Genomic DNA, 72089 nt, shown 5'->3' with positions numbered 1-72089 from the left:
CAAAGTAAGGCTTGAGGCTATTTTTACCATATTTATTCACAACCTTTATTTTCTTATTTTTTTACTTTAATTGCTTTTATTTATTTAACCGTTTTTATTACTACTTAAATCTCATTCTACCAAAACCCCCCAATTTTAGTATCTTTCACGCCTGACATAAACCAATCAAACATAAATTAAGAATTTTCCAAGTCCATGTGGATTCGACCCTACTTCTCTACGCTATGAATTTTCCTTTATTTATTATCCGAGAAGAAGGAAATTATTTTGACATCGAAACGAAAGTTTTCAAATTGGCGCCGTTGCCGGGGACTTCGCCAAAGTTACTAATTTTTGTTTGTATCTGATTTATGACCAGGACTAATCCGAGCACATTAGTGGAGTACAACCCGGAGATTGAAGCTAAAGCTAGGAGACTCCACGCACAGACACTTCGGGAAAGAAGGAGACAACAAACAAATCCAGAATAAGAATCAAATTCAGGTAATACAATTCTGATGGCCGAACCTACTATTCGGGAGTTAGCCGCGACACCCACTGAACAAGGACCTATCTGCATTGATTTTTCCCAAGGAGAAACTCCATACCAGTTGAAAACCGGCCTTATTCACACTGAACTGTGGATTGCCAAACGAGGATCCGTACAAACATCTCAAGGAATTTCACATGGTCTGCTCTAGCATGACACCACATGGAGTAACCGAGGACCAAATCAAACTTAGAACTTTTTCTTTTTCCTTAGCCGATTCGGCTAAGGAATGGTTATTTTATATTTCTCCTAATTCTTTTACTACATGGGCTCAAATGACTCGTCTTTTTCTTGACAGGTTTTTCCCTACGGAAAAAGTAAGTGAAATACGAAGGAGAATACTCGGAATCAAATAGCTTGAGCGGTTTAAGAAGTTATGTTCTAGTTGCCCGTAATATGGGTTAACCAAACAAACACTCCTTCAATACTTTTATGAAGGACTATCTCCCCTGGAAATGAAGATGAACGATGTAGCCAGCGATGGAGCCTTGGTGAATATGACTCCTACAAAAGCTAGGGACTTAATATCCACGATGGCCGCAAATTCCCAACAATTTTGCACAAACAATGAACCTTCTCGAAGGGTTCATGAGATAAGTTCATCTTCCTTAGAAAATAAAATTGACAAGTTAACTGAAGTTGTAAACTCTCTTGTTGCAGGAAAGACAAGACAAAACCGATTATGTGGAATATGTGCATTACCTGATCATCCAACAGACGGTTGTCCACTGATTCAAGACGATGTAACAGCTCAAGCCAACGCAGTCGGGAATTTCCCGGGACCTCCCCAAAGAACTTATAATCCTTATGAAAATACATACAACCCATGATGGAGGGATCATCCGAACTTCAGTTATGCCCAGAACCCGAGACCAAATCAAGGCTATCAAGTGAGACCTCCACCACCGTAACAACCGTAGAAGTCATCGTTAGAATCGATTGTCAAGAGGTTAGCATTATCCCAGGAAAAATTCCAGACTCGAACTGAAGCCCACTTCCAAGAGATGGACAAACAGATAAGCCAATTGACTCAAGCAGTGGGGAGATTAGAGTCACAAAGGAGGCTACCATCACAAACTGAACAGAATCCAATAGAGAATGTTAGCGCCATCACCCTCTGAAGCGATACAATTGTTGAACAACCAGACCCAAAGGAGCTAAGTTCAATATCCCAGAAGAAAGATGAAGATTTGAACTCTCTGAGGGAAGAAGAAGCTGATGATGCAGGATCCCAGAAAGAGAATGTTAAAGAGCAAATGACGACCCGACACCATCCCCCTATGACATGCCACCGCATTTTCCATCGAGGTTAGTTAAAAAGGATAAAAAGACTGAGGAAAAGGAAATATTAGACATACATCAGAAGGTGGAAGTTAACATACCTCTCCTCGAGGTTATTCGGAAACTTCCAAGGTGTTTTCGATTTTTGAAGGATCTCTGTACGACTAAAATGAAGCTTACCGGGGTCGAGAAAGTGGATTTAGGCGTAAACGTCTCAGCAGTTTTCCAACGACCGCTTCCACCGAAGTATAAAGACCAAGGTATGTTTTCAATACCTTGTAAAATTGGTGAGGTATAAAGACTCATAGAGAATGTTCTAGTAGAGGTAGAAAATTTAATTTTCCCTGCTGATTTTTATGTGATTGATATGGAAAATGATCGTAGTAATATTGGTTCTGAAATCCTCCTCGGTCGTCCCTTTCTGAGCACGATAAATGCAAAAATTGATGTTCGAAGCGGTATTCTTAGTATAGAGTTCGACGGTGAGATCTTAAAATTTGATGTTTATAAAGCAATGAGATATCCAAATAACGTTCATAGTATTAATTTTTTTGGCATTTTTGAACTTGTTGATGGTAAATCTAACTTGGTTGATGATTTATGCAAGGAGTCGGATGATAACAAAGACGACATAAGGGAGTTGAAAAATATTTCAGTTCTTGATTCAAATTTGATCTTAACTCCTTTAAAAACTAAAGATTTACCTTCCTCTTTGCAGGCACCAAAAATTAAGTCGAAATCATCAAGGAGTCATTTGAAGAAATCATTTTTTGGTAAAAAAGATGTTTTGACTGCCATTCTTCTGGACAAGATTTTAAAATTGAGGAATATCCGAAGAAATCTTTGTGAGAATTTTTAAATTTCTCATAAAGAACTTCTTAGTTAGAAAAAGCGAATGAAGTGGAAGTGTCTGTCATAGAACCTGTAGTCTGAATCAGGTCATCGAGCTAACGACGTTAAACAAAAGAGCTTCATGGGTGACATCCCATTGTTTTCAATTTCGTTACATTTTTTATTTGTATCTTTACTTTTTGTTTCATTTTTATTCAATCAAACATGTTTAATTTAATTTCTATTTTTATTTTGCAGGAACCAAATATTTTTTTCAAACTTAAACGATGAAGAATTGCAGAAATTTCATTCGAACTATGCCAATTTCGGAACCCACAGAGCAGTGAACAGTTGCACAAAGCAGAAAAAAAAACCCCAGCCCGTGCATACCGTTTCATTAAACGAGCAAGTTAGCGAAGCCTTGGAGAAGGGTGGCGCACGTTAGCAAAACCCAAATGGATGAAGTCCACGACCGCCTCCACTCCATCGAGACGAACATCACAGAGATCCCTCCTACCTACGCCTAGCACCTCTCATCGCGGCCGAGGACGTAGCCGTGGTCTACATTAAATCTGGGGAGTACTTTGTTCCTTCTCTTGCACTTTAATTTTTTTGTTTTAAAGCAAAACGCTTTAAGTGAGGGGAGTAGAGTAGAGTGTAGGATTGAATTTCCCTTTGCTTATCTTTATGTTTCGATTCAAGTATGTTTGGTTGAATTTGCGGAAACTTCACTGAATTTATTTGTCTTGTTGAATTTTTTTTGGAATACTATGCTTGTTTGGGAACACATAATTGTTTAGGTTAGGATGTTCTTGATATCGAATAGCATGGATTGTGATAAGTTGGTGTTTTTGTGATATTCCATGCCTTTGTTGGTTAAAATGTGATTTGCTCAATGCATGAAACAATTTGGTGAGATTTGAGCCTTTACGAGCATATCATTTTTGCTCTCATTTTGTTTGATTGAGTGTGTCGAATTTGGCATTGGTATTCTAGAATCTGCATGTTAAATAATGTCGAGATTACACATGAACATGATGCTTAAATATGATTTAGGCACCTTAGGATTAACCATTTTGTTTCCCGACTAAATAGCCTACCCATGCATTTTCCCATTAGTTAAACACTTTTGAGCCTTTTCTCGTTTCTTTGTTTTCACCATATTTATAAACCCGAGCCTTTTTATTTTATCCCTCTATTCTACCTTCTTCAGGGCAAGTGAATAATTTTACCATTGTATGCTCCATAAAAAAAAAGGTTTGAATGCGAAAAAAAACAGCAGTTCGAACAAAAAAAAGGTTGTTTGAAAGAAAAAGAAAAAGAAAAGATGTGAAATGGAAAACAAAACAAAAACAAAGAGAGAAAAAATGCATTTTTTTGTTTGATATATGTAGTCTTTTTATCTTGTTGTGCTTAATATTTGTTTTGATGGAGTTGAAATTATTATTTGTTAGTTCCTTACCTTGAATTTTTTGCCTTACTTTTAGCCTTTTCCCTACCTTTACCTAAGCCTCGTTACAACCAATAAAGGACCCTTTGATTTATGCATCTTGCTCTTATTAGTAGTGGAGATTTGATTTACTTGCAGGCTTATGGTAATACTGTGTAAATTCTGACATTGAGCGTTTCTTTACCCCAAACACATTGAGTGATTTGAGTGAATCCCGGTAAGGTGTTGAGTTATGAGCATTTAGATTAATGAATTAATGGATATTACAATTGAACTTGACTTGTTCCAATTGGTGATGTTCAATTGATTGATTTCTTGACTTGAATAGTTATTGTGGTCTCTACCTTGCTTCCTTGAATGTGAAACTTGACAAAGACGTTTAATGAAGTGTTTGACTGATTTGGTTAATCATACTTGAGGACAAGCATGAGATAAGTGAGGGGGAATTTGATGAGTGTTCATAATCGTTAATCGTTGTTTGTTATTTCTTCGATTTTGTGGAGTTATTGCTGCTGATTTGGTTTTGTTATGCCTATTTTCCTGCAGGTCTTTACTTTCCAGAATTAGTGATAAAACGGGTTATTTCTGTATTTTTTTTTATTATTTGGTCATGTATGGAGACATGGGCACGACGTAGTCTGACGTGGTAGTTTCTAAAAGGTCCAGTCAGTGGCGGTTTCTAGAAGACTTCATCCGCACGCCTTCTGGAAGATTGACGAGTAGAATTGCATTAGGAGACTAGTTTAAGTTTGAATTTAAATTTAAAAACAATTATCTTTTGTATTATTTAATTATTTTCTTTGCTTATCCTTTAGGCTTTGAGAGGCTATAAATACGCACTTGGGGTAAGCCTAAACTCATCATTCGGAATACATTCTTCTTTTCTCTCTAGTTTATATAAAAGTTTTCTCTTTTTCCTTTTCAAGTTCTTTTTATTTTTCTTTATTTTCAAACTTGTTTTAATATGCTAAGTATGACTTTTGTCATGCTTATCTAAACTTTTCATAAGCCGAGAGCTGTTGCGATGACTCAATTCCAACGGGAGAATTGAAACAGGTCCCTAATATCTTCAGAATATCTCTCTCAATCTCTGCGCTTACTTTTCAAAATCAAAACAGTTTTCAAAATTAAAGATTGACTTTGGTCAAGAGGTTGTTGCGATTAAACGTGTGGGAGGAAAATTCACCTTATAGAAAGCAATTCGACTTCCTGGGAACAAACTTGGCGAGATAGCTTCGCTAAGAGGGATTTGAGATCGGAATTTACGGTTATAGAAGCTACAATCCGAGTCGGTCGCCACGAACTTAAACGGTAATTGGTCTACGACAATAGATGTTGATAGAATCAATTCCCGAAGCCGGAATCAAAGATTGTCTTGGGTATTCGGTATACAAGATAGAGTCACAGGGATAGCCCTCGTAGTCAAAGTGACCGACGTGAATCCCGAAGAGAAAATCTTATTCGATGATCTAAAGGAAATTGAGTCAAAGCAAGGCTTGAGGCTATTTTTACCGTATTTATTCACAACCTTTATTCTCTTAGTTTTTTTACTTTAATTTCTTTTATTTATTTAATCATTTTTATTACTACTTAAATCTCATTCTACCAAAACCCCCCCATTTTACTATCTTTCACGCCTGACATAGACCAATCAAATATAAATTAAGAATTTTCCAAGTCTTTGTGGATTCGACCCTACTTCTCTACGCTACGAATTTTCCTTTATTTATTATCCGAGAAGAAATAAATTATTTTGACATCGAAACGACAGTTGTCAAATAGTGTCCGCTCGAGACCCAAGATTTACTTCAAGATTTTGGAAGTCCTTGCATGAGGCATTAGGTACTCGATTGAACTTTAGTATAACTTTTTATCCCCAGACAGATGGGCAGTCAAAGCGAGTTATTCTAATACTGGAGGATATACTTTGGGCATGTGTGATTGAATTTATGGGATTGTGGGAAATGTATTTGCCATTAGTAGAATTTGCATATAACAATAGTTATCAATCAAGTATTAAGATGGCCCCGTATGAAACCATTAAATTGGTTTGAATTGAAAGATCGAGATTTGGTTGGCCCAGATTTAATGAAAGATATGGAGGATAAAGTGAAGATTATCCAGAATAATCTAAAGATAGGCTCATACCAACAGAAGTCTTATGCAGATTTGAAAAGAAAAGAAATAGAGTACCAGGAGGGAGACAAGGTATTTTTGAGAGTATCACCTTGGAAAAAAGTTTTACGTTTTGAGCAAAAAGGAAAGTTGAGTTCGAGGTTCATTAGACCATATGTGATATTAAAAAGGGTTGGACTCATAGCTTATGAGTTACCTTTGCCTCCAAAAATGGATAAGATCCATAATGTATTTCATGTATCGATGCTATGGAGCTACAAATCAGATCCCTCACATGTTATCTCTCCTGAAGAAATAGATATCCGACCAGATTTAACTTATGAGGAAGAGCCAGTACGGATATTGGCTAAGGAAACCAAGGAATTACGTAATAAACAGATTATGTTGATTAAAGTGCTTTGGCAGAATCATAAGGTGGAAGAGGCTACCTAGGAAAGAGAAGAGGATATGAAAAACTAGTTTCCACATCTCTTTGCTTCAGATACTTCTTTATTATTTGGAGGGAGAATTCAAATGCCCAAATACTGATTTAGGGACTATATTTAAATGATTTAAAATATGAGGATTTATTCTATTAAAAAATAAAAGATGAGAATGATTAAGATTAATGGTTATGGTTAAATTGTGATTATGGATTAGTAAGAGTGCATTTTGGTCCTTTACAAGAAAGAGAATTTGAAGTATATTTAAAAGGGTATTAAAGATAAGGCAAAAGGGATTAGGTTGGATAAAAGTTTCTTTCTCTTTTTCCCGTAACCAAGTTTCTCCCAAGCCCAAATGTAAGTTTTCAATTTAGTGGTTTATTCCTTCAAATTTTGTTGTTATTGAAGCTTTATATATGATGGAAGATTAAGGAAGGTTTAGATGAGATTAAAACTAAGTTATGAATAAGATATTAGAGATTTAAGAAAATTGATTTTTGAGTGATATGTTGAAATAGGAGAGTTTATGGATGGTTATTGGTAAAATTGATTTGTCAAATAAGTAAAGGAAATATTAGAAGCCTAAAATGAGTTTAAAAACAAGTTGGAAATTTTGGTATGATTCTAAGAATCAAATGCAGTTGAGAGATTCTAGATGTTATAAGTATCAAAATGAAGGAAAGTTAGTAGGGTTAAGTAGAGAAGTGATACATAGAATTGTTAGGGGTAAATGAAATGAAAATTGGCCAAAGTTGAGTAAATTGCGGGTTAAAAACTGGAAAAATAGGGTAGGGGTATCGGTACTGCTAAGAACAGTAGTGATACTATAGGAAAATATTGGGCTGAATTACACAAGGAGTATCGATACTGATTCAATCAGTATCGGTACTGATGAGGTAGTATTGATACCATGGTGAGGTATCGATACCATGGTGAGTTATCGTTACCAGGTAACATCGAACCTAAATTTGGTATCGATATCGAAAGGGGATATCGGTACCCATGGATAGTAGTATCGATACCATGGTGAGGGTATCGATACCAAGGCACGTCAAAACAAGTTTTGGTATCGATACCGGAAGTGGGTATCGATACTATAGTAGGATATTATCGACACCATGGTATAGGTGTTGATAATGAAGGGCCAGAAATCTTAAGTTGGGCTGATATAATTGTAAAAAGGTTAATAATAAGAATTTTGATTGATGTTTAAGTTATAATTGTTAGGAAATACACTAAAAATTGATATTATGTGTGTATTTAATGAACGTGGGATAGATCAAAATCAAGCTCCCAAGTCGAGTGAAGCGAAAGGCAAGGGTCAAGTTTTGGAGTAATTATCTCCCATTTTGGATATCTAAGCAAGGCAAGACCGGTGAGTGTATTTAAATCTTGTTACTATATGTTGTTCCAGTTATATATGTACGATTGTTTAAGATGTATGTGGTGAATACCCAATAGGCACTAAGTGTGCATTTCATGGAATTCATTCTATGTGGATGAATAACCGTGTCAGTACTAAGTGTGCATTTCACAGAATTCATTCTATGTGGATGAATAACCTTTTCAGCACTAAGTGTACATTCCACGTAATTCATCCTATATGGATGAATAACCGTTTCGGCACTAAGTGTGCAAAGCACGAAATTCATAATTTGTTTATAAATCACGTATGGGCACTACGGGTGCAATATAAAGAAATTGTAATGAATGGAAATAATAAATTGATAATCGATCAATAAAGGATAATGATATATTTATGCATTTCGTTATACGATTTTTTTTGCCTCACTAAGTAATAGTTAACGTGTGTTTATTTCACGCGTAGGTTGAACACAACTGAGTAAGGAGATCATTGGACATCCAGATAGAGTCACCTCATCTGTAATCGTATGACATACCTGTCTACTTTTGTTATATTTTAGTTGGCATGTAATAGGGTTTAGTAAACATTCTAAATAGTAATTAGATTAAACCGTTATAAAATTATGATATATTTGAACATCTCTTTTTGTTCGTTGATTTAAGTTAATGTATGTTTTCTTTTTAATGAATTAAATGTTTTTATGAAACCAAAATTTTAAGGGATTTTGAATTAGGAACAGTAACATTAGTGATGTGAAATCTATACCTCGTATACGTATAGGTATATGGGAGATTGGTGTTATAGATTCAAAAGACGTTAGAAAGCTAAGAGATAGTGAAATAATGTACAATTGGTTTTTGGACCCAAAAATATATGTATCGCATCCAGAATTAGAATACATTCTGACTGATATTCTTACATCTGTTGAGACTATTCAGCTTCTCTCTTGCACCTAAACACAAAGATAAACTTTATTCAATCATAACATGTAAATATGCAAGGGATAACTAAGAGTTAGTTTGATTAATGAACTAACATTATTCAATGAACTAACTTTATTCAATGAACTAGATGCATGATTGAAATAGCTTACTAAATGATCTAATTATGCATAATTGAACTACTTCCCCAAATGAACTAGATCATTTAAATGCAATGCATGCTTAAATGAACAACACACTTATTAAATGCACTGAATGTTATGCAAACTTTCAAATTCTCATTCAAATTCATGCACAAGTAAAAGGATGAAATCCTCCCTTAGGCATGGTTGTTCCTTCTTTACGTTCCAACCTTGAGTATGATGGTAGAGGTTCTTTTTTTGTATTGAAAAAGTCTTCAAAAAAATCTAAACTTGGTTTGAAATTACCAGATTAAGCTCGAATAAGCTTATTGAATGTAAACAACTTGCCTCGATCAAACGGTCTCAAGGAGTTTACGGAAAATGATATAAGGCGCATAGTTGGGATCACATCAATACTTTTCATACAAGGTATTCATGTTGACTACTGAAGATATGATGATGATTCCTAACTTTTTACATTTTGTTCTAACACTTTAGCTACACAACTTTAATTCAGTATTTCTTTATGCTACCCAGTTTTTCTTACTTTCCTTACAATTAACACATGCAATACTCACCAACTGATATGAACCCAATTGTGTGACTCGAGTCCTATATGTTGTTGTATGATCTTGATTCTAGTAAGAAACTGATTTTGCAAGTTTTGAACTCTATAATTGTATAAACAAAGAACGTAAGTATGAAAATTAATGATAATAATGATAATAGAGGGTTGAAAGAATGGTAGTTGTTGTTTGAAGGTTATAAAGAGTGACAGATATTGAGGTTAAATGAAATAAAGGGAAGGTGGGGATAGTATATTGGTGGTGTCGTGAACTTTGTAGATATGTAAGGAGTAATAGATTGAAGCGAAAGAAGGTGGAATATGACCCATTAACTATAGATGAGCTAGGAGCCAACAATATATATGAGCTTAGACCAAACAATATAAACAATTGAATGAAGTGGAAGAGGGTGGAACGTGACACACTAGCTATAGATGAGGTAGGAACAAACACAATAAGTAAATAAGATAGATGAAGACTACAAGAATATCTTTAAGATGATAAAGTTCTTCAAAACAACTAGAATGAAAGAAAACTCTCAAAAGGTATTCTATAAATCAAAGATGTGTTTTTACAATGATCCTAGGGTATCTATTTATTATATTTCTAGGCTTAAATGTAAATAGGTTACAGAACAGAATGAATGCACATAATAATGGTGTTAAATGCCCTTGAATGGCTTGTTTTTCTCTTGTGTCTTGGTGAACAAAAATGATAGAGTTCTTGGATGAATGTAAACAATTTTGGGGTTTAATTTGTCCTTAAATTCGTCTAAGGGGTGGAGGTTATGGGCTGTCTTGTTTTACTTGAATATGAAATAAAGTGGAACGAATATAGTCCTTGAATGCTCGTAAACCTCCTCGACATTCCATGCTTAATTATAACACTTAATTGTCATAATAAGTGAAATAATTGAGCCTTCATTGCATGCTCCTTGAAGGTTACAAACAACTCCTTTAATTGGATGACAATGGCTTTGAATCCCTTAAATATGTGAGTAAATATGACCTTCATTGCCTTGTCTCTTGGCTGAAGATGAAAAGACTCCTCCTTGGTTCAAGCTTCATTCACACGCCATGCACCTAGACACAAATACAGGCTTATTCAAACTCTAAATAAAAAAACATGCGTAAAACAATTAGAGTTAGTTTGATTGATGCAGTAGTTTGATTAATGAACTAATTATATTCAATGAACTTACTGACTTGAATAAAGTAGCTTATTGAATGAACTAAATGCATGAATGAAATACTTCATTGAATAAAATAAATGCATGAATGAACTACTTCCTTAAATGAAGTAAAAGCTTAAATGCAATGCATGCTTTAATCAATAACATGCTTATTAAATGCTATGAAGGTTATGCATTTTTAATTACTGAGGCAAATTCATGCACAAGTAAAATAAAATGATCGTCCCTCATTATTAGTCTTTCATCCTCATGCCCCAAGCTTGATGAAAACATGTTTTCCATGGTTTTTTGAAATTTCATGCCACTTGCACCTGTAATGGGGCCAATAGGAAACTCCTTAGGGTCCTTGCTATCGGTGGTTATATCACCAGCTCATGCATCTAAGTTAACCACCATTGAGAATCGATCATTTACTTAACGAACTAGCTACATCTAGCCCTCCTAGAGAGAACAAAAAACATGGAAGAGACCTATCTTAATTTGCATTATGACTTAAGGATTCTGAGACTCTACGTCATGCACTCACTATCACTTACCACCACCGAGTTATTCGATGACGGTTAGCACTAGCCAATCGACCCTTAAAGTACTTGATATCTCTTAGTCTCAATCACTAAAATTTTCAGTATTACACAATACCACATACTATTAAGTGTTGTATATAGCTAGTGCTTATATACCCACACGAAGAAATCAAGGATGGGGCTTCACTCACCTAGCTCATTACAATAAATTTATCAATTTATGACAAATTTTCTAAATGGTGTTGCGTATAACGTCACAAAATATACTATAAACATGATGTTTTTTATTTTCGTCACATTTAATAATTGAAGGTATATCTTTTATAACAATTGCATAGAAGGTCATTGGTTTTCGTCACTATATGTTTAGAGCCAAAATTTGCCAAAACAATTGGTGGAACACTTTTCAATGACGTTTAGATAGAATGGTGACATCATTAAAACGACTTTGATAAAATGAAAGTATCAGTGACAATTTATTACTATGATGACCTGACTTGAATTAGTGATGTTGTAAACATATCATTAATAAGTTCTATTCGTGGCAATTTGATTCTTCAAATTTTATATGATATCAAAGGTGAAGTTTTATTTATGCCAAAAAATAGATTTAACATGAAGAAAAAATTATTTGTCACTCATTATAAAATATATTGTCTTTTATATAACGATTTTAATAGACATCATGAGATTGTGTTACTAAATGTTTATCACAGAGAATTATACAAAAAATTATATTGGTGACATGTTTAATTGGTCACTAATTTAAGATCTTATTAATGACATTCTTCAAATAATTTTTTATTTTAATGTTACAATTTCAATTGCTCCTACTAATTTATCAAAGTTTTGTTATATATATAACCCTTTTTTATTATTATATGTTTAAATTTATACGCACTTTTAAGATCCTTTTTCTCATTTAAAAAATATTTTACATATTCAATGCTAAATTCGAGTGCTAATAAGAAATTATAAAACCTTAATGAACAATATAATTTAAGGACATTTGTTAGTGTCTTCAATTTTACATATATTATTATGCTTATAAAAGATTCACACACAATAATCATTTTTGTCTTAAATAAAATATAAAGTAAATTTTCAATGACCGTATTATTTTTTATTAATATATTTTATATTTTTCTGAAAAAATAAATAAAACCAAGATATCATCTAAGATAAATTTTCACCTAATTACTGTGGACAATAATTTTAAAATTATGTTCTTATAAATGATTTGACATTCATTTTAATTAAATATTTTTAGAATAATATAAAAACTATTGTATTTTTAAAATATTCTTAAATGAAAAATCAATATAATTACATTAAAATACTTTTTTAAATTGCCATTTTTATTTTAATTTTTCAGAAAGATTTACTTTTTATTTGTTGTTTATGAACAATAATTATAATAAAGCTTATAATCAAGAATCAAAATAAAATATTTTTTCCTTTTTTATGTTTAATAATTTATGTTTTAATTGTTGAAAAAAAACAAATATTGGTGACTTGGGTTACTTCATCCGCAGGTCCAAATATGAACCATATCTGGGTGTAGTGTCACTCACCATCTTGTTATAAAAACTTTAAAAATTAATTAACATTTTAATCTCATTCATAAAAATCTCTCTTTTATTTCACCTCCTCAATTTTAAAACTTATTATTTAACTACACATATGCTAAATATCAACCTACACATTAAATTTTTCTTTATTGAAATAACAATTTTTTTATTAAAGTGAATATTTGTTAACATGAAATTTTTAATGAAAATATTATGTTAATTCTTTATTAATAAATTTATCATAAAATTTATAAACTATTATCAGTAATAAATTACTATTATAAATTCTAATGAAAGATTGAAAATAATCTCCAAAATAAAAAATATATTAAAAATAATTCATTATTTAAAATATAATTCAAATGGTTCATTTAATCATATATATATATATTAAAGTAAACTATACAATAAATATATGATTATAATAATACTAATCATATTTATTTTAGATTAGATTTATGTCTCTCACGGACTCAGTTTCACCATTATGGGTCATCCTCGAATCCAACTGTGCGAAATGAGTAGTATCAACACCCTGCATGAGCACCGATACTCTTTGGTCATGTATCAATACCCTTTTGAGTATCAGTACAAAAAACAACCTCTATTTTGCAAAAATTCCTAACTTATCGATATTGTTGCCCACAATATCGATACCAGAATTGCAGTATGGATACTACTCCTTAGAGTATCAATACACGCTTATAAAATTCCCAAAAATCATCCTAATTTATCCAGTATCGATATTGTTCATCTAATATTGATACTCGAGCCAGAACTACCTTGTTTAAGCTCGGAAACACCCAAAATTCATCCCAAAAACCTTACCTCAGTTCCTAATCATATACTAAAGATTAGGGAAGCTACTTAGGGTCATAAAGTACTATAAAAATGCATGTTTTACATCAAAAATGTTTTCAATGACATGAATAAATCATAAACCCTAAAATACTCAAATCTTAACAAATCTTCATGAATAGGAAAGCCTTAACACCACAAAGGATTAGAAATATACTACCTTTCTACTAGACTCTCGAAATGAAGCTCCTTTAGCTAGCTACCACTCCTTCAAGACTTGGATGATAAACTCCCACTTTTTGTAGCAAAATAAGGAACCTAAAGCTTGAATCTTTAAAAAAAGGTTGATGGATGAATTAAGGATGAATTTGAAGTTTAAATTGACCATAAAAGAGCTCAACGAATTAACCCTTGTCTGTAGCACTTGGAGAGGAACAGAATAAAGAAGAAAAGAGAAAAGGAAGATAAATGAAGGGTAGGAGATGAAATAAGATATAAAAGCTATCATCTTTTTAAATGTGAGAATTACACAATTGGTCCCTCCTCATCTTTCTACTATGTAAAAATCGTCTTTTCATGGATTATTGGGCCCAATTACAATCCAATAAAATCGAACTTGGCCCAATGAATTTAATTACAAACCCCGACGAGGTTTGTAAACCTCTCGGGTAAACACAAAATTACTAGCCTAGAATTCGATATGTTACATCTCTTTATTCCTTGAATGAAATCCATCCTCAAATTTTATTTGGATCAAATAATAAATTACCCTTGAGTCAAAAAGTTGGAAGCCTCGAAGCACATAAACTTTTATAAAGTCTAATCCTTAGCGAAGAAATTCCCACAACATGACATGCAACATAGAATCTTTTCAAATCGATCTATGATTCTCCAAAGGCGTTACCCACGTCAAACCCTAATCAAAACCCTTTGAGCGGCACAAGCCAAAGAATCTCATTCTTGCTTTCTAGCATTGAATGTTCTGAAAGTTTCACAAGGATAATGCCACTCCATGACTTATCAGTACCCGATAAACCCTTCAATGGCTAACTCTATTCAATCGAATTAACATACTATACAACTCTATAACCTTTTTCACTTATTAAACTTAGGTAACTCAACATACTACACGTCGAGATCCCATGGACACTTTTCATACAAGGTTTTAATGTTGACTACTGAAGATATTATGATGATTCCTAACTTTTTACATATTGTTCTAACACTTTAGCTACACAACTTCAATTCATTATTCCTTTATGCTACCCAATTTTTTCTTACTTTTCTTACAATTGACACATGCAATACTCACCAACTGATATGTACCCGGTTGTGTGGCTCAAGTCCTATATGTTGTTGCATGATCGTGATTCTAGTAAGAAACTAATTTTGCAAGGTTTGAACACTATAATTGCATAAACAAAGAACGTAAGTATGAAAATTATATGATAATAATGATAATAGAGGGTTGAAAGGATGGTATTTGTTGTTTGAAGGTTATGTAAGAGTGGTGGATATTGTGGTTAAATGAAATAAAGGGAAGGCGGTGATAGTATAGTGGTGGTGGCGTGAACTTTGTAGATTTGCAAGGAATGATATATTGAAGTGGAATAAGGTGGAACATGACCCATTAGCTATAGATGATCTAGTTGCCAACAATATATATGAGTTTAAAACCAACAATATAAACAATGGAATAAAGTTGAAGAGGGTGGAACGTGACACACTAGCTATAGATGAGCTAGAAACCAACAGAATAAGCTAATGGGATGGATGAAGACTACAACACTATCTTGAAGATGATAAAGTTCTTCAAAACAACTAGAATAAAAGAAAATTCTCAGAAGGTATTCTATAAATCAAAGTTGTGTTTTTTCAATGATCCTAAGGTGCCTATTTATAGTATTTCTAGGCTTAAATGTAAGTAGGTTACAAAAGGGAATGAATGCCCGTAATAATGGTGTTAAATGCTCTTAAATGGCTTGTTTCTTCTCTTGTTTCTTGGTGAACGAAAATGATAGAGTTCTTGGATGAGTGTAAACAATTTTGAGGATGAATTTGTCTTTAAATTCGTCTAAGGGATGGAGGTTATGGGCTGCCTTGTTTTATTTGAATATGAAATAAAGTGTAACGAATGTAGTCCTTGAACGCTCATAAACCTCCTTCCCATTCCATGCTTAATTATAACACTTAATTGTCATAATAAGTAAAATAATTGAGCCTTCATTGCAAACCCCTTGAAGGTTATGAAAAACCCCTTCAATTGGATGATAATGACTTTGAATCCCTTAAATAGGTTAGTAAATATGACATTCATTTCCTTATCTCTTCGTTGAATATGAAAAGACTCCTCCTTTGTTCAAGCTTCATCCACACGCTATGCACCTAAACACAAATACGGGCTTATTAAAACTCTAAATAAAAAATGCATGAAACAATTAAGAGTTACTTTGATTAATATAGTAGTTTGATTAATGAACTAACTCTATTCAATGAACTTACTGACTTGAATGAAGTAGCTTATTGAATGAACTAAATGCATGAATGAAATACTTCATTGAATGGAATAAATGAATGAATAAAATAGTTCCTTAAATGAAGTAAAAGCTTAAATACAATGCATGCTTTAATGAATAACATGCTTATTAAATGCTATGAAGGTTATGCATTATTAATTACTGAGGCAAATTCATACACAAGTAAAATAAAATGATCCTCCCTCATTATTAGTCTTTCATCCTCATGCCCCAAGCTTGATGAAAACATGTTTTCCATGGTTGTTTGAAATTTCATGGCACTTGCACGTGTAATGGGGCCAATAGGAAACTCCTTCGGGTCCTTGCTATCGTTGGTTATATCACCAGCTCATGCATCTAAGTTAACCATAATTGAGAATCGGTCATTTACTTAGCGAAGTAGCTACATCTAGCCCTCCTAGAGAGAACACAACACATGGAAGAGACCTATCTTAATCTGAATTATGACTTTCGAATTCTGAGACTCTACGTCTTGCTCACACTATCACTTATCATCACCGAGCTATTTGATGATGGTTAACACTAGCCAATCAACCCTTAGGGGGCGTTTGGATGGGGGAATGTGGGATTCCCCGGGAATGGAATCCACATTCCCCCGTTTGGTTTGGCCGGTAATGTCATTCCCGGTAATGTTTTATTACCAATAGTGGATTTTTTGGGGTATATTACCGGGAATGTCATTACCTCCCTTCCCTTAGGTATTGTAACATTACCGGCGTTTTGGACTAAAATGCCCTTAAATTTTATTTTTTTCAAAATATCATTATTCTGTCATTGAATAATAAAAATTCTACGAAGGTTAAATTACAAATTTATCCTTAAATTATTTTAGATTTACAAAAAAAAGTCTATAATTAAATTTTTTTATGAAGTTCAGGGGTTAAAATAAAATTTTACCCTTTCATTAAACCTTTTTTTATATTTTTAATTTTGTAAAAAAATTATATAAATATTATGAATTTAATTTTTTGAAGAAAATATATAAATATTTTACAACTTGTAATATTATACAAATATATAATAAGGACAATTTGGTCAAATATACATTCCAATAATCTTTTATTCCTTTAACCAAACACAGTAATCTTACATTCCTGCTAAACCAACCAAACACAAAATACAACATTCCCAGTAATCCTATTCCCTGGTAATCTTTTATTCCCACTGGTAATCTTACATTCCGTGAACCAAACGCACCCTTAAAGTACTTGTTCTCCCTTAGTCTCAAGCACTAAAATTTGCAGTATTACACAACACCGCAAACTATTAAGTGTTGTATATAGCTAGTGCTTATATACCCACAAGAAGACATCAAGGATGGGGCTTGGCTTACCTTGCACATTACAATAAATTTATCAATTTATGACAAATTTTCTAAATGATGTTGCGTATAAAGTCTCAAAATATACTTATGATCTTTTTTATTTTCGTCATGATTGAAGATATATCTTTTATGACAATTGCATAGTAGGTCATTGATTTTCGTCACTATATTTTTGGAGCCAAAATTTGCCAACAAATTGGTGGAACACTTTTCAATGACGTTTAGATAGGATGGTGACATCGTAAAATCGTCTTTAATAAAATGAAAGTATCAGTGACGATTTATTACTATGATGACCTGACTTGAATTAGTGATGTTGTGAATATATCATTAATAAGTTCTATTTGTGGCAATTTGATTCTTCAAATTTTATATGATATCAAAGGTGAAGTTTTATTTATGCCAAAAAATAGATTTAACATGAAAAAAAATTATTTGTCACTCATTATAAAATATATTGTCTTTTATATAATGATTTTAATAGACATCATGAGATTTTGTTACTAAATGTTTATCACATAGAATTAATATAAAAAATTATATTGGTGACATCTTGAATTTGTCACTAATTTAAGATTTTTTCTCATTGAAAAAATATTTTACATATTCAATGTTAAATTCGAGTACGAATAAGAAATTATATAACCTTAATGAACAATATTATTTAAGGACATTTGTTAGTGTTTTCAATCACGCACAATAATCAATTTTGTCTTAAATAAAATATAAAAGTAAATTTTCAATGACCATGTTATTTTTTATTAATATATTTTATATTTTTCTTGAAAAATAAATAAAATCAAGATATCATCTAAAATACATTTTCACTTAATTATTGTGGACAATAATTTTAAATTTATATTTTTATAAATGATATGATATGAAAAATCAATCATTTTAATTAAATATTTTTAAAATAATATAAAAACTATTGTTTTTTTTAAATATTCTAAAATGAAAAATCAATATAATTACATTAAAATAATTTTTTCAATTGCCTTTTTCTAATTTTAATTTTTCAGAAAGATATACTTTTTATTTGTTGTTTATGAACAATAATTATAATAAAACTTATAATCAAAAATCAAAATAAAATATTTTTTACTTTTTCATTTTTAATAATTTGTGTTTAAACAGAATACTCAAATTATGAACCGAAGTTTTTCCAGTTCTTTCAAATGGAGGCACTAAAATAAGGGATAAATGGGAGGAAATTAGGGTGAAGGGTGACAAGGCCCCTTGGCACAAATTGGTATCATTTCCACTACATATCCCTAAACAAAGTATGATTGTATGGATGGCTTTATTGGACAGACTTCTCACTCGTGCTCGGCTTCAACGAATGGGGATTGATATGGATAGAAACTATGTTCTCTGTAATGAAGATATAGAAACAATGGATCACTTGTTCTTCGATTGTCCCTTGGCTACTTACTTATGGGATAACATAATGCTTCCAACAGGATTGAAGAAAACCACTTTGTCATGAGAGGATATGCTTGCTCGGGCTTACGAAGAGTGGAAAGGCAAGTCTCTTCTCACTACTCCTTAAAAGATTGCTTGGTGCGAATGTATTTATACCTTGTGGGAGGAAAAAAATAGAAGAATTTTTCAAGGTTGCTCCAGAACTGCCGAAGATATCTCAAAGTTATAAAAGAGATTGTTGGAATTCAACTTAGAGAAAAAACATTAACAGATTAGATAGTGTCAATATTAATCTTTGTAATGCATGGGGTACAATTTAACCAATCATTCTTTTTGTAACAACAATAATAACAACAACAACAAAAAAAACCCTATTCCCATATGCAATGGGGTTAGGGGGAGGTAGGGCAGTAGGCTGACCCCAACGCCAGGTTGAGAGCAGCTTCCGTGGAAGACCTCAGGCAGTCAGAAAATTAAAAATAAAAATAAAAATAATAAAAAATAAAAAATACAATGTATGTATAATTAAATAAATAAATACATAGTTGATCAATAATCATATGCTGTCCCCATATGCGCGTCTGTAAGGAGAAGTAATCCATACGAATAAATCCCTGCATAAAAAATCTCTGCATATAGACAGAAACGTAAGTCCCAGTTAAAATTAAAAGAGGTAACATGAGGAGAAGGATACACATAAGTCAGCGGTAGCATGCTACGGGAAAGAAATAAAGCCAAAAGGTTAAAACCTAAACTAAGGCAACACTACTCCGCTACCCTAGTTCCAATCCTTCATAAATTCCAATAACAGAAACGTATAAAAAGTAGAAGTCATGGAAATTACTAAAAAGGTATTAAAATGACCCACACTACTCAACTACTCTGATCTTAAGTCTCCATACTTTCCTATCGGAGGTCATGTCCTCGGTAAGGGCTAAATCCTTCAAATCAGATCTCAAGCAGTCTACCTACTTCCTCCTTGGTCGTCCTCTCCATATGGCAACGTTGACTGTAATCGACTCTACCCTCCTGATCGCATCTGACGGTTATCGCCTAAGGACATGCCCAAACCACCGGAGTCTTCCCTCCCTCAATTTTTCGGATACATGCATCACCCCTAAGGACCTCCTAATTGCAGGGTTTGGTATCATGTCCCACAGAGTCCTACCACATGCCCATTGAAGCATTCTCATTTCAGCGGCCTCCATCCTCCTTACGTGATCCTTCTTTATTGCCCAACTTTCTGATCCATACAGCAGCGTTGGTCTTATTGTCATTCTATAAATTTTCCCCTTAACTTTTAGAGGCACCTTCTTGTCAAACAAAACTCCAGTAGCTGCCCTCCACTTTAGCCATCCTGCCTTTATATGGTGTGTAACGTCATCATCTACACCCCCATCTTTATGTATTATTTAATTGTTGAAAAAAAAACAAATACTGGTGGCTTGGATTACTTCATCCGCATGTCCAAATATGAACCATATCTGAGACTAGTGTCACTCACCATCTTATTATAAAAATTTTAAAAAATTAATTCATATTTTAATCTCATTCATAAAAATCTCTCTTTTATTTTACCTCCTCAATTATTAAAACTTATCATTTAGCTACACATATGCTAAATATCAATCCACACATTAAATTTTTCTTCATTGAAATAACAATTTTTTTATTAAAGTGAATTTTTGTTAACACAAAATTTTCAATGAAAATATTATGTTAATTCTTGAGTAATAAATTTGTCATAAAATTTATAAACTATTCTCTATAATAAATTACTATTAGAAATTCTAATGAATGATTGAAAATAATCTCCAAAATTAAAAATATATTAAAAAATAATTCTTTACTTAAAATATAAATCAAATGGTTTATTTAATATTAAAATAAAGTATACAATAAATATATGATTATAATAATACTAATAATATTTATTTTTAAAAAATAATTAGATTAGATTTATGTCCCTCACGGACTAAGTTCCACCATTATGGGTCATCTTTAACTCTTGAGTCAAACACTTGGAAGCCTTGAAGCACATAAACTCTTATAAAGTCTGATCCATAGGGAAGAAGTCCCACAACATGACATGCAATTTAGAATCTTTTCAAATCGATCTATGATTCTCCAAAGGGCGTTACCCATTTCAAATCCTAAGCAAAAGCCTTTCAGCGGCACAAGCCCAAGAATCTCATTTTTCTATCTAACATTGAATGTTCTGAAAGTTTCACAAGGATAATCCTACTCCATGACTTATATGCATTTGATAAACCCTTAACTGGCAAACTCTATTCAATCAAATTAACATATTGTACAACTCTATAACCTTTTTCACTTACTAAACTTAGGTAACTCAACATACTACTCGCCGAGATCCCATGGACACTTTTCATATAAGGTTTTGATGTTAACTACTGAAGATACGATGATTATTCCTAACTTTTTACATATCGTTCTAACACTTTAGCTACACAACTTTAATTCAATATTCCTTTATGCTACCCAATTTTTTCTTACTTTCCTTACAATTGACTCAGGCAATATTCACAAACTGTTATAAACCCGACTGTGTGGCTTGAGTCCTATATGTTGTTACCTGATTGTGATTCTAGTAAGAAACTAATTTTGTAAGGTTTGAACTCTATAATTTCATTAACAACTAACACATGTATGAAAATTATGTGATACTAATGATAATAGATGGTTGAAAGGATGGTAATTGTTGTTTGAAGGTTATGAAAGAGTGATGGATATTGCGGTTAAAAGAAATAAAGGGAAGGTGGGGATAATATAGTGGTGGTGGCGTGAACTTTGTATTTGTAAGGAATGATAGATTGAAGTGGAAGAAGGTGGAATGTGACCTATTAGCTATAGACGAGCTAGGATCCAACAATATTTATGAGCTTAGAACCTACAATATAAACAATGGAATGAAATGGACGAGGGTGGAACGTGACACACTAACTATAGATGAGCTAAGAGCCAACACAATAAGCAAATGCGATGGATGAAGACTACAAGACTATCTTGAAGATGATAAAGTTCTTCAAAACAACTAAAATGAAAGAAAACTCTCAAAATGTATTCTATAAATCAAAGATGTGTTTTTACAATGATCCTAGGGTGCTTATTTATAGTATTTCTAGTCTTAAATGTAAATAGGTTACAAAAGGGAATGAATGCTCATAATAATGGTGTTAAATGCTTTTGAATGGCTTGTTTCTTCTCTTGTTTCTTGGTGGACGAAAATGAAAGAGTTCTTAGATGAATGTAAACAATTTTGGGACTCAATTTGTCCTTAAATTCGTATAAGGGGCAGAGGTTATGAGCTGTCTTGTTTTACTTGAATTTGAAATAAAGTAGAACAAATGTAGTCCTTGAATGCTCATAAACCTCATTGCCATTCCATGCTTAATTATCATACTTAATTGTCATAATAAGTGAAATAATTGAGCCTTCGTTGTATGCTCCTTGAAGGTTACAAACAACCCCTTTAATTGGATGATAATGACTTTGAATCAGTGAAATATGACCTTCATTGCATTGTCTCTTGGTTGAAGATGAAAAGACTCCTCCTTGGTTCAAGCTTCATGCACACACCATGCACCTAGACACAAATACGGCTTATTCAAACTCTAAATAAATAAATAAAACATGCATGAAACTATTAAGAGTTAGTCTGATTAATGCATTAGTTTGATTGATGAAATAACTCTATTCAATGAACTTGTTGACTTGAACGAAGTAGCTTATTGAATGAACTAAGTGCATGAATGAAATACTTCATTGAATGAAATAAATGCATGAATAAACTACTTCCTTAAATGAAGTAAAAGCTTAAATGCAATGCATGCTTTAATGAATAACATGCTTATTAAATGTTATAAAGGTTATGCATTATTAATTACTGAGGCAAATTCATGTACAAGTAAACTAAAATGACCCTCCCTCATTATTAGTCTTTTATCCTCATTCCCCAAGCTTGATGAAAACATGTTTTCCATGGTTGTTTGAAATTTCATGGCATTTGCACATGTAATGGAGCCAATAGGAAACTCCTTCGGGTCCTTGCTATCGGTAGTTATATCACCAACTCATGCATCTAAGTTAACCATAATTAAGAATCATTCATTTACTTAGGGAAGTAGCTACATATAGCCCTCCTAGAGAGAACACAACACATGGTAGAGACCTATCTTAATCTGCATTATGACTTACGGATCCTGAGATTCTACGTCTTGCACTCACTATCACTTGCACCACCGAGCTATTCGATGACGGTTAACACTAGTCAATCGACCCTTAAAGTACTTGATCTCTCCCTTAGTCTCAAGCACTAAAATTTGCAATATTACACAACACCGCATACTATTAAGTGTTGTATATAGCTAGCGCTTATATACCAACACGAAGACATCAAGGATGGAGCTTGGCTCACCCAGCTCATTAGAATAAATTTATCAATTTATGACAAATTTTCTAAATGGTGTTGCGTATAACGTCACAAAATATACTATAAACATGATGTTTTTTTTATTTTCGTCACAATTAGTGATTGAAGATATATCTTTTATGACAATTGCATATAAGGTTTTTTATTTTCGTCACTATATGCGTGGAGCCAAAATTTGCCAAAAAATTGGTGGAACACTTTTCAATGCGTTTAGATAGAATGGTGACATCGTAAAATCATCTTTAATAAAATGAAAGAATCAGTGTCGATTTATTACTATTATGACCTGACTTGAATTAGTGATGTTGTGAATATATCATTAATAAGTTATTTTCGTGGCAATTTGATTCTTCAAATTTTATATGATATCAAAGGTGAAGTTTATTTATGCCAAAAAAATAGATTTAACATGAAGAAAAAATTATTTGTCACTCATTATAAAATATATTGTCTTTTATATAACGATTTTAGTAGACATCATGAGATTGTGTTACTAAATGTTTATCATAGAGAATTAATATAAAAAATTATATCGGTGACATCTTGAATTTGTCACTAATTTAAGATCTTATTAATGACATTCTTCAAATAATTTTTTTATTTTAATATTATAATTTCAATCGCTCCTACTAATTTCTCAAAGTTTTGTAATATATATAACCCTTTTTTATTATTATATGTTTAAATTTATACGTACGTTTAAGATCCGTTTTTCTCATTTAAAAATTATTTTACATATTCAATGTTAAATTCGAGTGCAAATAACAAATAGGACATTTGTTAGTGTTTTTAATTTTACTTATATTATTATGTTTATAAAAGATTCACGCACAATAATCAATTTTGTCTTAAATAAAATATAAAAGTAAATTTTCAATGACCTAGTTATTTTTTATTAATATATTTTATATTTTCTTGAAAATAAATAAAATCAAGATATCATCTAAAATAAATTTTCACTTAATTATTGTGGACAATAATTTTAAAATTATGTTTTTATAAATGATATGGTATGAAAAATCAGTCATTTTAATTAAATATTTTTAAAATAATATAAAAACTATTGTATTTTTAAAATATTCTTAAATGAAAGATCAATATAATTACATTAAAATACTTTTTTCAATTGCCTTTTTTTAATTTTAATTTTTCAGAAAGATATATTTTTATTTGTTGTTTATGAACAATAATTATAATAAAGCTTATAATCAAAAATCAAAATAAAATATTTTTTTACTTTTTTATGTTTAATAATTTACGGTTTATTTAAAGATAATATAATTTAATTGTTGAAAAAAAACAAATATTGGTGACTTGGATTACTTCAACCGCAGGTCCAAATATGAACCATATCTGGTCTAGAGTCACTCACCATCTTATTATAAAAATTTTAAAAATTAATTTATATTTTAGTCTCATTCATAAAAATCTCTCTTTTATTTTACCTCCCCAATTATTTAAACTTATTATTTAGCTACACATATGCTAAATATCAATCCACACATTGAATTTTTCTTTATTGAAATAACAAATTTTTTATTAAAGTGAATGTTTGTTAACATTATATTTTCAATGAAAATATTATGTTAATTCTTGAGTAATAAATTTGTCATAAAATTTATAAACTATTCTCTGTAATAAATTACTATTAGAAATTCTAATGAAAGATTGAAAATAATCTCCAAAATTAAAAATATATTAAAAATAATTCTTTATTTAAAATATAATTCAAATGGTTTATTTAATCATATATATATATATATATATATATAAATATACAATAAGCATACGATTATAATAGTACTAATAATATTTATTTTTAAAAAATAATTTAGATTAGATTTCAAAGGTTAAATTTAAGGGTTAATTACCTCATCCATACATGAACTATACCCAATTCTTTGTTTCATACATAATGTTTAAAAATTCTCGATTTCATACATAATGTTTTCAACCGTTAACGGGTTCACCCATTTCCCTCATGGAAGGTGATATGGCACTTTAAATGGGTGCCACGTGGCACATGGCATTCCCGTCACCCATTTATGAAGTTCCACATGGTATTTTGTTAAGGATTCCACATCACTTTCCGTGACGGAAATGGGTGAACCTACTAATGGTATAAAACATCATGTATGAAATCGAGAATTTTTAAAACATTATGTATGAAACTGAGAATTGGGTATACTTCATGTATGAATGGGGTAATTAACCCTAAATTTAACGAAAACTTGAACTTATTTGCGAAAAATACCATTTCAATATATATATATATATATATATATTATTTAGGTTTTATTTTCTAATGTTTTTCATTTGTGTAGCCGCACTCTTTTCTCTCTTTTCTTCTATTTTTTTTCCTTTTTTCTTCTAATTTTTTCCCTTTTTTCTTCATCGTTTGTTTAATTTCTTTTTCCAAATTTCTTATTTCTTTTTTTTCTCTTCATTATCATGCCACTTTTGAACTCATAGTAATTTAATTTTATGATTTTTTTTGTGTTTTTAAATTTTACACGTTTTTTTCACACTACTATTTTTTTTGGATTTAAGCTCACTTGTATCAAGATTTTGGCCGAACTCATCAATTAAATTTTTTTTGTTTTCATATAGGTTTTCATCATTGAAAAGGCTTTGATTACATAAGACTTTTTTTCTGTTTTTTTTGGCCTTCTCTTAATTATGATTTATTGTTGTTATTGTTCTTTTGCAGGTTCAAAAGTTCGAATATTACAATTGCTTTCGGGAAGGAAAGTGATTGATGCAAGTGGGGATGTGGCTAGTTGTGGCGATTTCAATCGTTGGTCGGTGTAGGTGTTGGGATAAGATGGCGGTGCCGGCATCGTCAAGTGGTTGGTTTGATGATACTTCAGTTATGGCTGCTAAGGTTTCAAAATTATACCATTTGTTGTGTCTGGGCTTATACCAAGATGCCTAGTTGCGGTTTTTTTTTTGTATTTTTCATTTTAGAGATAATGAATTAAATTGTAATGGTTGTATAAATTTTAGACTTTATTGTATATTTTTTATAGAAAGGTTTGTATTGTAAATTGTAAAAAAATTGAGTTATTGTAATTTGATAAAACTATGTAATTGTAATTTATAAAAAAAATTGGATTGTTATTGTAATCTATAAAAAGTTCGGGTTGTTATTGTAGATTATAAAAAGTTTGGCCTTTACTGTAAATTATTGATAGATTACATATTTATTCTGATTTATAAAAAAATTTAGGTGTTTATTGTGATTAATAAAAAAATTTGTTTTATTATAATTTATAAAAATTGAGACACTATTATCATCATTTATACTATTATTATTTGATAATATAATATAACATTAATATTGTGACAATGACAATATTTTGTTTGTCACTTATAAAATAAAATTATTTTATTATTGTTGACGATAAAAGTAATTAATGATAAATCTGTTTATGATTTGGTGATGTAAGTAATTGTTATTAAATAAAAATTATAAAGTGATATTTTATATTACCGTCACCTTATCCTTGATAATACGTGACGAATAAAAGATACATCATCATGTTAGACATTTAGTGACACACCTAGCGAGACTTTTTTCTTGACGTTCAATTTTATGTCATAAAAAATAAATGGTGACATAAATGTATGTTTTAGTGACAATATTTTCAATGTAAAAAATAAGCAAATTTGTTGTAACTAAGTCACTTATTGTTCACACAAGGAGACATTATGTTGTAGTCGGAGGGTTTGTTGCACCTCAAGACTCATACCTCTTTATCTTATCTATAGTACCCTTAGTACGTACTTAGGGTGAGATCTGAGACTACTGCATCTAAAACTTACACTCATCTAACTTACTCCTCGTGAATACATGGGGTATCTATGCCCATTTATCAATTGAAGTGCCTTGGCACCAACTGAGATATATGTTGATATTTCTAGCAAAGAAGATGATCGTCCCACAGACTAGAGTAAATTGGGTATTCTTAACAGTCTCTTATGGAGATCTCTACCTCTAAGGGTGAACATGGGATTACTTAATCTCTATGGGATCGATCACATGAACCATCAACTAATGATGCAAAAATATATTTATAGTCTCCCATCTAACTTGACAATCCACAAGTATGCTCCCCTAGAGAATACACAAGAGAGGAAAATTATGCGGCTAAACATTTATAAGAGTTAGCCTTCAATTCAAAGTGGAACAATCACCTATTTATATACCTCTGGACTCGCAACCATCAGGTTAACACCACTCTGGTGGAAAAAAACTTATCTTAAGTCGACTATTGACCCTAACCTAAGCCCTCGAAGAGTATCTAAGGTAATCTTGACTATCCAATTATGACCCACTAACTAGGCACTTGGATCCTTACACCAGTATCCTCTGCACGAATACTTTTCCCAACATAGCTCGCTTGACGCTACAAAGAAATACATAGAGTAATGACTACTAGCACAACATAAGTAACAGAAATTGCTAAAACATAAATGACATCTCATTTGCATCATCCACATCCTCTTTAGCCTTCACGGAGATCTAACAAGTTGGATCGTTTGTAGTCAAACTAGAAATAAGTCGACCCACTCCTCTACTATCCTACTTGAGCATAACGCTGACATGCTCAGTTATTGGGATCGCTTCGCCAGGTTGAGATAAAGTAACACTATTTAAACTAGGACAATCCTTCACCACATACTTCAAGGATCCGAATCTGTAGCACTTTCTAGAGAATCTAAAGAACCTCTCTAAATGCTTCTTTTCACAATGCTCAAACTTTGAATATCCCCATACTCTATCAGAGCTTCTAAAGCTCCTTACAAATATTGGACCTGACGAACTCCTATAAGACCCTATATCCGACCCCTAACTCGACTGGAGTAATAATGCGAGCATCACTCTCCTCTACTAACGTGAATCTCTGGTCCTCTTGGCCACCAACTAATAAAGATCTACTGATAAACTAGCTCTTATACTCAGGGTGCCTGACTCACCCAATAAACTCTTTCTCATACTCTACACTATCTCCACGGCCTTAGCCTATCATGTCAATTATGAAAACACTCTAAGTAGGTCTATCGCTAACAACATATCAATATGAAGCCCCTCAAGGAACCTCTTTCACTTCAAGGACTTGGTCGTAACTAGCTTTGGAGCATAATGACTCAATATAAGGAAATCCCTCTCATATTCAAACACTGAGAGAATTGCATTCTCAATCCATCAATATGTTCCCTACTGATATATTTGCCTCTAAACTCACTCATAAACTTATCCCATGTAGGCACCTCTGGCTACAAATCCTTCTCTACAGTCTCCCGCCAATCGATAGCATCACCCTTGAGAAAAGTAGTGACACACTCTAACTTACCCTCTAGAGTAAGGTGAATCTTCCTCAAAATCCTTATGGTCTCTCTCAACCAATTATTGGTGAAAATCGGATCATCATCACCTGAATTGAAGAATCAACTATTTTATACCTTCGTAGTCTCTCTATTGGGGACTCTATCGGCACTGACACACTCTAGGTGACTGGCTAAATAGTTTGTACTCTAGGAATAACCTCTACTATGTACTTGAGAGTTGAAGTTAAACTTATAAAGAAGGTCACCTCTGCGAGTCCTACACCTAATAGAACCCCATGATTCTCTGTCCTAGGTAAGAACTCATCGCTTTTGCTATCGGTCATCACAAATTTCTACAACATAGACAAAAACAGAAGCACCTTCAGGATTCCAAACTTATACGACTACTTTTAGTAACTAAGGGAAAGTATTTGCTGACACCTTATTATAATTGACTACTGGATCCTAGGACCGAATCAACATGATGCTTTGATACCACTAACACCCTAATCTCGATTGGGCCTAAAGTGCCACATTAGACTCCCGAGACAACCCTTGATTTAAAAAAATAATTTCATTGCATTTCAAAACATACTGAATGGAACAAAAATAGTCATATATAACAATTATAAAAATACTTTTATAAATCAATGCTCCGTTACCCATAGTTTAAAACCAAAAGAATATTAATTCAAAGTTATAAATCTGAATACAATAATAAAGGTCCTATGAATACACATGCCCAGTAAATATACGCTATAGTACTCTGGAAGATATGCTGGGAGTCTTGTTGCGATGGTGCTCCTCAAACAACTAAAGCTAATAACTGTCGAACAAAAAACATCCAAACGCTAAGCTTAAAGCCTAGGAGTATAATCATTAATATAGAGTAACATTATGAATCTCATAAACATAAGCATGCTAAAGACATGGTACTAAGAAGTAGGTACATGCATGATCTTAATCAAGTTCTACCTACTTAAGGTTCAACTGTTCTAACATTAAAGTTGAAGTTGGGCCTCGCTATGAGTACACCTCTAATGGGTCTCTAACCACAATGACTATAACTGTTGTGCATTCTCCAAATATGACACATGGTACACTATTGTGTATTATCTGAATATGACACTAACACTTTTGTTCTTTATCTGATTGTGACATTGACAGTGTTGTGCATTATCTGAATGCGACACCGACATTATTGTGCATTATCTGAATGTAACACTCTACTAATATTTGGTCTCACATAGCATCAGATATTAGACTACTAGGAGGGGGTACCAGTATCATATAGCATCAGTAAAATACCTTTTAAAATGATGAATGTTCTCATGGTATCACACAACATCAAGTAGACTATGGAGGGGAAAATATCGATATCATATAACATCAGTAATTCCTGCTCAACTGAAGCGTGGCTTGGTATAACATACTATCAAGCCAAGCTTTAAGTACAAATGATGTACTGGACTGATGCAACTACAGATGCATATCTAAGGGCCCAAAGGCCTCACAACACTAATAATGCCCCTCTAAGGCAGCTAAGGTAGCCTAACAACATACTAGTGTAACTCGACAGACTGAAGTGAATTCATCCTCTTATTAACTTCTATGTCACCCTTCCACTCACCTAGAACGATATGCAAAGGTTTATTAGTATGATACTTCTATTAGTTTATTAAGCTTCTTTATTCTGGTTATTATCACTTAAGGGTGCTTTAGTCATTTTCACCTCCAAGGTGGCCTCTATGTGTTTCATGATTCTATGTTAGTTATTGATTCTTCTATTAAGTAGATGTATAACTTCATAGTCCAATACTTGACTCGGGTTCACTACTTAGTAGCGACACTCTGATCATTGTTCTCATCAATTCCCCTTGAATTAGAGGGATAACATATACGCTCTCGGTTCACTGAAATTCTTGTATATACGATTCTACTATTATGTAATCTGAAGTACTTATCATACCATTTTTCGGCACATCCTCTACAACGATCCTCATTCTTAATTATTCAATACATGACCGACTAAAGATACTTGGATATATTATGCTTAGTATGTTTAGTTTGATTGTAACCACCCTTACGATTGTTTTTAGGCACTATTGGTCATTAATGTCCCTCACGGACTAAGTTCGGCCATTAGGGATCGTCCTTAACTCTTACGACCTTTAACAAAGTCAAATCCAACCATCCAAAATGAGTTGTCTTTATACCTTACATGTAGTATCGATACTATTAGGTCAAGTATTGATACCCTTTTGAGTATCGGTACCAAAAAAATATCTCTATTTTTCTAAAATTCCTCACAATATCAATAATGTTACCCACAGTCTTGATACCAGGGTTAGAGTATCAATACTACTCATTAGACTATCGATACTCCCTATATAAAATGCCAAAAAAACATTAAGTTTATTTAGTATCAATATTGCTCATCTAGTATCGATACTCAATGCCAAAACTTCCTTGTTTAAGCTCAGGAAATAACCAAAATTCATCCCAAATACGTTAGTTTGGTTCCTAATCACATGCTAAAGCTTAGGAATTCTACTTAGGGTCATAAAGTACCATAAAAACACATGTTTTACTTAAAAAATGTTATCTATGACATGAATAAAAGATAAACCCTAAAATTCTCAAATAATAAAATCTTAACAAATCTCCACACTTATTGATGTTACAAAATTGATATAGCAATATATGAAAGTCCATGTATCGTAAATCAAGTAATAAAGTGAAAGCTAGACAGCTTCGAGTGTCGAAAGAGCATTATGCTAAAAGAGTTTTATGCTAAAAGAGTTATGACCAAATATGTAAGTCAAGAGGATGACCAGCTATTGGTTAATGGTAAAATTTAAATCCAGAAATACCTGGCAGTGTTGTATCATGAGAGTAAAAGATTATTTAATGGATCGAGAAGATAATGGGTACCTTCAATTATGAACATGCTATAAACCACATGACTATGCATCTTGCAATGATTAATAGTACTTAATGGATATAAGGAAACTCTCATTGACTTAATCAATTCAAATATTAACAATGCTAAATATTGGACAACATATATCTCACATGCTAACATGCTTTTCAGCAAACCAATGTTTAATAAAAAAGTATATCTATTAATGACTTTACCACTAAACAACATCAACAAATATACATGATAGTATATTTATCTCTATAACTACTTTGAAAGCATATCAACACATAACTTAAACTCAAAAAACATAAAACATAATCAAGCATTCAGGAACGACTAAGGTCAACCCAATGTATCATCAACAACAATTAAATACAACCAAGTCTACTTGCTACTTCCTTATCTCTAATGAAGAGCACAAATAGAGAATTCTTGATCATCGATGCTAGTTGGTAAGCTTTCAAGCTACTACAACACTCCTCGGTGAGGGACTTACGCTATCATAACATATAGAAAGTGGTGAAGAATATGATTGAAGGTAGGAAATCGGAAGATGAAATGGTACAAGGTGCTCTCTAATTTATAGGCTAACTAATTAAAAATACCTTGTAACAAATAAATACGAATATAAGATTATATAATATATATAAATATATGTGCATGAAATCACTCCTAACATAAGGAATGAAACATATATATAATGGATATAGATCGTATGATATAATATGTGGACACCGAATATGCAATAAGATCATGTATTATGCAACATATAATATGAAATGAATATGTGAATCGTATAATATATATATATATAAAATAATGATGTGATTATATAATATGCACGAATGAACATCTCAATCATGTAATATGCAAAATAATGAAATAAAATGTAAATGAGGCAAATGTTATGCTTATCTAAACTTAGATTAAGATGTCAATTCATGTTCATGAATAAATATAATGCATATATGATATAATAACATAAAATATAGTTAAGGGGAACTTCCTCCAAATTGATCATTAACATTTTTAAGGGTGAAAGCAAAGTATTAATAAGTTTGGTGCTATACAATATCACATCGATACCTCTTTTATTATATTTTATTTCAAATAGATCCTTATTTAATTAATAAAAATGAATTATAAATATGTATATATATAAATTTAGCTATGGTCGGATCAGATGTGAGTTTAGATCAAAATCGGGTTAGGTTTAGGATTAGATGGGACGCTTCTAAACTCGTTTCGGGTCAAGTGTTGGCGGAAGAATTTAATTTTTGGTAGGATCCATGGTCATCCCTACTTAGAACAATAGACAAAAAATGACAACTCACAAATAACCCACTAGATTGTCTTAGGATTTCAAGATTAGTGTATAAATTCTCAAACCTCACACCTTTGACCTAAACTTTATTACTTTCACAATTTGTCCTTAAGTCTCAATTTCTTTCAATTAAACCATAAAATTACATTTTATGTCCAACTAAGACTCGATTAAATTTAAAAAAAAATCCCAATCCTATTACGTTGTGTAATATACCTTGTTGAAAATTGATATTTTGTTTCATTAATGGAGTGACATAAGAAGACAATTTATGATAAATGATCTCTAATTTTCATTTCTTCATTTAGGCTAATAAGTTTACTGGTCCCCTTTCAACTAAAAACATGAAATCAAAAGAAGTATTTTTTTAAAGGAAAATTGTACGATTTTATTGTGGTAACTATTTGTATGGAAATGAAATACAATCAATGACATTGGTAAAAAACCACCCTATACCTAAGTAGAGGAAAAAAGTGCAGCATGACTATGTTGCAAATCTGTGGTCTTATGAAACAAATAACATGGAACTATTGTAAACACATACTACATTACATTACATTACATCCTTATCACACATAATGAACTCTATAAAGATGTAACACCCATCTCTCGTATACCTATATGTATACAGGCTACAAATGTCATATCACTTTTAAAACAATTTACCAATCGAAAATTCGTACAATTGTGTTTAAATTTTACAAACCATTATAATTTACTTATAATTAAAACATGCATTAAACTTAAATAAACAATTAAAAGAGATGTTTCACATTTCACCATTTTACAGTAGTTTAATTCAAAAGCTTTTTAGAGCGGTTCTACTAAACCTATTACATGCCGACTAAAATATATCAAAAGTAAACAGGTATGTCATACTGTTATTGATGAGGTGACTTTGACTTGATGTCCGATGATCTCCTTACTCAGGTTGTATTCAAGCTACGCATGAAATAAACACATGTTAAGTATTACTTAGTGAGGCATACTTAATCATAAGCAACATATAAACATAAGCATAAGGTAACAGTTCTATTATTGAGCAACTCTTTACACTTCATTATAAACCTTATAACTTTGCACCATTAGTGTTAATATGGTCATTTACCCACTTTCTATTCCTGTTCATTTATTAGCATGCACAAGTAGTGCCTATACGGTAATTCATCAACTCATGATGAATTTCGTAGTTATGCAAACATAGTTCTTGCACGGCTATTCATCAACTCGTGATGAATTTCGTGTAATTGCACACATAGTGCCTGTATGGCTATTCATCAACACATGATGAATTCCGTGGATTTGCACACATAGTGCCTGTAAGGCTATTCATCAACTCATGATGAATTTCATGGATTTGCACACATAGTGCCTGTACGACTATTCATCAACTCCTGATGAATTACGTAGAATTTCACACATAGTGCATGTATGCCTATTCATCAACTCATGATGAATTATGTGGAATTGCACACATAGTGCATGTACGGCTATTCATCAACTCACGATGAATTCCGTGGAATTGCACATATAGTTTTTGTAGTACACTTGGTACTAATATACAATTGCCACATATGTTTTAACAAAATTTATATATAATTCCTAATGAACATGATAAATGCACTCACCTGGCTTCCCTGCTATATATCTAAAACGTAAGGCTGATTACTCTGGTACTTTGCCTTTCCCCTTAGTTTTGCTTCTATCGGGAGCTTGGTTTTGATCTACTCAATCGTTCATTAAAACATGTACCATACCCAATGTTAGTATAATTTCTAACCATTTTACTTGAACAATACTCAAAAGGACATATCATTTACTTTCTATAACAATATCAGCCTATTTTTAACATTTCTGGCTCCATAGTATCGATACCCCTACCATGGTATCGATACTAAAATACTATGGTACTGATACTCTGCTATGGTATTGATACCATTTTTGCATTCTGTTTCGAAATGGTATCGATACCTTCTCTTCGGTATCGATACTCCCCTTCATTATTGATACTGATTGAATCAGTATCGATACTACTTAGCAATTTCATCCTATTTTTAGCCTGTAGTATCAGTACTATTCTATCAGTACCGATACTCGTAGCCAAAATTTCCAGTTTTTAACCTGATTATCACCCAAATATGGTTAAATTTAGTTATATAAACACCATGCAATGCTATTAAACTCTTCTTTAACTATCCATACTAACATTCCTTCATTTACCCTCTTAAAACATCTAAAATCTTCCAAGAACAATCAATTCTAAGAATCAAACCACTTTTCCTAATGTGTTCTTAACCTATCCAATGCTTTTAATCTCTCATTTACCTCTTTTACAAGTCAAATCTACCAATAAACATCCATAAACACTCATATTTTAACATATCACTCAAAATTCCATTTTCTTAAATATCTATTATCTCATCCATAACTTAGCTTTGATCCCCTTTAATCATTCCTTAAACTTCTAGTATACTCAATGCTTCAAAACCCAACCAAAAACGAAGGAATAAACTAGTAAATTGAAAATTATCCTTTGAGCTATGGAGGAGAGTATGCACTAGAAAGAAGAAGAATGAAAGGAGTTCACTAAAAATTTTCCCTTTTTCCCTTACTCTATACTTTAATACCTTTAAAATAAATAAATTTTAAATTCATCTAACTCCAATTGACCAAAATGTCCTTTTTAATTCTCCATTACTACAATTTAGATTAAACTATTCTTCCCAATTCATTCTCATCTTTTATCCATTAAACAAATAGATTTTCAAATCTTAAATCCTTTCAATAAAGTCCCTAATTCAACATTTGGGGCATTACAATTCTCCCCCCTTAAGAAAATTCATCCTCGAATTTAAAGAAGTACCTGAATCGAACATAATTCTTTTATTACAGAATTTCTTGGTTTCCCTTGCCAATATCCATTCTGGTTCTTCCTCATAAGTTAAATCTGATCGGATCTCTATTTATTCAGGAGTGATAACATGCGAGGGATTTGATATGTACCTCCTAAGCATTGATACATGAAAAACATTGTGGATCTAAAGAACCGCTCAAAAATGAGCATCATGTTCCTCCCTTGATTTGGAATATACCAAGATATCATCTATAAATACTACCACGAACTGATCCATGTACGGTTAGAATATTATATTCATTAAGTCCATAGATGCTGCAGGAGCATTTGTTAATCCAAACGGCATTAACACAAATTCATAGTGTCCGTACCGAGTCTGAAAAGCCATCTTGAAAATATCCTATTTTTTATCCTTAACTAATGGTACCCCAACCTCAGATCAATCTTAGAGAACACTGTTTCACCTTTCAATTGATTAAACAAGTCATCAATCGTTGGAAGAGGATACTTGTTCTTTATCGTTACCTTGTTTAATTGATTATAGTCAATGCATAACCGCATAGAACTATCCTTCTTTTTCACTAATAACACAGGTGCTCCCCAAGGAGAAACACTGGGTCGGATGAATCCTTTATGCAGCAGCTCCTATAACTGTGCTTTTAGTTCCCTTAACTCTGTTGGTGCCATTCTATTCGGAGCCATAGAAATAGGTTCGGTGCTCGGGTTAACCTCAATTCTAAATTCTACTTCTCAATCTAGAGGCAAACCCGATAACTCTTCTGGAAAAAACTCTGAAAACTCCCTAACTGTGGCGATATCCTGCCATCTCACTTTCGGAACTCTAGTGTATATTACATTAGCTAGAAAAGCTACGCATCCTTTTCACATCATTCTCTTTGCGGTCATGGCTGAAATCACATTAGAGGGGGACTTCGCTTTATCACCAATCACTATAATCTTGGAGCCTTCTGCATCCTTTAAGAATAGTTGTTTTTGGTGATAATCTACCCATCCATGATGTGGAGACAACCAATCCATGCCCAAAATGATTTCAAACTCATCAAAGGGTAACTCCATTAAATTTGCCAAGAAGATAACCCCTTGAATCTTAATTGGACACTTTCTACACACCCTTATTACCCTTGCATTATGACCTATAGGGTTTACTGCTACCATTTCACTAAAAATCGGTTCTAAAGGAATTCCTGTAGTTCTAACCAACTTTGTACTAATATAAGAGTGTGTAAAACCAGGGTCAACTAGAATAAAAATAGGCACATCAAAAAGGTGAAATGTAACTGTTATGACTTTTGGATCATCCCTATCTTCATTGGTCTTTATATTATAAACTTCGGCTACTCTCCGATTCTCTTGTCTCTGGCTAGACCCATATTGACCCCCTGATCTTCCTCTTTCTATGCTTCTACTTGGTGCAGCTACCGATCTCTTGGTTTGTGCTGATCTATCCCCAGACTATTACGGACAATTATGAGTATAGTGACTCGTTTCTCCATAAACAAAACAAGCGCCAGAAAGTACTCTACATGTTCCCTGGTGAAATCTGCCACATTGATTATTTCTTTCTCCAAAAGCTTTACCCTAGTTAGCAGCAACAAATTGGGATTGCTTAGACTTCTGTGTAGCAGCAGCAACATCCGCTTTATCAGTATATCGATAATGTGAGCCCTTGCCTCTCTTAGCATGAGATCTAAATGAAGATATCCCAATACTTTTTCCTGTCTGTACACTCTGCTCTGCAGTCAAAGTATCCTCTTGAGCTCTTTCAATCACCTTAGCTCTATTTATCACTTATTGTAAACTAGGCAAATTTAAGGCCAACATCATCTCTTTCAGCTTTGGCCTCAAACCTTCGATGAACCAATCTCACGAGCTTTGTCATTAGGGACCATCTTAGTAGCATAACAACTAAGCTTGTTGTATTCAGCCTCATATTCATACACCGCTCGGTCGCCTTGGTTTAAGTTGAGAAACTTCAACAACATTGATCTTAAAAACTTCTCCCCTATGTACTTGTTCTTGAAATCCTCTTGGAAAAATTGCTAGTTCACTTCCTCAGGCGACGTATACATCATCGTGTTAGCCCACTACACCCGAACTGAACCTCGGATTAACGATACAGCTCCGCACAACTTCTCATGATCAGAGTACTGAAGGCTTTCCAACATCATCATAACATCATTCAGTAATAAGTCTGCGTCCATAGGACCTTGACTCTCTTCTCCCCTAAACTCAGGAGCTCTCAAACTTCTCAACTCCTTCGGAATTAGCATTCGCAAAACTGGAGCAGCAGGGGGAGGCGGAGAAGGTTGGAACCTTGTCAAAATAGCATCGAGAGCTTGCATAGAAGCTCCAAACTCCGGAACAGACATACTCTGAGGTGCCGGTGCACTGGTGTTCTTAAACAGAATCGGATGTTTGCTATTCTCTTCATAGCTTTCACTACCTGATTCATCTCTACTCTCTCGACCAATCGCTCTTCTCAAATTCGTAGAATTCGACATCTATCATAACATTCATAAAAATAATACTTAAGTTAGAAAGGAGAGACATCTTATCATATTCATTCTATAACCTATTTGTAACCTTGACATCTTAGTGGCATGTAAACTCTTTTTACCTTAAAATTTACACTTGATTCGGCCAAGAATCGCCTAAACATGTAGCTCTAATACCAATAAATGTTACACCCATATCCCGTAAACCTTTATGTATACAGACTACAGATGTCACATCGCTTTTAAAACGGTTTTCTATTCGAAAATCCGTACAATTTTGTTTAAAATTTACAAACCATTATAATTTGCTTATAATTAAAACATGCATTAAACTTAAATAAACAATTAGAAGAGATGTTTCATATTTCACCGTTTTACATTAGTTTAATTCAAAAGCTTTTCAGAGCGGTTCTACTAAACCTATTACATGCCGACTAAAATATATAAAAAGTATATAGGTATGTCATACTGTTACTGATGAGGCGACTCTGACTTGATGTGCGATGATCTCCTTACTCAGCTTGTATTCAACCTACGCATGAAATAAACACACGTTAAGTATTACTTAGTGAGGCATACTTAATCTTAAGCAACTTATAAACATAAGCATAAGGTAACAGTTCTATTATCAAGCAACTCTTTACACTTCATTATAAAACTTATAACTTTGCAGCATTAGTGCTAATATGGTCATTTACCCACTTTCTATGCATGTTCATTTATTAGCATGCACAAGTAGTGCCTATATGGAAATTCATCAACTCATGATGAATTTTGTGATTATGGACATATAGTGCATGTACGACTATTCATCAACTCATGATGAATTCCGTGGAATTGCACACAAAGTGCCTGTATGACTATTCATCAACTCATGATGAATTCTGTGGATTTGCACACATAGTGCTTCTACGGCTATTCATCAACTCATGATGAAGATTTGTAAACATAGTGTCTGTAAGGCTATTCATCAACTCATGATGAATTTCGTGGAATTGCACACATAGTGCCTGTACGGCTATTCATCAACTCGTGATGAATTCCGTGAAATTGTACACATAGTGCCTATAGTACACTTAGTATTGATATACCATTACCACATATGTTTTAATAAAATTTATATATTCCTAATGAAAATGATAAATGCACTCACCTAGCTTCCCCGCTATGTATCCAAAACATAAGGTTGATTACTCTGGTACTTTGCCTTTGCCCTTAGTTTTGTTTGTCTCGGGAGCTTGGTTTCGATCTACTCAATCATTCATTAAAACATGTATCATACTCAATGTTAGAATATTTTCTTACCATTATACTTAAACTATACTCAAAAGGACTTATCATTTACTTTCTATAACAATATCAACATATTTTTAACATTTCTGACTCCATAGTATCGATACCCGTACCATGGTATCGATACTACTATACTATGGTGCCGATACTCTTCTATGGTATCGATACCATTTTTGCATTATGTTTCAAAATGATATCGATACATTCCCTTCGGTATCGATACTCTCCCTTCGGTATCGATACTGAATTAATCAGTATCGATACTGCTTAGCAATTTCATCCTATTTTTGGCATGTAGTATATACTCGTACCCATAATTTCCAGGTTTTAACACGATTATCACCCAAATAGGGAAATTTAGTTATATAAACACCATAAAATGCTATTAAACTCTTCTTTAACTATTCATACTAACATTCCTTCATTTAGCCTCTTAAACCATCTAAAATCTTCCAAGAACAATCAATTCTAGGAATCAAACCACTTTTCCTAATGTGTTCTTAATCCTATCCAATGCTTCTAATCTCTCATTTACCTCTTTGACAAGTCAAATCTATCAGTAAACATCCATAAGAACTTCTATTTTAACACTTCACTCAAAAACTCATTTTCTTCAATCTCTATTATCTCATCCATAACTTAGTTTTGATCCTCTTTAATCATTCCTTAAGTTTCTAGTATACTCAATGCTTCAAAACCCAAACAAAAAATGAAGGAATAAACTAGTAAATTAAAAACTCACCTTTGAGATATAGAGGAGTGTATGCATGGGAAAGAAGAAGAAGGAAAGGAGTTGACCAAATTTTTTCCCCTTTTCCCTTACTCTATACTATAATACCTTAAAAGAAATGAATTTTAAATTCATCTAACTCAAATTGACCAAAATGTCCTTTTTAATCCTCCATTACTATAATTTAGATTAAACTATTCTTCCCAATTCATTCTCCTCTTTTATCCATTAATCAAATAGATTCTCAAATCTTAAATCCTTTCAATAAAGTCCCTAATTCAACATTTGGGGCATTACAAAAGATCTCTTTGAAAATCTACCATTTTAATGCCAAACCATCTAAGAAGTGTAGACTACTACTACCCTCAATATGATGCATAGCGAAGCAATCTAGACATAAATCTATGAAAGATACAATCAAAGCCAAAAATCAGTCCCACATCAAAATTAATGTGCCATTCGAAGACCACCAAGTAAGGCTACTCCCTAATCATCAAATGAAGGATTTTAGTATGTTATGTGTTGGAAATAAATATTGTATAATGAGATGTTAGCTTTGACAGGACAAATAAAATATAATGAACAAATGAACAACTAAAACTGTGTCATGGTGAAAACATCTACCTTAGAAATAAATTCACACTGATGTGTGCAATTGTTGCAATAGGTAGATATTTCCCCCAAGGTTAACACGGTCGTTCTGAGAATTCGTACACTTGAAACCGGAGTGGATTGCCGGTGGTACTGCTCTTATGATAGCAATAAAGAATAGAAGCTTAGAATGCTTTAGATTGAGAGGATATGTGAGAGTTGAGAGTGAGTTGAGAAGATTAGAAAGTCTCTCTATTTATAGGCTTAGTTTAGGGGTAAAATCATCCATAACAATATAAGATATAAATCTGATTAATTTCTTAATTTAAAATCTATCTAAAACTCATGTTATAAAAGACTGAATCTGGCCTCAAAGCAGTCCAGATTCGTGCTTTAATTTCTAGCCGTTTATAACTCCTGTAATTACTTTTTAACTAACACAATAAACATTCTGAAAAAAGCTAAAATATAGTCATATACATCGAACATTTCACATACATAATTTCAAAAACTAACTGCTCATATTTTAAATTTTCCGAAATCAAATAACAGCTAATTAATCAGTCGTTACCCTCTGAAATTTAAATCAAACCATGACATTTTGCAGCCAAAAAATATCATAATCAATTCTTCACAATCTTTTTTAAGCTCAAGAAAATATTTACGAACTTTCTCTAAAAAGATAGAATCTGTGCAGATGTGTCTAAGACATGTATTTCCATGATCCACGACCTCGACCACGACATCGACCTATACCACGAGCACAAGAACGAGCACGATCTAAGATGAGACGGGCGGCACTAGCAACAGCGCACGAGATTATCTCTTGTTCTCTAACACTTTACAAAGGAAGGAAGAATGAACATTATAAATACCCAAGCCAAATGGTATTCCCCACTCAATGTGGGATAGTGTTTATGCATTACCAACATTCCCCTACTAACGCTAAAGAATTATTCTGGGTATTTTTCACCCTAAACTCGAATTTGACCCGACCCGAACACCACCTTTAAAAAAACTGACCCGGACCCGAATTTGTTTAAAAACTCGACCCGATCTGGGCGGGTCAGGTCGAAACCCGTCAAATTCGGGTTCCATGCCCATCCCTAGATGTGATATTGAAACACAAAGGCTAATTAACGAGCCGTAATTCTAACTGTTTGATATAATAGTTATTTTAATAGTTAATTTTTATGTTTGAACTTACACAATTTTGAGGTTAGGTTCAGTCAGCTATAACGGTTGAATTACAGAAATTAATTACCTATTAATTTTGGAAATTAAATCAGTGTTTATGACTGATTATATTTGATGATTTTAACCCCTTACTATAGCGTATATAAAACTTATCATTTCAACATTTCTTATCATTCAAATCATTCTGATTTTGCTTTCCTAAGCTTTCTACTCTCTAGAATACTTTTTTAAAGTATCTTGTTGTATTCTTCGATGCTAAGATCAGAAAAAAAAAACCACCCTCAGCCATTCCGATCTTTGTGTGTACAATTATTCGGAGCTATCCTATTAAATTCGGGGGACGTACGTCTAACGCAATGATTACACACATCGAGCCGAAATTATTTCTAAGATAGTGGTTTAATACCATGGCACGGTTTCTTTATCTACTTTTATTTTGTTTATATTATCCAGTCAATACTAACGGTTTCATCTTACAATTTCTTACGAACAAAAAATGGATATTAAAGTTCTCCAAATCCAGTTGTATTTGTTCAGTTATTGATACAAAATTACGGGGCTTATTTGAAGGGCTATAGTTACCTTGGAGAATGTACCTTTCAGGTGTTTTTGTGGAATTGGACAGTATAGAGGCTCTTTCTATGCTCGGGTGAAAGGGTAATACATGGCTCGTATGGTACCACATATCATTGACTTCATCAAACGTAATTACGTTTCTCGTGATTGTAACAAGGTAATGGATGGGATGGCAAAACTAGCTTGGATGGTTCCCTTCGGATTCAAATCCTTACAAAATTCCCTAGTTGAGATTGATCATGCTTACCAGGAAGATGTTGAACCTTAAAGTTATGTGGAGAATTAACCTTGTTCCTTTCGTTCATATTAAAAAATTGATTGGCATATATTTGGAAGATATGGCTATTTCACGTTTCAAAGCCCATTGTTCAGTACATTGATCAATGGCTTAATATCCTCCAAAAAAATAGGATAAAATTTTCAACAAATTTGAATTAGAAGAAGGTCAAAAAAAAAGTAAAAGCTATTTTTATGGTATCTAATTTAATTCTCTCCAAATAAGCTAAAATTTTAAAATAAAAGATTTAACAGTCTGAAAATCTTAAGAGTTCTTTTACAACATATTATTATTATTGTTTTTACAACAACCCCCAATATTAAAAAAGAAATTCACGGATTATATGTTGGGTTAAACAAAATAAAGTGCAACGTTTTGAATCTGGAGTCCGATGGATTATGAACCAAAACTATATAAGTATGAAAAATATGCAAAGTATGTAGTGAAACAATAGTTTTATGAACTAAAAACTCTCATTTTATATTGAAGTCTTACTATCACATTACACACACAATTCTATTTCTCAACATTTTTTTACGTTAATTGGTCATGCTTGTGCCTGGTTTTCAACGAGTATTCTAGATATTTTATCACATTCTCATAGGAGCAACCCCACCCCACACTCGTATAGGTGATTTCATTAAGTGTATACTAAAATCAACACTCCATTCATAAGGGATATGAAATCTTTAAAAACATGATAGCTCATTCCCTTAATTCATGCAGTATAGCACTTCCCTCACACCATAGGATGATGATAGAAAAATTTAGTGCTAGTAGAATCAATACATGATTAGTTATTACCTATATGAATCTGTTGCTCGGGTTCCCTACTCAGAGGTTGGCTTTCCAATATTATTGATTTCAAATTAGATCAAGTCTCATTTCTCTGGATGTTTCATATATTAATTTCTCCCTAAAGGTTTGGTTAGGGGATCGACCAAATTCATTTCTAACTTAACAAAATCAATGAAAATTATTCCATCCTTCAGCAAACGATTTACATTGTCATATCTCAAATGCATGTGTCTATTTTTTACCGTTGAATGTTTTGTTTTTCTCTATAGCTATTGCCACTTGGAAATCATAATGCATGAATACAAAAGGTGTTGGCTTTATTCCTAAATGAATATTAGCCAAGAAATATCATAAATAAGCTATAACCACTTAATAGGGAAGAATGGGCCGGTTCACAGGGATTCAAAATTTTCTAATTTTTAATTGATTCGATCTTGATCATGAAGAATCAAAATAATAGAACTAGAATAGGGGTTTAGAACAAATAAATAAATTGAATAAAATTAAAGTAATGAAAGCACGAAAAATAAATTGTAGAAAGATTACTTATGATGAGAGATAGCCTCCAGCTTTGCTTTAGATCAATGAAATAGATTTTACTTCAGACACTTGCCGGATACAGTCTACAAGGCCCAAACCTTGTAAACTCTTCTCTCTGGTGAACTAATTTTCCAAAGCCTATCATTGGATTTTAGTCATTCTTTATATTAACAATGACTATCGATGTTAACGTCAATGCAATTTGAGTGCTGAAAAGGCCCGTGCTCGGATTATGGTGTCTTAATGAGAATCAAACCAAAATTTGGTTAGGTAGGGATAAGGCCGAAAAGTTAGGTTTAAATGTCAAGAAAAATATTAAAATATATAAGTTCAAGCCAAAATTTCAACAAAGTAACCAAACATCAACTTTATTCTTTCTTCCATTTTTTTCGATTTTTCTTTGTTGTTTTTTTTTTGTTCTGTCCGAACACTTTATTCAAACCAGAATTTTTTTCCGAATGCTTATTCTTCCTCCCATTGATTTTTCCGATTGTTGTTCGTGGAACATATTCATCTCTGCCTTGACATGGGTGACAAAAAAGGGGAAAAAAGTTTGAGGTTTTGTAATGTGGTGAAAACAAAGAAAGGGGTAAAGGCTAAAAATTGGTTCACTAATGGATAAGAAAAAAATGTGTAGGCAATTTGGGTAGAGAAGTGGGTTAATCCTAAGTGCCCTAATCATATTAATGCATCAATTTTGATGTGTGGTCTCATATGCATTTAATCACAAGTTCTAGAATGTCAAAATTAATCTGGCACACTCAATTAAGAAGAGGAGCAAGAATTAACAAGTATGCTTGTTTAGGCTCAAATCTCACAAGAAGTGTATTGTGTATCGAGTCAAGAAACTTATCAACCAATGAATTCCTGGAACATCAAGAAAAATATTTTAAGAAAAAATACTAATCATTCCATTTTTACTATCATGCTTGTAAATAAGCGAGCGATAAATCTATGCGAGTGTTCTCTAAGTACTCCCATGTTTAGTGATGGCCACTGCGGCGACCTCGGTGAGAGATACTAGGGATGAGGTGGGACAAAATCTCTGCAAGATTTGACTCGATAGAGTTGAGACAATCATGCGCTCATTAATTTGATATTGTATGTTCGGCCACAGATCATCTGCCGATGTTAGTGGTGGTGCATATCTTCGAAGAAATACACGCTCACTATGAGGTGTTGTGGTGCCGGAAGGTACAAGAAAGGTGCATCTGGTGTACTGACAAGTAATCCCATCATGTCCAAGCATCGCAAATCTAAACCATCCATAGAAAAACGTAGGTAATTTGTTTAACATTAAAAGATAATGGGAAAAGTCTAGATACAAGATGAGTTATGTAAGGGCAGAGAAATAGTGAATGATTAGTGCGCACAATACAGTCAAAAGCTCATGCAAACCAAAATCCTAGCTTGACTTTGATGCCAGTAAGAATGCAACATAGCAAAAACATTCTAACTTTTCTCAAGCAGGATGTAGTTTTGTTACGCCTCAAGTAGTTGTATGGAAGAAATTATTGAATGTATCGAAGCATAGGGTCATAGATGTACCACTGTGCATTAAAATTTAACCTACTGAACCAGTAAGTGTAGAATAGGCATAGTTGGTGTCAAAATCTTGTGCAATCTCAAGCAAAGATGTAAAAAAAGCTTTGGTATGTGACATCTATCACGAACCTCATGGAAACATTAAATTAAAAAAAATGACATCCTAAAGGAATGTCCTAACAAGCAAAAAAATAACATCCTGGTAATTCACACTAACAACTCGAAGTTACAAAAAGTTAAATGTGGTATAAAATTCAAGAACCAATTCATAGTACATTCCACATTTAATTTTAGGATATAAAGTTCTGGCCAATAGCATTTAAGAATGTATAACGAAATCCTTCAGATGCAAAATATCTAAAGTATAAGTAGGAATGTACTTACAAACTTGAAAGTTTCCATGTCGAATATCTTGAATCGAATTTTTTCTTCGTCGTTGAATTGCAAGTACCCTTGTAATTCCTATTCGGTCGGTGAGGTATGATAATGTGACGATGAGGATAAGGCCGGTGAGGTTTGATGCTCTCATGACTGTGAGGGACTGACATCGTCATTTGGTTGAGAAAAATGAATAGATCATGATGTTTGTTGTCATCTTTGGTGATGTCGAGAAGGAAGTGATGAAGGCCCACGAATTGGATAGGAATCACTAGGTTCATGATTAAATTCCAAAGCGGTGTACTGGCGATGTCCATTAAGATTAAGGAACTTGCTTTTCTTTGAATTCTTGTTTTTACCATATTGAAATTTTGCAGCAAAGAATTAAGATGAAAAATATAGGTAATGGAATACTAACTAACGGCACACAAGTGGCGAGGAACGGCAACGTTGTCGTGCGATCAACGATGGTGGCGGCGCACAATTTAGCATTCGACGATGGTTGTTATTCTGGGAAAGAAAATAAGACGATTTAGTTTAAATGTTTTAGTTTAAATTTTTTAAAGAAAATAAGGAAGGTTTTGTAATGTGTGGAATTAAAAAGGAAAAGAAAGGGTTTAATTAGAAGGGAAGAAAAAGAGTTTAGGTTCAAGCAGAAATTTTATTAGTTTAAGGAGGATAATTAAAAAAAGGTTTAAATATACAAAAGGTGCCAATCTATGCATATTTTTCAGTTTAGTGCCTAACGTTTATTTTTTTCTAGTTTGTTGCCTAAAGTTTCTTTCTATGAGTCAAAATGGGTCCAGTCCTGACAGACTATTAAATTTGGTCGTTAACCCATTAAAAATGTCACATGTCATGTTTTTTAATACTAAAAATGATATTACCCACCAAGAAAACACCAAACGCATTTAACCCCTACTAATTTCAAAAACCTCCTCTTCCACTACATTTCTCCATTTGACATTTTCCACCGTAGCTTATTCTAACAGGAACCCATGGATACGAACATAGCATCATTAATAACCATACAAAGCCATCACCTTTTAAACAAGGGAAAGCAAAATAAAAAGCGTAGAAGGTAAGAGGCCCATGGATGAGACAAAATATTAAAAGAAAAATTGAAATGGAGGGTCAAGAAACCTGCATAAATACTTATTGATTGGAGAGATGAAAGGAGCTTTTGGGGTCATTGGATTCACACCTCTTTTAAGCTAAGCAAATTATATTTGTTGTGCATTCACTGCATTTCTCCATTTGACATTTTCCACCTTAAAACTACATAACCCATTGTTATTCAACTTCTTACCCACATCATATCCTTTTCTCTCTTCTTCCAAATCTCACCCACACATAAATACTCATTCGTTTGAGCCAAATCGTCTCCGTTTAACTTGTTGTTGTTGCTACCACTTGGGCTCTTGCTCACGCTTTCTTTATGAGCATCCCCATTTCAATTCCGAAATATACAATCATAAAAAAAGCTAAAATAAGAAGAAAAAACATGAGTTTCGACTAAATTAAAGTAAATGAAAGGGGAAAAAATGTTTGGAAGGAATGAAAGAGAGAAAACTCAGACCCAAAGCCAAGCGGGAAGGAGGGAAAAAGAGAAAGGGAGTGAAATTGGTTTGACGGAAAAGAGAGGAAGAGTGTGAAGTTGAAGAGAGAGAAATTAATTTCTTATTTTCATAAATCATTTTTTAGTATTAAAAAATATGCAACATGGCATTTTTAATGGGTCCATGACTAAACATAATAGACCATCACGGTTGGATCCATTTTGTGTCACGGAATAAACGTTAAACACCAAACTGAATAACGTTAGGCACTAAATTGAAAAAAAGAGCATAGGTTAGGCACCTTCTTTATATTTAAGCCTAAAGAAATAAAAAAATGGGTTTTAGTTAAAATATGATTGATTAGTTTGGTTGGTTCAGGAGTTTGAAAATTTTAAAGAAGTTTAAAAAGAATTGGATTGTTTTGGCTAAAAAGGTAGTAAAAAGATGTTGGATTTGTGGTAAGTTTGGATTGGGGGCGACAAAGGGGGTATTTGGTTTGAATAGGGTTTTACGTACTGTTCTGGATTGCTAACGTGTGTTGTATTGCTTGATTCATCAAGTGAGATAAGATAAAAAAAAATATTGGATTTCTTCAAATTTGGCTTGATCAAAGTGTTCGATGTACCTAAACAAATTAAAAATTAAGTATGAAAAAAATGGAATTAAATTAAAAATACATTTAAATAAAACAAACAAAAATTAAATTAAATAGAATGGGTTGCCTCCCACTAAGTTCTTTATTTAACGTTGTTTAGCTAAATGAGCTAGTTCAGACTTCAGATTCTTCTAAAATAATCTCCTCGATCACACATGCTTGATTATTCTCATAGTACGACTTTAATTGTTGACCATTTAATTTGAAACAAGCTCCAGAATCGTCTCAAGTTTCAACTGCTCTATAGGAAAATACTTGAATCATGGTAAAAGGTCCTGACCACTTCGTTCTTGCAAAGATTTTCAATTTATAATTAAACAGCATAACTTTTTGACAAATATTAAAACTTTTAAATGAAATTCAACAATCATGAAAATCTTTAGTTTTGTCCTTATAAATCTGAGCATTGTCATAGGCATTGTGACAAATTTCTTCAAGTTCTTGAATATGTAATTTTCTTGCTTCGTTGATTGCATCCATCTCCATGATGCATTCTTTAATCATCCAGTATGATTTATGTTCTAATTCAACTGGTAAGTGACACGGTTTACCATAGACTAGGTGATATGTAGACATGTTTGATAGGACCTTTATAAGTAGTGCGATGTGACCAAAAGGCATCGTTAAGTTTCAAACTCCAATCTTTTCTATTCAGCTTCACAATCTTCTCAACAATTGATTGAATTTCTAGATTTGATACTTTTTCTTGTCCATTAGTTTGAGGATGATAAACCGTGGTGATTCGTTGAGTAACTCCATGTTTCTTTATTAATGTCTTCATGATCCGATTGATAAAATATGTTCATGGAACACTAATTATTTGCCTTGGAGTTCCAAACTTTGAGAAAATAAAATTCTTTAAAAATTGAGCAGTAGTTCTATCATCGTTATTGTCAGTAACTTTAGTTTCTACCTATTTTGAGACATAATCAATGACTATAATTACTTAACAATTTCCAAACGATGAAACAAATGGACCCATGTAATCAATACCCCATACTTCAAATATCACACAAACATGTATCAGATTAATAAGCATATCATTACAATGGTTTTCCTGAGCGCTATATTTTTAACAAGATATAGAAAACACATATGTATCACAAAAAATGTTAGGCCAGTAACATCTATATTCAAGAATTTTATATGCAGTTTTTTTGGTCAAATGTGTCCTTTACAGAATATGAATGACAAAACTTAATGATAGAATTTACCTCGCCTTTGGTAACACAACGACGAATTACCTGATCCGAGCAATGTTTCCAAAGATATGGATCGTCCAAAATATAAAATCGAGACTCTTGTATGATACGAATGACCTCAGATTATAATATATCTGATAGAAGTAATCTACGGCTAAGTAGTTACCATATCGGCATACCATGGGATAATTGTTTGCGCCAAAAAATAGATTTTCTCAGGGAATTGTTATTGAACTAGCACATCAAGGTGAGAGATGGGGATGCGACTTAAATGGTCTGCGATTAAATTTTCACATCTTTTCTTGTTTTTAATGTGAAGATTAAACTCTTGTAAGAGTAAAATCCACCAGATTATACGTGGCTCTGCCTTATTCTTATTCGATAAATATTTTAAAGTTGCATGATCAAAATAAACAATTATATTAGTACCGAAAGGATAATAACAAAATTTATCCAAAGCAAAATTAATAGCAAAAAGCTCATTTTCAGTGGTCGAATATATTATTGAGTTACGTCTAGTGTCCTAGACGCATAGGCAATACCGTGAGGTTCTTTGCCAATTTTTATCCTAGAAGACCCCATATGATTGAATTACTTGCATCACACAAGATCTCAAAGGGATAATCCCAATTGGATGGCTACACTATAGGTGCATAAATAAGTTCTCTTTTAAGGATGTCGAAAGCTTCTTAGCATTCGTCGTCGAAATCAAATGCTTGTAAAGTGGTTGTGCTATCTTGGAAAAATTCTTTATAAACCTGTGATAAAATCCTGCATTTCCATGAAAAAAAAAACTTCCCTCACAATTGTGGGGTATGGGAATGAGTGAATAATATCAGTTTTGGCCTTATCGGCCGAAATTCCATCAGCAGAAACAATGTGACCAATAATTAAACCTTTAGCGATCATAAAGTGATATTTTTCATAATTAAGCACAAGTTTATATTCAAGGCAAAATTCCAAGATATTGGTTAAGTTCAAGAGAAACACATCAAAGGAATTACTTAATACCATAAAGTCTTCTATGAAAAATCAATTTTTTTCTCTACATAATCGGAGAATATGCTAAGCATGCATCTTTGGAATGTGGCGTGGACGTTACTAAGGCCAAATGGCATTCACTAATAAGAAAATGTACCGAAGGGACATATAAACCATGTTTTCTATTGATATTCTAGCACGAATGGAATCTAAAAGAAACTTGAAAAACCATATAGATAACAATAATGAGATTTACTAGCTAATGGTTCAATCATTTGATCAATAAAAGGAAGTGGAAAATGATATTTTCTAGTATGTGAGTTCAATTTCATATAATCGATGCAAACTCTCCATCTATTTTGAACTCATGTAGGAACCAGTTTGCCTTCAGTATTTTCAGATACCGTCACTCCAGTTTTTTAAGGAACCACATGGACTGGGCTAACCCAGTTGCCATCAGATATCTGGTAGATGACGTCGGCGTCTAAAAGTTTTTGAATTTATTTCATCACAACCTCCATCATTGGAGGATTAATACGCCTGTGGCATTCTCAGGATGGTTTTGCACCTTCTTCAATTTTAATTTTATGCATGCATGATGATAGAATAAGTCCCTTGATGTCAGCTATAGTCCCTCCGATTACTTCTTTGTGAGCGCGTAGAACTGTTACGAAGTCTTCTTACTCCTCTTTTGAAAATTTATTTTAAATAATTACTAGAAGGGTAACATTATGTCCTAAAAATGCATATTTGAGATAATCCGATAACTGCTTAAACTCTATTTATAATTCATGTACAACTTATCAGATAAGTTAGTCTCAATAAAATCATCAACCAAAGGTTCAGTAACATCAATGAAATCAATGCTTACAACGTTATCTGGATACTTTATCGCTTTGTAAACATCAAAATTAACAACCTCACCCTCAAATTCCATAGTAAGAATTCCACTTTTAACTTTAATTTTGGTTTAAGCAGTGCTTAAGAATGGGCAACCAAGAAGGATTTCAGAAGAGGTGTTTGTTTGATCATTTTCCATGTCAGTGTCGTATAAATTAGACAGAAAAATTAATTCATTCACCTTAACAAGAACTCTTCCATGAATTCCATCAGAATAAATAAAAAATCTATCAACAAGTTGAATCGTTGCCTACTTTCCTTCAAAGTCTCAATAAAAAGTGAGTTGTAAACAGAAAAGTCATAACATTAATTGAAGCACCAAGATCACACGTAGCACATTTAATTCCTACCTTGTTGATTTTTCTATGTATAACAAATATACCTTGGTCCTTTAATTTAGGTGGAAGTATACGTTGGAAAATAACTGAGATATTCTCTCTTAAATTTTCCTTTTTATTTTCGGTAAGTCTCTTTTTGTTCGTGCAAAGTTCTTTAAAAAATCTATAAAAAATATAGCATATCGTGACACTTTTTGGATTACTTCAATATGTGGTATATTTAATTTCACCTTTAGGAAAACTTCAAGAACCTTTTTTTCCTCTTCTTGTTTGTAGCATTTCACTAACCTCGAGGGGGAGGGAGTTGCGTGGTATAGGGAGATATTGTAGGAGGAGTTGGCGCTGAATCATTCATTTTCCTATGAGGTTGTGCGTTAGTGCCCACGTTTTCCTCCTGGAATTTTGCTTTTCTTTCTTTTCTTTATCTCTTATGTCATCTTCTTATTGATTTATTTGGGATATTGGTTCTTTTGTTTTCTCTCTTTATTGGATTATGTGACATCATCTTTAGGGATTGGCGTGATCACAGTGCCACTCCTACGGTTTGAGATGGTAGCTATCCCTGTGATTCCATGCATCCTACGGTTTGAGCCAGTTGACACATTTAAATATCCAATTCATGTAGATGTGATTTGGCTCGATTTTGAAACTTATTTTGAGATAGTGCCAACCACTCCATGGTGGAATCTAGTGAGTGTTTCAGCGGTTGGTACTGTTGTTGAGGAGGCCTCAGTTGGTACTGTTGTTAAAGTGGCCTTTGGTTCTATGCATACCTAAAGTTCGGATGGTCCCTCCTCCCGGTATTATAGATATTTTTGTTAGGATTGTATGGTCTATATGGAGGACCCAAAAAATTTCCAATTGCATTAACTTGTACAGTAAAATCTTATTGTAACATCGGATAACAATCTGTGAGATGGTCTAACATTGTGCATATTCCGCAAAGTCTAGTTGTACTTGTTTTATCTACAATAGAAGTTTAAACTATATCAGCCAATTTTTCAATTTTATTTTCCAATAAATTGTACTTATCTCCTGAACCCATCGAGTAGGTTCACTAGAAGAGACAAATTGTTGAGAGTTAGCGGCCATAGTTGAAATCAGATTTTTTGCCGCGTAGGGAGTCATATTAACAAGTGCCCCTCCAGTAGCTGCAACATTCATCTTCATCTCCAAAAGAAGTAATCCTTCGTAAAAGTATTGAAAGAGTGTTTTCTCCACTAGTCCATGTTGTGGCAAGCTATCGCAGAGTTTCTTGAATCGTTCCCAGTAGTCGTATAATGATTCTCCATCTTTTTTGCACTCCTAAGATATTTATTCTTAGTTCACTCTCTTTTCTAGCAGGGAAGAACCTGTCAAGAAAAAGTTAAGTCATATAAGCCCATGTATTAAAAAAATTAGGAGGTAAATAGAATAACCAATGCTTAGCTAAGTCGGCTAAGGAGAAAGAGGAAGCGTGGGGTTTAATTTGATCCTCAGATAATTCCTGTGGTTTCATGCATCATAAAACCATGTTAAATTTGGTTAAGTGCATGTGAGGATTTTCACTCGGCATTCTACATAAAGTAGGTTGAAGATGAATTAAACCCGTGTTGAGTTCGAACAAAATTTTGCCTTGAGAGAAAATGATGATGTAACATCCTTAACCCGTATACGTCCCAAAATACAAGTCAAAGATGTTACACTATTCACTTTAACATTTCTTACACAAAAATCTGTAAAATTTTCTTTCATTTAAAATTTCAATTTAATGATTCAAACCAATTTAATTAATCACATAATATCGTAAAATAATATTTTTATCATCAAATTTAAATCTAATTTTAGGCAGCAACTAGACAGTTCGATACTATTCATAACTTATATAAAACTACCTAAACACTGCTGATTTAAAAACCAATTAGTTACCTTTTAAAACATAATATTATAAAATACTATTCATTTATACTATTAGGCACAATTAATACTAACCAAAATAAAGTCGATCTAATTTACTATTATAGATGATTCTAACTAATCTATAGAGCAACCAAACAATCATAATATACATTCCACTAAAAGTCAAAAACAATATCATAGATGCCTTACTCATACTGTAGGCAGGTACGATCTCCAAAAAGATGCTAAGGAGGCTCCCCACTTCACGTCCTTTTTCTTATTTTAACCTACACGTGAAAATCATCACACACTAAGTAAAACTTTCTAAGGCAATATAACAAATTAAGGTGAGATAGAATATAAAAATATCATAACATTTCAAAATAATAAAATTTAATTTAAATATAGTAATTTAATTTCCAAACCCACTTATTTAAGCCATTTTTCCACATCAGGAACCCAAAAATCATCATCTCATAATATCATAAAAATCATGATAATCAATATCAATCACAATAATAATTTTAAATTCTTTTCCATTTGATCTCATTTCAATACTTTCATATTTCATTATCATAGCCTAATGTATATTTAAGAGAGTGAAAGGTACTTGAGTCAGACGAGTGTGCGCAATAAGCATTACAGGTGCTATCATCAGAAAATATAAATATGCACTCCAAGTACCTTATATCATTTGCACCAACAGTGCTACATATATTGTACACGAATGTACAATATCAACATAAATAATCAAAGATCAGTCCACCTCATGGCATGCCAATTGTACCTATGACTCTCAATGCAACATAAAATGTATTTTCCAACAAAATCATATCATTATAAATCCATCATTTCCATTTAGTAGTATATTCATATGTCATTTATCAGATAACAATATTTTGGGCAGGTCATACCCTAATTGAAATCATAAATCATTTCAGTAAAAATTATGGAAATGTTCCATAATTTAATTCAATCATTCTTTAAAAATTATACGAGGTTGTGTTGAGTTAATTGATCGATGGAATCGACCAAGAGGGGGGTAAATTGGCAATTAAAAAATTTCGGTGGAAGCTTTTGCAGAAAATTGAAAAGATTTGCACAGCGATTTAGAGTGGTTCGACTTTCACAACCAAAGTCTACGTCCACTACCTTAGCTATCCACACTAAGGATTTTCCACAAATTCACTAATTTGTCTTTCTTTTGAGGAAAAAGAGTAACCTTACAAATCCCTCAAGAATTATACCCCAAATTCTTGAGAACACTCTCTCCCAAAAAGAACAATACAAATTTTGCAAACTTACAAGAAAATCCTCACAAGGAAAGATGGTTGCACAATTCAAGAACAAAGAAAGAACACTCAAGAATAATACAATTGAGCACAATAAGTGTTCTTGAAAGAAAAATGAATATTGAATGAAATAGGCTTGAAAATGCTCAAACTTGAGGTTTGATGCTTTCTATTTGATTCTCTCTTGATTCTTGTTGATTTTTGTTTCTTGTTATTGATCAATGACTTATAAGCTTGTTTAAATATACCTTCAAATGATTCTGAACATTGGGGATGATTAGTGGAGTCAATAGAGCCATTTTAGTGTGAAATCAATTAATAAAACAGCTTGGAGAGTGGGGGAATCGGTTCCCTAAGTGTAAAATTAAAATATTTTGACCGTTAAACAGGGGGAATCGGTTCCCGCCGAGCATTCTGTTTTTCTCGAAGCCAAACCATTCAGGGGGAATCGGTACCCCTAGGGGGGAATCGGTTCCCTCTGAGCAATCTGGAATTTTTGGCTTTGAAATGGTTCGAAATATTTTGTAAAATTGTTTTGAAATTATTTTAAGTTTAAAACTTAATTTTACACTTGAGTAAAGATTAAAAATGACATTTGAAAGATTTGGAGTAATATTTTGATATTCGAATAATTATATCGAATATACTTAGAAAATCTTTTGGAAAATCTTAAAATTCATTTATCTTAATTTTTTACATTGAAATATCAAAATGTTTTCAACAGGTTGACTTATCTCAAGTCTTCCTCAATCAATTATAATTAAATTAATAAAATACACTATTCTTTGCCTCACTAAAACCATTTATAACGATATCCTTTATTCCATTGTTGTTTCCTTCGCTTTCGAATCACTCGGATCACAAAGTTTGTCGTGGTCTGGATGACATCATATAAATAACAAAATGTTAAAAAATATATGTTAGTATTGTACTAACAAAATCTAAACCCAATAATAAAAATTCTATAAAACATAATCGATACTTAATTGATATAAAGATCAAATCACTAATCCATATCAAACTTCAATCCTTCCAAAGTAACACCCCTTCAATTCCATAATCACTCATTTGCATCACTAACCACTCAATTTTCATACACTTTGCATTTAAGTCATCATTTATGAATTCTTTTTAGAATTCACATCAAACTTCTAATTAACTCAAAATGGTCCTTCATCATTTTTACTTATTTCAAGCCAATCACTAAAACTCCAGCATTGTAAAGTATATTCAATTAAATACCAAAACATTTGCATAAATTGAAATTAAATCCCTTATTTCCTAATCAATTCAAATTCAACCATCACACTTTACCAAATTTGTAATTTTGTCCCAAATCAATATTCTAACTTAAAATTTAGCACCCAAATATTAAATCTCAACGTGGAATACTCATCATTGAACAATTCCACCTCAATGTCTCATAATTCCCAATACTTACAAAATAGTCATTTACTATCTCAAGGTTACATTTCCCTAATTTATTCCCCCCATGATCGAACCTACTTAGTATATTAGGGTTTGGATTTCATTCAATCTCAAGCATGAATTCAAGCTTCTATAATAAAATTCATGCAACTCCAATCATTCCGACATCAAATTCAATCAATTTCTCATAAGCCATAAGCTTACCCGAATTGGGTATATGCAATTATGGATGATTTTAATCATCACACTTGGTTGGAAATTAATATACAACACTAATAACATAAAAATCATCCTTTAATTTTTAAATATTCAATATGATCATCATGAACCCTAATCAAGAATTTCATCATCCAATCATGTTTTCCATGAAATATTTATACCAAATGATAGGGAATTTCAAGTAGATTAATTCTCAATCTATTAACTTAATCCAAAAACCAATTAAAAATGGCTTAAACATGGAAAATAAAAACTTGCTTACTCTTTAATGGATATCACAACATTGGGAGGATAAAGATTATGAATTCTTGAATTTTCTACAAAATTTCCACAATACACTTAGCTTTATAATAATTAAATGAATTTAAATTTATTTAAAACTACTTTACTATTTTGTCATTAATGAAAGTTGATAGTTTCAACCATAGCATTGCAATATCTTCCCATTTAATATTACAAAGTCAAAGATGTACCAAGAAAATTTGACATTTCACCTTTGCTAATGCAATTTTCAAAAATTCTAATTTAGTCATCGAATTTCACAATTTTGGCTCCACATAGAAATTCGATCCTAATTATGCTGATCCATGTTAAATTTAACTGATCTAAATTATGGAAATGATATTTCCAAACTTTTTTCTATCGTCCTTAAAATTTTCATAAAATTCCAATTCGATCTGATTATTCGAATTCTTATCGGACTTTACTACTTTATAGTTTTTATCAAAAATCTCGAATCAAAATTATGATTATAATAGAAATGTCAATTTCATAATATACTAGTCATTTACATAATATAATTTATATTTAGGAAAATTATCACTTTGGTTCCTAAACTTTTTCAAGTTTATATTTTGGTCACTAACCAAAATTTGGGATATTGCATATACATAACAATTGTTGTACTGTAGGAGCTGCAACTAATTCTTAGACCATTTGTTTAACTATCAGAATCAATTCTTCATTGAATTTAATGTGTGTCTCGACGTCATATGTGATTTGACGTCAAAAGATGTCTCCGGATTAGGTTTTGGATTTGATTTGGATTGTAGCTATTCTTGATGTTGTTGCTAGCGTGCGCATATTTTTCAGGCTAGTTCTTTGATCTCAGGTATCCACTCTACTAGTTCGCCTGAATTTTCCTTGGTCATAAAACAAACAAACTTTAATTAATAATTTTGTCGTGATTCCCGATAACGACACCAATTTGACAAGAATCATAATTTTCAAATAAATAAGCCTTTTTTCTTAGATAAATAAGTTATAAACACAAAATAGGGAAGAATAGGTCGGTACATAGGGATTCAAAATTTTCTAATTTTTAATTGATTTGATATTGATCAAGAAGAATTAAAATTAATAAAAATCGAAAAGGGGGTTTAGAACAATTAAATAAATTGAATAAAATTAAAGTAAATACAGTAAGAAAATATTTGATCTCAATTCGTCTCGAACACTGAAATAGATTTTACTTTGGATACTTGCCAGTTACAGTCTACAAGATCCAACCCTTGTAACTTACTATTCTCTCTGGTGAACTAATTTTCCAAATTTAATCCTTGGAGTTTAGTCCTTTTGTGGATTAATAACGACTATCGATGTTAACGACAATCCAATTCGAGTGCTGAAAAAGCCCATGCTAGAATTATGGTGTCTCGATGAGAACTGAACCTGATCTTGATTTCCCTTAGTGGACCACCGCTAAGTTTGTTCTTAGGGAATTGAATTTGCTACAAGCCGACTCTCCTCCTCAACGGTAGATCAAAACGTCAATCAAACCAATGCGTGATCTTTGGGTTTAAAGTGTTGAGATGTTTAAATTAAATGTCGATTTTTAATACTCGATTGCCAAAAATCAATAAAGAAATATGAAGGTATGATGTAAACTTTCAATTCTTATGAAACGGATTGAGTTGTCGCTCAACTATCTGCTAAGTGAAAGTTTAGTCAAGCATGATAGAAATCATTCTTGGCGTGTAAAAAGAATGGATGAAGAAGAAGAGAAATACTTTTAATAAATTAAAAATCTCAAAGCAAAACAAAAGCCAAAATAAATGCATCCCTCAAACTTCACCCTTAGAGGGTATTTATAGCTTTGAGATAACCAAATAAAAATAAAATACTAACTCTTAAGAACATTGAAACACTTAATTCCTACTTAATAGTAAACTGAAAGTCCTAATAATAATAAATAATTAAAATCTCTCAAATGTTTGAATTTATTTATAACTTTTAATTCTTAAAAAATTGTGGTTTTCCCTGTTTTCCTCCTTTGATCATGTTAATGGATTATTTTATTGAAGTTGGCACCAACTTGATTCTAGTAAATAGGAAAAATCTCCTTATTTACCTCTTAATTGTTGTTTTCTGGAAAATATAGTATTGAATGAATTTGAACACGATTAACCCAAATTAGAATTATTAAAGAAGTAACACAGAATAATTAATAACAAAATATTAACAAAATAAAACACTTATCAATGTAGTTGAGCTACCTTGATTGTACTTGTGTGGAATTGATTGATGTGTGTGGCGTATGAGTACATATGCATGTTGTGATTGCATTGATGATGATTATTAGATATTAATAATTATTGTCTTGATGCTATAGTGACATCGAGCCAATACAATGTTTTTAGTGGGAAGTATACCGAGGCTATTTCGAGATCGGTTTCCATTCCATGATTTATACTCGATGGCTATGTTGAGATTGGGAGATTATTGTAGTGATTGGCGAGAATTTTACCAAGGCATGTGTGATACCAGGTTCCGTCATATGTGATTAATACCTTACAGCTATGGTGATATCAAGTGTTATCATTGTGTTTGTGTGATGATTTTGTATTGCATATGATGATGCATGCCTTGTACGATTTAATATTAGAGACAAAAAATATGCTCATGGCTAGGCCCTTAGTTGCGGACTAAGGTATGCATGAGACTCATACTATTGTGATAGGATTAGTAAACCTTAAGCATGTAGCACTTGATTATGATTATGCATCTACATACTGCTTATTACTATGTTTACTTTCATGCTTACATTTATGAGATTCATATTGCTAACCCAGATTAGTGATTATATTGTTGAGCTTTATAAGCTTAGTGTTTAGATGCTCCGTTCACAGGTTAGTAGCTTGAGTTCTTCCAGGAGAACTATTGCAATAGAATTCCACCATTCTTTTCAGAGTATTGTATTGTTACTTTTTGTGAGAATTTGTATTCATAGGACCCTTATTATTGTATTCGGATTTGTAACTCTATGTATGTAATATTTTGATTTAAATTATGTGCATAGAGATTTGTTTATGAAAATATTTTTATAATTTTTGTGGATGGTTGTTTTCGTAAACATATCGTTTTTTTAAATAAAACTGAAAAAAAAGGTTTTAAATTTTAGTGGTTACCTCGATTAGGGATATAAATGAGTCGAGTTTAGCTCGAGTTGTGCTGAGCTCGATCGACTCTAAACTTTAAAATTAAATTTGACACTGCTCAAAAACTTGCGAGCCTAACTCGACAAGAACTCAAAATAAAAAAATGCTCGAATTAAATCGAAAGTTTGTGAGCTCAAAAATTTCAAGCTCCAATCGAAATAAAAAATTAAAACTAAACTTGAACTCGAGGCTAAACCTTAAGTACATGAAAGTCTGATATTTTATTTTTAAAAAATAACATATAAATATTAATGTTATTAATAGTTTAATTAAATATATATTTTTTTTCAAGTTGCTCGCAAGATTTTTGGGTCGAGTATAGCTCGTTTTGGTTTGTTAAGAATTTGGGTTGAGCTTGAGCTCAATTCGAGTCCATTTGATTTGAATGTTGGTCGAGTTGATCTCCAGACGCTCGTTATCTTTCTCATTTGATTTATAGGCCTAGTCTTGTAACCCAATGTGGCACTTTAAGCCCATTCAGGTTGAGGATTTTACATCATCGTTGTAACCTTTTAATATATTGGGAAATCCAACTTAACAGATGATGTGATCCAATCCTCGAAGGTTGAAGTTGAGATCCTTGTGTTCCTGGTCGAATTAAGGTGACCTAAGCAAATGAGGTGTCGAATTGGATCATTGTTTGAAATGGAACAAAAGTCATGGTTTAAGGGACAAAGTTGGATGATGGATAGTAGATGGATTTGATAGGTATGAAAGTTTTGGGATGGATCGTGACTCACTATCTATGAATGACATAGGAACCATCAATATAATAAGATGGATTAACCGTGGGACCCACTATTTATAAATGAAATAGGAACCGACAATATAAGAAGATGGATGAACGCCACACTCGAGAGAGTGATAAGTTCAATAGAGAATATGCCACAAGCTTGGCTTGATAACTCTAGGATAAATAAGTGATACAAACTAAAGTTCCAGTTTGTATTTCTAAAAGATTGAATGTACCAAATAAAGATGAATGAACAAATTGGATGCATCTTCCTTGTCATCTAAGCACTTTGTTGTTCATGTATATGAAATGGTGAATGAATTTTATCCTTTTTACGATTTAATTCTTTCAATTCTTGCACGTGTCCATCATCATGTATTAGTGAAACGAATGACTCTTTAATTCTTCCAATCCTATTGTAGTCATCAATGATTCAATTCATTTAATGCTTGTTCATGTCTATCATCATGTATTAGTGAAATGAATAACCCTTTTAATTCTTCCAATCCTATTGTAGTAGTCCATTGTATAGGAAGTAGGATGAATATATTAACTCCTTTAAATGTGCCATGCAATGCGAACACAAGCAATCATGCCAATTTATTCGTCTTTGTAATGTTAACACAAGCAATCACGTCACATGCGCACCTCTAGAAAGCACATCTTTAAAGCCAAGCAAGTACCTCTCCGAAGCCAAGAAAGCACCTCAAGGTTGCAATGTTGCAAGTCATTGTGAAATCATACATTAAGGCCATGCATGATTCAATACATGGTGCACGCACAAACTACTAAGTGTTAGCTTCCGAGCTGCATAATGTAACAACATTTGTACATATTTAAATGTAACAAAATTAAAATATGCAGTAATACCAAAAATCCTTTGAAATAACAATCATACATCAACAGGTATGATTGTGGAGGTTCTTCCTTTGGATTAAAATGATACCTCTGAAGTATTTCATTACTTTGACTATTGCAGTCCAATGATCATTATTGAGATTATATTAAATTTACAAGAGTGAAGAATCTAAATTTAAAAGAGTCAAGAATGATTAACATGATTGCAATAAGGTGTTAATAAGGGTTATATTACAGGACATGTTGCATGATGTTAGGAAGACTTATAGTAAGTCATTTCATATGTGTGATCACCATTATGACATGGTATGATATTCTGTATTGTGTTGCATTCACGTGTTATTAAAATGATTTAAATTGAACAAGTAATCTTGTTAACAATATTAGGTTATAGATAACATGTCATAAAGTCTAGAAGTTGCATCATTGTACATTTTTTTAGAATCATGACACTTTAATTGTTGGGACCGTCGGCGCACCCCATGGCGCAGCGGAAACAAAACTCGACAGTCGCACCAGCGATCCAAGTACAAAAAACTGAAATCAGGAGGAAGGGATGTGAATACATACAGCGGGTTCCTTGAAAAACAGCAAGGACAACAGTGAATACTGGTGGTGTAGATCAGTTCGAAACGTAAGCCTCCACGAAATCACGTCTCGGCCTCTACTCAGTTCACCCGATTGAGAGTAATAATTTTCTTCCCCAAAACAGTTTTGAGAGGAAAACGGTTGAAGGTTTTGTGTGTATGTTCTAAAACGGCTGCTAAACCTAACACACCCTTTTATAGCCAAGTTATCCTAATCATATTAGGGTTTTATTATTTCAAATTAATTAAATCTATATTTAATTAATTGGAATTCAATAATCCTTTTATATCCAAGTTACCCTAATCATATTAAGGATTTTATTATTTCAAATTAATTAAATCTATATTTAATTAATTGAAATTAAATATTCAGGATTATTAAAACATATATTTAATTAACTCTAGATATATATTTTAGTAACGTACAACAAATTGCACATCTTTGCTCATTTCAATCCTAGGGTGTGACCCTGTAGGTTCTTGTAACGTTAGCAGTAATTATTAGAACAATTCTAATATTACATACAATGAGTGACATCTAGCAATATATCATTGTCACCTTAGTTACAAGAAAATATGATTCGACATATCATCTTGGTGATTAACTCTTTTATGTATCACATCCTTATGTCCTTTATATCTAGAATAGGCACAAGTCTTGGAATAGTCACACTTGTATAGTCCATCTATTGTTTCTTGATATCTAGAGTAGACTTTAATTAACTAATAGTTTATGATATCTCACATCAACTTATTCGAGCATGGCCATGCGTTTCTCGTCTTACTCAATCAAGTGGCCTAAGATATATTTCCTATTATGTAGGAAGGACAAATCCTATCTTAATCATACACACCCACTACATATATTGAGATATATTCAATAACAGTCTTTATAGAGCAACCAGTTAAGGAGCTCGTTTAGCTGAATCAAAACATACAACAATATATGTTGGGATAGTATTGATCTCAAGTATGAGGATCATACATATAGTCATCACCATGAGCAATGTTATGACTGTCACATAATAATCCAAGACATATGCTCAAGGTGGGTCAATCCAATACATTGTTCTCTAACAATATAATCATGTATCAATTTTGACATCTCTATGTCAATGACAACTCGATGTCATCAATCAATAACATGTTAGTCTTAAGCGTATTATTATTGTCCATGCCCATAATAATACTTGACTAGGGATCTTTTAATAATAACAATTATGACATTATATGGACTTTATTATCTTCCAATTTATGTTAAACACATATATATAACTGAAAATAATAGCGGCAATGCCTTTATTCAATAAAAGTGGTAAATAAAAGTATTATTACAATCATCACATGATTGGTCTTTGGACATAATCTAACATTAATGTATCATGGCACATCGTGTATCGTGGCGCATTTATGTTTATCAAGGCACTTAAGTGCATCATGGACATTATTTCACCTCTTAAGTCAGCTTTGGCTTTACTCTATAAATTATGGTTATTTAGATAAGAAAAACTTTTTTATTACTTTTTCATTTTGTGAACGATTTTTGTTCCTAATCATTTATTGATTATCCAATTTACTTATCATTGGATTTTTAATCCTGTTCGAGTAACCTATAATTAAGTATTTAACCAATATTGCAACTAGTAAATATAACTTTTTTATTCTTCACATTTGGCCAATATGAGGATATTGTGAATAGTCTTTATCTCATCATTTATATTTTTTAATAACTTTTTATCAATTTGAAGTTATTAGTATGTTTAAAGTCATCCATTGTATCACATACACGAAAAGTAATAAATAAATAAAATAGTCATAGCCCAATATGAAAGGCGGTTCCTCCCAAGCCAATGGAAGAACCAAATGGAAACCTAAAGGGTTAAGCTACTTCTCAAGCATTTTTTTCCAACATTAGTTGCCTCATCCTTCTCCTATATTCCATGGCTTCTTCATATAGATTATAATGTTAGAAACGTGTTTTACATACTATGGAGAAAGATAAGAATGGAATTACAATAACAATATAGAAAGGCACGATATGTACGTCGTATTTATAAAATCACGACATTTTGTAAATGGGTTATTGGGCTAGAAAATGCATTTCAAACATTGTGTTTATCAATCGTGGAATACAATTATCGAGCACGACAAGCATGTCTTATTTATAAAATCACAACATTTTGTAAATGGGTTATTGGACTATAACAATGAATTTCAAACATTTTGCATATTGTCATAACATTATGAAAAATCGAAAAAATAATTTTTGGGTTCGTTTTGGTTAAAATTAAGTTTTCATTTAAAAATAAAAAAGGTTGTTTGAGTGAGTCGCCACCAATATTCATTTATGGCGTGATTTAATCACTTAAAAATTATTTGTTTATTTTAATAAAAATAAGTTTTAGAAAATATTAAAATTAATTTTAGTTTTGTCCACCAACAACAAGTTCGAGATTTAATTACGTGTAGGGAATGATTAGCACCCACAACACCTTAAAATTGGTATTTAGTCGATTAATTGTTATCTTTGCAATGTAATTTATGATTTTAAAGTTTAATTTAATTTATGATCTTTCTTTCAATTGAATAAACACAAGGTCATTTAACCACCTAAAGTTCTAGAGAGAAAAGTTAACAACTCATTGCATTTGACTAAAGAGAGTTAATCTCTTAATATGAAGTAAAAATAAACCCTCTCTTTTCTAACCAAAAGCATTGAATTACCAATATTTTTCTAAGAAGCTTAAGGTTTCTGAGTTAAACAAGCAACATTTCAAAATTTCAAACCAAGGATAAATACCCTCTAATATGAAGTAGAGTGGTGGTTTTCTCATTCTCAAAAATGAAATAAGAAACATCAGCATTTTCCCTTACTATTTAACATTGATTTTATTTGCATTCAGACTATGCAAAAAAATATTAATCAAAATTAAAAAATTATATAAGACATATAGAGGACATTAAAATATTTACAAATACTGAGTCTAGATCTGTGAATAGGTTAGAACTACATATCCTCGTTAAATTTAAATATAAGATTGCCACTGTTCTACCTCTTGATTGATTTTCATGTTTTATCATTTTATTTAATTTAACTAGAGGATATTATTTATTTTAAATTACCAGAATCATAGTACCAGTTAGGTTAGGACAACCCTTTTCAATAATTTTAAAATAACTAAATATTACCTTTTAGTCAGGTTATGGAAATGTCAAGTTATGCGTGTGAGACTATCATGCTTTTCAATTAAATAAAGATATCATGCAATCAAAAAACATGCTTCATAGAGTATTAATAAAAAAATCAAGGGAACAAATCAAAGGGTCAATTTAATTAACATGTCAGGGTTATAATGCAAAGAATTAAAAATACATGAATAAAATGTAAGTAAATAAAAAAGAAAAAAATATTATAAACAATTTAAAGTTAATAAAGTATGTTGTTTAATTTTTTATTGTAAGACAAAATAAATTAGGGTTTCAAAATATAAATATAAGACTAATTTGACTCTAATATGTAAAAAAGAGGCAAAAAGATCATGATTAACAATATAAAAAAAGTAATACAACTCATTTAAAAATAAATTAACATTGAAAAAAAAAATAACTATACAAACCCGAAAAGATGCACATAATAAACATGAAAACAAATACAAAGAATTACAACTTTAAAAAAATAAAGAAACCCAAATAAGTAGATTAAAAAATGGGTTAAAAACGTAAAAATGCCAAAGAAGATGAAAATAAATTAAAATAGAGAATAAAAATATTAAAACAAATTAACTTTAATCGAAAACAAATATAAAAAAAGATATGGCATAAATTAGGAAAATGTAAAAGAAATTAAAACAGTCGAGAATAAATGGAAATTAATTGAAATTGCAATCAAATAAAGGAAAAGAAAAATCGCCCATAATTAAAACAAATTAAAGAGTGAAATTTTAAAATGGAAATTACAGAAGTTAATAGAAAAGAAAAAAAAGTAAGGGCTAAAATAGAATTAAATTAAAACAAATTAAAATTCAATTAAGAAGGAAAAATTATAAGGATGGTGACGATAATTATCTTATACCCGTACGAAAACGTGTAGATCCTATAAGAATATGAATTGGTTCATTGGTTCATTTAATCAGATATAAAACTCAAGATTTAAAAAATCCTTATTTATTTTCTTACTTTCATGTCTTGGACGAAAATGAAAAGAAGTCATTCAAGAATCACAATCACTTTTCCTTGAGAAACCTCAAGGAATGTTAAATTTATGAAAATTTATTTGAAATCTCTTACCATTTTTCATTGATTTTCTCTCATTTGATAATTTTTTTATAAAAGAAATAAGATTAAAATAAAAAAAAATTGTAACCCCTCAGACAGATACGAGTGACCGTATTTGATACGAGGTGTCAGATTAGGGTCACTGGAGCAACCCATCGTAAATATATATGAAAAATTAAACTTTTTATTAAAACGCTTAAAATCATAAAACAATTTATAAATACAAAAGTAAAATATATCAATATTCAGAAATAAAGCAGATATCTGAATCGGATATAAAAACAAAATACAAGCTACATACCCCCTAATCATATGCACCGTACTCCGCAAGTAACGCCGGTGAAACTCTCCTACTAACGTCAATAGTTGCACTGGTTCAATCCTTTTTAACCTGAAAAGGTGAGTAACATAGTGAGCTTTGGAAAGCTCAGTAATATAGAACTACCAAATGATGTTGAAGAACACACATGTAACAAATAAGCATATGTTTCCTTCTTGGTTCAGACATCTACAAGTTTTTATGCAGAGTTGAGGTCCCAATGATATTTCAGTTAGTAACAGGCAGTAAGCTTTCAGTTCAGAGGGAAAACATTTGGATAATTGGGTTTAGGAGATCAGAATAGGGTGTTTAGTGTGTTCCCACAAAACCAGTGAACATACGCTGATTTTTTTAAAACAATAGCAATTAAAAGCGTGTTCCCAGAACTGCATCCATAAGGACTTACCTTAGGCCCAAATTGCGTAGGTGCCAACCTAAGGCAACACCTTGGGTCAATAAGGTCCCTCAGGCCTACAAAGACTTACTTAATGAAAAAAGTAGAGGAACCATCCTAAATGAGTGGCTTAGTCCATAAGGTCTGACCACGAGGCCCATTAGGCCCAAGAGCCCACCCAAGAGTCGCCTTATGTCCATAAGGAATTATCAGTTGGTGTTGAACCTATAAAAAGAATTACCAGTAGCGTATGAACCTACCAGAGATAGAAATTACCAGTCGATGCATAACCTATACAAGGAATTACTAGCAACAACTGAACCTGTCAGAGTCTTCATACAGATCCCAGAGTACCCCAAATAACACATTTTGAGTTAGTAAACATAGATATAAAAAATTATTTTATGATCCTTTTCATTGAACATTGGTTAATTTATTTTTCATTCTTTATGTAAATAGTTATACTAATTTTTGACTTCGTGGTTGCAGCTTCATTGAAATTTTCATGTCAAAAGTGCTTCTATATTTGTTTTATTTTTGTCAAAGGTTTATGAGTTCCTCCTCACACACATCACATGCACTGACATGACATAAGCTCTATACCCAAGCTTCATCCTAATTAAGTAGGGCTGAACACTATGCTTTAGTGGTGAATTTATTCCCCACATGTTGAACTATAACGATTTACTTGTGGGATACATGCCTTATACCTCTGTGGGACTTTATTTCCTTGTATGGGTATAGGGAAGTGGATCTCCTCGAATTAAACTAATTCCATTTGAAGCATGTTATTGGTGAGGAACGAGGGATTGGTAGCCCAAGGGGAAACCAACATTAAGGATAATTTGAGCACCATTTCCCTGTAGAGCCGAAACCATGCATATAGTGAACCATAGACTGGTTACCTTAGGGAAAGCCATACCGAACCTCTGTCCATCAGTAAGTATCAGGATAGATATACACAAAGGAGAATCGACTCTAAAACTTTGTATTTTTCCTTAAATTCATAGAATAATTTTATTTTCAAATGAAAGCATGCGAATTAGATACCATGCTGTTAGGATTAATTTCTTGAAATAAAGCATGACGAGTATAAACATGTTTGGGTAGGACCCATTTCAGTAAACCATGTTGGGTAAATAACATGATGGGTAGTTTCTAAGTTCATCTCTGAATATCATTTTTTTACTTTTATCAATTACCTTTCTTGTACTAACTTATTTCTTGTTTTTATGTCATTTTTTTCTTTTTGCATAATATCATCATCACATGATGGAAATGTATTGATCCATAATTGAATATCTAACTGAAAATGTTAAGGAGAAAGAAGTTTTCAATCAAGTAGTTGCATAAGAGGTTTTCAATTAAGTAGTTGCATACATAGACATGTACCGATGAGAGAACAAGAAGGAAGTTTGCTTGAAGAATTATGCGTCAAAGTTGATGGATAGAATGACATCCAAGATTAAAGGGTATCGAAGGGACATCACTCGCGGTGATCCATACTTTTAATGGAGGCTCTACATAAGCTCAAGGGATCATGGAGTACTTGAAGAGACCAAATTTTGTAGGACGAAACACCAAGATGAAGCATCAAAGTACTTTAGGCCAACAACTCAAGTTTTAAGAGGAATAAAAAGATCAATTTTCCAAGTTAATGAGCATGATGGCTATAATGATATATGGGTAGAGTTCGTTAGAGGATACCATTGTGCAATAAAAAGGAAGAATTTGAATGAGGATATGAATATTGGTTGTGAGACCATAGTGATAACAACAGGTGATCAAGAGCCTATTAAGGAACAAGGTAGCTCAAGTCAACTTCAGAAATTAGATGCATTCTAAAAGACACTGGTGAAGCGATAATGAGTAAGAAAGCAATGAAAGACAAATATATTCTTGTAGGAGATATGCTTCACTCAAAGAAAAGGGGCATAGATTAATCTAAGATACCAATTAAAAGGGTTAAAAAGAACAAGAAAAGGGAACCACTTTACCCAATCCTTGGTTCATACTTAGTTGTTACCTTTCCTCTTCAAAATTTGCCTTCTAGCACCAGTTCCACCATGACCAAATGATTGTGTGTAGTTAAACGGGTAAAGTGTCAAAAATTCATGTGAATTTCATTTTGGTGATGTCAATCACTCTGAAGAAAATGGTTGGATCTTGAGATTAGAAGTTTGAAATCTCATCACGGATGAGTTGTTGTGCTTTGAAAATGAAAAACATAAGTTCTTTGGGAACTCAAAAAGTTTACCAATGAGCGTAAGGAGAAATAAAATCAAGGCCAAACATCTACGAATCAATGTCTTAATCTGCCAAAATCTCCTAGTCAAGAGTTGAGCCTTCAAAATCAATCTTTGAAATCTTCTCTATCATAGAATAACCCTTTAAAAGAGAAAATGAAGTCCAAAGGGCCTTTATTAGAGTTTTCTTCATTTTCATGCAACAAGTTATATTTCAAGTTGCTCGAAGCTTGACTGATTAATCCACGTCTTGTTAAACCTTTATTCTCCCCTTAATACCGAGGACACTCTATCGAGAGATGTTGTAACTTCAAGCAACAAGTTTAGGACCTTTTGGCTCGTAGAGTTATTGGATTGGATGACCACAATCAGTTTATTTTAGTTAAAAATTGGGGATCGGTCACCATAATGGAGCTGAAAAAGTCGAGTCAAATGAATTCCAGATAAAGAATGGCGTGAAAAACAAAAAATAATAAAATGAATGAGGCATTTGGAACATGGATGGAAGATCTGACCCTCAAAATAGCTCCAACTATGAAAGAAGAGAAGAGGAAAATAAAGGAAGATCATTGCAATAAGATTATAGTGGAGGCAATCCGAGATTGGACACGAGGGATGTATTAGAAAAACGTGACACTTAGAGTGTTTGAAGTGCTTATTTCATACCTATTGCCCCATTTAACTGAGGGTCAATATCTCTCCCCTATGCCTTTAAAAGTAATGACTAGCCCATCTACTTATGGTTATGACCCAAATCGTACACGTGACTTCCACAATGAGCCATCAAGATATCCCACTGAAAAATGCATCTCATTGATGAAAGAGATAGAAAGACTTGTTAGTAGTGGAGTCTTGACAGGAGAGATGATCGAGGAATGGGGACAAATTAAGGATCCATTTGAGATATCTGATAAGTAATATGATATTCCGAGTGAGCAAGAAGAGGTCGTTGTCCATAAATTATCAAGATTAGATGTACTCTATATAGGAAGCATCTTGTTTGAATTTATTTATTTTTATTTATCTTTTGTTTTTAAGTATTTATAAGAAATCTAATGTTTGAACTCAATAAGTAAAATGCTCCCTTTAAAGGTTAAGAGAAATGAATCAAATCCTTAATATCGTAGTTCTTTGAATATCAACATAATTAAAGCTCTTTAAATAATTAAGATTATAAATCTTTGACAAAGTGACAAAATTGAACCCTGGTAAAACAAGCACCCTTGATCTTACTATAGAAGGTACAACAGAACACCATACCCTTCTCTTGCAGGGACCAAGATAGCCTTCTCCTCTCACGAAGATGATAAATTAAGCTTAAAAATATTATTTCCACTTGTTTAAATGATGAAAATAATATTGACCATTGGATTTGAGGAATTATTGCCATGTTTAACTTGGACTGTTGGATGAAAAATGGCAAGATTAAAATTTTAGAAATATTGAATGGGCAAAGTTGTAAATGGTGAATTATTTTGTTCATCTTTGACTTTAGGAAGATGATAAGTGTTACGTGGCTTGGTATTAAGGTAAAAATCAAGATTCACTAATGGTAAAATAGACATTTCTCATTAAATGAATATTAAATTCATTTAAGCTTAAATATAAAGTAAATTAACATGAAATTACCTATAAATTTCATGAAAGGTTAGTATTTTTTTAGCTCTTGGACGTGTACCCCAAACCCTAGGTAAGAGAAATATTATTGCTCATTTTGAGTAATTTCCTTATTTTTTATTAAGACGTGAAATAGAAAATTGTTATATTCGAAACACTCTATCATTTTGTACCATTATTGCATGCTAATTTGGTTAGTTTTCAAAGATCCCAAATTCTACGGTTTATGTTCATATTAGGATTTAAGGATTTGTTAAAGCATTTTGATGTTTTTGAGGTTGTAGAATTATTTTCAAACATGTTTGATGATTAAAACTACTGGTATGTGATTATACAAGCTTATAGAGTTTTGGCCTAGCCTTAATCTAGGAGGAAAGTTATGTTTTGACGAAATTAATTTAGGGTTTGATTGTAGATAGCTTGAAATGTTGCATAGAGGTTGATTTCATGCTTGAATCAAATGAAAATCATGAGATTTACACCCCTAAAGTATTCAACCTTTAAGGAAATATTGGGGAAAATTTATGAAAAATTTCATGAGGCCTATAAATGATATTTGGAAGGTTCTACAAGCCTTAGAAAATTTTTACGCCATTTTGTAATTTTTCAAAAGTCAGGAGACCTTTTTGGTAATTTTGAAAAGTTATGGATTGAATGTGTAATAAATCAATAGTTGATGTTCATTGCTGGAAATTACAGTTTGAGTGCTGAAATTGAGATTAGAATGTGAAATTTTTCCATTTTTGAAAGTTGGCAAAGTTTAAGTATAAAATGACAAATATTGGAAAAGTTAGTGACTTAAGTGGTAATTATGGTAATGTTGAGGTATT

The sequence above is a fragment of the Hibiscus syriacus genome, unplaced genomic scaffold (genome assembly GCF_006381635.1).
Source record: "Hibiscus syriacus cultivar Baekdansim isolate YM2019G1 unplaced genomic scaffold, ASM638163v2 tig00004013_pilon, whole genome shotgun sequence".
Taxonomy (NCBI): domain Eukaryota; kingdom Viridiplantae; phylum Streptophyta; class Magnoliopsida; order Malvales; family Malvaceae; genus Hibiscus; species Hibiscus syriacus.
This window is presented reverse-complemented; position numbering follows the sequence as displayed.